Source organism: Haliotis cracherodii, unplaced genomic scaffold (genome assembly GCF_022045235.1).
Source record: "Haliotis cracherodii isolate W230 unplaced genomic scaffold, xgHalCrac1.p SCAF_14, whole genome shotgun sequence".
Taxonomy (NCBI): domain Eukaryota; kingdom Metazoa; phylum Mollusca; class Gastropoda; order Lepetellida; family Haliotidae; genus Haliotis; species Haliotis cracherodii.
The window spans coordinates 4298709-4370797 of NW_027266269.1; the positions used below are offsets into that span (position 1 = coordinate 4298709).

The window sequence follows — 72089 nt, forward strand, 5'->3', positions numbered from 1 at the left end:
TTACTGCAGTGAAACGTTTCACTGTCAAGAAAGAAGGTGTCATAACAAATACAAACACATATCTCTTGACGTTTGCGCGTACATCGATTCCGCAATCAATTCAGGCAGGTTACATCAATATCGGAGTGGAGGTGTATGTCCCCAATCCACTCCGATGTTACAAATGCCAACAGTTCGGTCATGGGTCAAAATCTTGTCACAACTCTGTGGTGTGTCATCGTTGTGGTGGCTCCCACGACAACTCCGACTGTGTAAATGATGTACAATGCTTTAACTGTCATGGCCCACATCCTGCCTCATCAAGGTCCTGCCCTGTGTGGCAAAGAGAATCAAAAATCATGAAAATTAAAAGTGAACAAAACCTATCATACCTAGATGCCAAGAAACTCTTCACTAATCAGACCTCGACTCCTTCTCACTTAACCTACTCTGCTGCAGTCACTCGTTCTGTAGCAATGTCCTCTATTTCATGTCAAACTGACTTGACATGGGTCAAGTCGAAACATCCTGTTGACAAAGATTCAATCCATCAGATTATTGCCGAAGTCACTCAGTCTAGTGCTGGATCTCAGACAGAGAGTCAGCCTGACAAACAATCCTCAACGTCTGTTTCACAACCAGCCACAGTTCCTTTAACAAGAAAAGAAAGAAAAAAACTAAATAGACATTCAACTCCAACCGTCCCTACACCTTCTGAGGTTCCTCTACAGAACCCTTTTGGACCTCTGGATATGGAGGTCACCCTGTCCTCACAGGACAGGCGGAGGAATAGTTCCTCCTCACATTCACGTGAAATATCTCCGATTGAGCCACCATGACTAAATTGCCCAATCTAATGCAATGGAATTGCAGAGGACTTAGACATAATTTCAATGAGATCCAATTATTGATACAAGATTTCAAGCCGTCAGCACTATGTCTTCAAGAAACCTACCTCAAAAGTACAGATAAGTTTACTTTAAGACAGTACGATGATTATCATTCCTTTTCTCCTCCTGGAGATAAGGCAACAGGAGGATCAACTATCTTGGTGCGACAGGGCATCATACATAGCCTAGTCCCTCTTAATACAAATCTTCAAACTGTTGCTGTTCGTCTGACTCTCCACATTGCTTTTACGTTGTGCTCCTTATATATTCCGCCTTCCTCTGATCTTCGTCAATCTGATCTTCAAAATTTATATGATCAACTTCCAAAGCCCTGCATTATCATGGGTGATCTGAACGGACACAACCCGTTGTGGGGAAGTCCAAATGCTAATAATAAAGGAAAAATCATTGAGGATTTTCTTTCTGACAATAACTTATGTATCTTTAATGATGATTCCAGCACTTATTTACATCCAGCCACTGGTACTTATTCTGCCCTCGATCTGTCACTCACAGACTCTACTTTATATAATGAATTTGCATGGTCAGTCCATGATGACCTCTGCGGGAGTGATCATTTTCCCACTATACTTAAAACTGTTAACCCTGCTGATGAACCACCGTCATCCAGGTGGAACTTTACCAAGGCCAATTGGTCCTTATACGAGGTACTGTGTACTGACAAATTAAAACATAACATTTTCCAGAATATTCCAGATCCGATACAGTTGTTTTCGGATTTATTGAATGACATTGCTGACCAAACCATTCCGAAGTCCTCTGCAAATCCCCATATTCGTAAACCATGGTTTACAAATGACTGCAAACAGGCCAGAAAGTGTAGGAAGAAAGCAGAAAAATATTTTCGCCGACATCCTACAGTCCATAATTTGGATAGAGTTAAAATTACAAATGCCAAGGCACGACGTGCTTTTCAACAGAATAAGCGTCAATCTTGGAGGAACTATGTCTCCAAAATAAATTCCCGTACGCCCATGTCCAAGGTGTGGAACATGGTTCAGAAAATAAAAGGCAAAGGCTCAAAATCTTCTGTTCATCATCTTCAGGATGATGACAGGTTATTAACGGATAAAACTGACATTGCAAATAAGCTTGGAGAAACGTTGGCAAAACATTCTTCCACATCTAATTATGTCCCGGAGTTTCAAAAAATTAAGAAACAACAGGAAAAGATCAAATTAAATTTCACTTCTGATAATGGTGAAGACTATAATGAAGTCTTCTCATTACATGAGCTACACACCGCCCTTGGGCAAGCTCATGACACAGCAACGGGTGCTGACAACATACATTATCAGCTTTTAAAACATTTACCTGAATCCTGTCTGGAGACACTTTTAGATATATTTGATCAAATATGGATATCTGGGAATTTTCCTCCTTCATGGCATAATGCCATTGTAGTTCCAATACCAAAGCCTGGCCGGGATCATACAGATCCCTCTAACTATAGACCTATATCCTTAACAAGTTGCGTGTGTAAAACCATGGAACGAATGGTGAATAATAGATTAATTTGGTATCTGGAAACCAATAATCTAATTACAAATATTCAGTGTGGTTTCCGAAAAAATAGAAGTACTATCGACCATTTAGTACGTTTGGAATCCTTTGTGAAAAATGCTATTGTAAACAAACAGCATGTAGTATCAGTCTTTTTTGATCTTGAAAAGGCCTATGATACTACTTGGAAGCACGGCATTCTAAAGGATTTACATGATTTTGGTTTGAGAGGCCGTTTGCCTCATTTCATATCCCAGTTTTTAACAGACAGACAATTTCAAGTCCGAGTGGGTTCAACCCTGTCTGACCATTATACTCAGGATCAGGGTGTCCCACAAGGCAGTATTTTGTCTGTAACATTATTTAGTATCAAGATTAACAGTCTGTCAAATGTTTTGAATGATTCCGTTGATGGGTCGCTATTTGTAGACGACTTTAACATTTCTTGTCGCGGGAGAAACATGAACACTATTGAGAGACAACTGCAGTTGTGTCTCAATAAAATCCAGAAATGGTCTCTTGCTAACGGTTTTAAATTTTCTAAAACAAAAACTAATTGTATGCACTTCTGCAGAAAATATAGACAGCACAAAGACCCCGAACTATTTCTATCTGATACACCCATAAAGGTAGTTGAGGAGACCAAGTTCTTGGGGCTTATTTTTGACCGCCACCTAACATTCTTGCCACATATAAAATATCTCAAGGCTAAGTGTCTGAAAGCACTAGACCTGCTGAAAGTCGTATCACACTCTAAATGGGGTGGGGATCAGACAACCCTCCTCCATTTGTACCGATCTTTGATCCGCTCAAAATTAGACTACGGTTCCATCATTTATGGTGGAGCCTGTAACACTAATTTACAGAAACTAGATACAATTCATCACCAGGGCTTGAGACTCTGTCTTGGAGCTTTCAGGACCTCTCCTGTCGATAGTCTGTATGTAGAGGCTGATGAGCCTCCGTTGAAACAGCGTCGTTTAAAACTTGCATTACAGTATTTAACAAAACTAAAATCAAACCCGTCCAATCCAGCTTATGATTGTGTTTTTAATCCTCTCTACAAGGAGTTATTCCAAACTAAACCAAAACTGGTTCCACCTCTGGGGATCAGATTAAAACCCCATGTAACAGCAGCTAATATAGACCTTGATATTATTGCACCCTACCGTTTATTGTCCACGCCTCCTTGGCAATTGGTCAAACCAGAAGTAGATCTTACACTTACCAACTTTAAGAAATCTGATACAAACCAATTAATCTTTCAGCAAGAATATGTCCAGTTACGCTCTAAATATAATTCTCACCGCTCCATCTTCACAGATGGATCCAAGGACGATGGCAAAGTTGCCAGTGCCACCATCATTGGTTCAAAAACCGTTTCCTCCAGATTACCGGATAACAGCTCAATCTTTACTGCTGAAGCTAAGGCTATTCACACAGCCTTGACATATATTCAAAAACAAACTGTATGTAAACGCTTCATCATTTTCTCCGATTCTTTATCATGCCTACAAGCACTTAAGACTGTTACCTCGAAACACCCGTTAATTCTTGATATTTTAGAACTTTATAATGACCTTGCTACTGGCCAATACGACATCGTACTTTGTTGGTTGCCTAGTCATGTTGGTATTGCTGGTAACACACGAGCTGATGCTGCAGCTAAAGCAGCTCTTGATAAACCAATGTCCCATCTTACCATTCCCTACAGTGATTTTAAACAAGGCATCAAGGAATATATTCGTAGTTTGATGCAGAAAAGATGGGACACCCAAGTAGGTATAAATAAACTTCCTGAATTTAAACCCACATTAGGCTATACCTACTTGGGTTGCCAGTCCAGACACGACGAAGTTGTCCTGAGACGATGTCGCATTGGTCACAGTCGCTACACCCACGAGTATTTATTGAAAGGTGAGGATCCTCCGTTTTGTGTCCCTTGTGATGAAAGAATCACGGTCAAGCATGTCCTGCTTGACTGTGTTGATTTTTCCATCACAAGGGATCAATATTTCAAAACATCATCTTTTAAGGATCTTTTTACAAATATCAACTCTCGTTTAATTATAGATTTTTTAAAACATATTGAATTGTTTTCAAAATTTTGATAAATAATATTGTATATAAACTATGTTTTAAAACTTGGTAGAATAAATTAAAAACTGTGATTGTAAATGGCTGTATCCTCGAAGGGGGTTAAAGTACAGTAAAACTATTGTCCCCTGGAGAGGATCCATAACTTCCATTCTTTCAAAGTAAATTTATAGCTATCACATTTTTAATCGTAGTATATTTGTTCGTTTTAATTGGTGGTTACTCTTGCCTACAATCGCCAGCGACTGAAGGGATGGTGTAAATCCTGCTCCCTAGCCGTGCAGGTAGCAAAAGCATCGTAAGTCCCCTCGGTCCCTAGTGTGGTGGCCGAACATTGGTTGCTGGCGATCTATAACCCGTTTTTATATTGTTTTGTTGAATTGTTCCATTGTTCTTTTATATACTCTCAAACTAGTTTTAACTAAAATCCGTGATACTCTAGTTATTGTACTGTCCTTTGTCGACAGGTTTTATAGTTCATTTTTGTGTTTCATGACTATATAACTTGATTTAGTCACGATATGGCTGAAATATTGCCGATGTGACTATAAACCATAACTCACTCACTCACTCACTATTGTTGAACGCCGCACTCGGCAATATTCCAGGTTTATGACGGCGGTCTGTAAATAATCGCGTCTGGACCAGACAATCCAGTTATTCATATCATGAGCATCGATCGGGCATCAATTGGGACCGATGACATGCATCAACCAAGTCAGCGAGTCTGACCACCTGATCCCGTTAGTCGCATCTTACGACTAGCATAGTCGCCTTTTACAGCAAGCATGGGTTGCTGAATACCTATTCGACCCCGGATCTTCACGGGTCTTCAACCAATGACGACTAATTTCTCCAACTGCATTGCGGGCCCGCGAAATTTCCAGGCTGTACTGGATTGTCTGGTCCAGACTCGATTATTTACAGACCGCCATCGTATATTACTGAATGCGGCGTTAAAGAACAAACAACAACAATATAAGTGCAATAATCTTGGACGCGACGCTGAACCCCCTTTCAACTCACATCATATACTCCGCCACGTTGTTTCTTCATAATAAAGGGTTCGAATCCCGGTTCGCTCCGATTATGTTTCTAGGTTTGTCAGCACCATACCCGTGCTCGTTGGTTTCACCGAAGTGGTAAACCTCTGAGACTTGCATCACTTCAGGCTTTCCTCCCACATTAAGCTGACACGCCGTGATATAACTGGAATACTGTTAAAGCGGCGTTAAACCCAACTCACTCACTCAATCCATAATAAGACCCGTGAATATTCCGGGGTAGAATAGGTCTTCAGCAACCCATGCTTGTCGTAAGAGGCTACTAACGGGATCGGGTGGGTCAGGCTGGCTGACTTGGTTGATGCCTGCGTGCGCGAGTGAGTGCTTTTGTGCAGTGCGTCTCCTTGATGTTTGTTGGCTTTGAACCGTTTCATACAAGTTCATGGTTTATTCAGTGTTTTGTAAGCGCAACAGTGCTAAATTTACATTATTACACTGTTTCTCGGCAATCGTATTGTAACTAATGTTATATTTGGGATAACACTTTCTTAGTAAAGTACAGATTCTAGTCGGAGACATGCTGTAAATCCTGCTGGGGTACCATGCAGGTAGATGTAAGTCCCTCTGCTCCCCCAATATGTTGGCCTAACTTTGGTTCCTGGGTGCCGTTGTACAAAACATCCTTAGCGCTGCGACTGCCGTAAGTCTATGTTAAAGTATGGGACTTACGATCGTCTTAGCGCTACGACTGGGTCTTACGGTCGTCTTAGCGCTACGACTGTCGTAAGTCTATGTTAAGTATGGGACTTACGATCGCCTTAGCGCTACGACTGGGTCTTACGGTCGTCTTAGCGCTGCGACTGTCGTAAGTCTATGTTAAAGTATGGGACTTACGATCGTCTTAGCGCTACGACTGGGTCTTACGGTCGTCTTAGCGCTACGACTGTCGTAAGTCTATGTTAAAGTATGGGACTTACGGTCGTCTTAGCGCTACGACTGTCGTAAGTCTATGTGAAAGTATGGGACTTACGGTCGTCTTAGCGCTACGATCGCTAGATAGTACATTTTACAATGTGTAGTGGGGGCAAGGGTGGCCGTGTCGTCTAAGGCGCCGCGATTCGCTGTGTAGAGTTGCGTCCCATGGGCACGCCTGAGACCTATGACTGTGGGTTCTAATCCCGGTTCGCCCCGATTATGTTTCAAGGTTTGTCAGCACTATACCCGTGCTCGTGGATTTCATCGAAGTGGCATGTACGTCTGAGACCTGCATCACTTCGGGCATTTCTCCCACATAAAGTTTATAACGAACACGCTTATAACGAACTTACGGGTATAACGAACTTACGGGTATAACGAACTTATTTTCAGTCTCGGCCATTTGTTGCATATATGCGGATATATTCTTATAACGAACTACGGTTATTACGAACTAAGATTAGTGGTCCCTACGAGTTCGCTATATCCGTAGTTTACTAAAACTATCATCAACCGAGTGTCAGCAACTCGGTGATGATCATTCTTTAATACTGGCTGGTGTTGTGTACAACCACCAGTAGCTGAGGTGACGACGTACATCCTGCTGGGTTCATGATATTAATCACTGGATTGTTAGACCGCTGTCTTATGGCTGGAAGATTGCTGATTGCAGCGTTAAAAAACAAACAAAACCCGACCCAACCCGGGGAGTACCCACCGCTGTTACCCACCCAATGTTGCCCGACCCTACCCGGGTACCCACCCCTGTTAACCACCCCCTGTTGCCCGACCCTACCCGGGTACCCACCCCTGTTACTTACCCCGTTGCCCGACCCTACCCGTGTACCCACCCCCTGTTGCCCGACCCTACCCGGGTACTCACCCCTGTTACCCACCCCCTGTTGCCCGACCCTACCCGGGTACCCACCCCTGTTACCCACCCCCTCTTGCCCGAACCTACCTGGGTACCCATGCCCCTATTACGGACCCCATCTTGGTACCGACCCTGTTAATACTTGACCCTACATGGGTACCCACCCCGCTATTTCCAGACCCTACCTGGGTACCCAACCCTGCTGTTACCCGACTCTTCCCGGGTACCCAGCCCCTATTACCGACCCAATCTGGGTACCGATCCCCCGTTACGCGGCCCTACCCGGGTACCCATCCCGATGTTTCCCAACCCTACTCGGAACCTCCCTGCTGTTTCCCGACCCTACCCGGGTACCCATCCCGCTGTTTCCCAAACATACCCGGTACCTGCCCGCTGTTTCCCGACCCTACCCGGTACCTCCCCGCTGTTACCGACCCTACCCGGTACCTCCCCGCTGTTACCGACCCTACCCGGAACCTCCCCGCTGTTACCCGTCACTACCCGGGTACCCACCCCTATTACCCGACCCTACCCGGGTACCAAACCCCCTATTACCGGACCCTACACAGGTACCCGGTCTAGCTAAGTGATTGGAACAAACTGTTCGATTGGGAAAAGTAAAACGAGCTGGTCATGCATACACTCGAGCTGTCTCAAATCACCCTTGTCTTTATTCAAACAAAGTGGGATGCGTGCATATATAGTCAGAAATGCGAACATTAGTGACTTGTAGTGTCACCAGCGAGTTTTAGATATTTTCTTTGTCGGTAAACAATATATCACGCGACTAACCACGAGTCAGTACTCGGGTACTATACTCAGGACCCACCCGACCCAAGTACCCGAGTAACCCGCCCCAGCCCTACAGCAGAGGTACCGTAACACCATCAAATCTATTTTATGGTCCCTGGTAACACGACACCTTTTATTGAAGATGACTATTTTTTTACCTTACAAATGTTGAGTAATAGATTATATTTACAACTGTATCAAACAGGAAAATCTTCAGTGCCCACGGTCCCTAGTTTGGTGGCCTAACTTTGCCTAATAGCGTTTTATCGTTCCATACTAGTTTTAAATATGTCTGTGATACTCTAGTTATATGACTGTCCTTTGTTGACAGGTATTTTAGAAAGTTTACACATATTTCGTTTGTATGTTTACATTGTTGTAGTCACGATATGGCTGAAATACTGCCGATGTGACTGTAAACCTTAACTCACTCACAAAAAGGTTGTCCTCAGCAAATGTTCAGTAGTATATAGGGGGGCACAGGTGGCCCAGTCGGCTAAGGCGCCGCGATTCGCTGTGCAGTGTTGCGTCCCTAGGGCACGCAAGAAACCTATGGTTGTGGGTTCGAATCCCGGTTCGCCCCTATTATGTTTCTAGATTTGTCAGCACCATACCCGTGCTCGTCGGTTTCACCGAAGTGGTAAACGTCTGAGACCTGCATCACTTCGGGCTTTCCTCCCACATTAAGCTGTTGAGTGGTATATACTGTTATGCTAAAAAAATAATTAACACATTTGCTTAAGTATAACTCTGATCATTGAAAGGTATTCAGAAGTGATTCACATAAGGCAGAGAATTTATGGATGTCAACTTCTTTATTATGAGGAACACAGCGTTTCGGAGTCTACGTGTTTAATTACGTCTTCATCAGGTGAATGTGTGCCATGAGACCGAGATCGAGCGTTGTGCTCCTCTTGATAAAGACAATGACCTCCATAAATTCTCTTTCTTATAACTCTGATGGATTTATATATGTTTGAACTTATATAAAAACTGCTGAGGTTAGAATCAATTTACCTTTCGAAATGTTTACACTTTGATTGAGTGAACTTGAACCCGTTTCTGGTTGTAAAGGCATTCGCCCAAACACACACAGCTTCGCGGAAAAGTGTTAACACAGAGGTTGATCGGTCAATATTGGCCTGTACACAGTACACCTGGGTGTGGCTGGGTTGACGAAACTAAGGACAAGGGAACGAATGGTAGTCAATTTGTACGTTTCTTGTCAAAATGATCGTTGTTTCGTTCAGATGTGCTACCCCATTACATTCTGAAGTAAAAAGGCGCGAATACTCATAAGTCGATATTTGCCGTTACCGCCAATTTCTGCAAATAAACTGAGTCACATATTGCTCAGTGTTACACAACACTCGGCGGACGATGGATCGCTTCCTGGTTATAGTTTGCAGTGGCTTGGAAAGACGAAAATCCCAAAACTGCCTCAAACACTCGCATGCGATTAGATGAAAACAAATGCAGATTGTTAATATCACACCTTGCGCCCATGTTCTGGGGACAGCTGTTATCTACCTTGGTTTGAACTCTCGCCCACTCGCTTGAGGACGCCACCATTGCAGGAACAGGGACGACGCCTCTCAATCTCTTAATCTGTAGGGAAGAGATCCCCGGACAGATCAGAGCAAGCTCTCTTTATCAGTTTGAAGAAATAACTCAGCTCACAGCCTGATATTTTAAATTATGTGTACATTTGTGATGCTTGCAAGTAAATGTACTATAATTCGTCGAAACGCTAGTATGTTATATTATGCTTTGTTATTGAAAGACATGTTCAGTTGACATTAACAGGGGGCACGGGTGGCCCAGTCGTATAAGGCTCCGCGATTCGCTGTGCAGAGTTGCGTCCCCTGGTCACGCCAGAAACCTATGATTGAAGGTTCGAATCCTGGTTCGCCCCGATTATGTTTCTAGGTTTGTTAGCACCATATCCGTGCTCGTGGGTTTCACTGAAGTGGTAAACGTCTGAGACCTGCATCACTTCGGGCTTTCCCCCCCACATTAAGCTGACTCGCCGTGGTATAACTGGAATACTGTTAAAAGCGGCGTTTAAACCCAACTCACTCACTGACATGAACAAGTTAATTATTTCAAGAAGTATGCATCAGCTTCCTTCTTCAGTTTTACTGTCCACTTCAGGCTCCATTATGGATTAACCTGACGAGTGGAAATCGCAGAATGTTAATTACGCCCAAAGTGGCGTCATTTGTGATGAGTCTACTGTGACATGGCTGATTTTTCCTAGTGTAGAATGATTTGGTACAATCATTGAGTTCGTAGCTATAACCAATCTTTAGTTGTCTGTTGAAAGTTTCGCAGAGCCTAGTCAATCGATCAAATACTCATTGACCTGGGAATCCTTTAAAGGGGCCGATTGTCAACATTTTGTCTTTTGTACGTACCTGTTTATACACAAACAAGGAATGAATACGAGTAAAATGGTATGATAAGCAGAATCAATAAGATTGACAGAAATAATGGTCCACATGGATTAGCCGTCGCACAGGGATAAGATGCTTCTTCAGCCTCCATTATGGATTAACCTGACGAGTGGAATTCGCTGAAAGTTACGCCCAAAGTGGCGTCATTTGTGATGAGTCTACTGTGACATGGCTGGTTGTTCCTAGTGTAGAATGATTTGGTACAATCATTGAGTCATTATACTCGTTGACCTGGGAATCCTTGAAAGGGGCCGATTGTCACCCTTTTGTCTTTAGTACGTACCTGTTCCATAGTCTGCTAATCACAGACTGGGTATAGAACACTGCATGGTAACTTCTGCCTGTTCAAAGCATGCCAATAAGCTATAGATGCTCGTTGCGTTACCTTGCACATGATGTTAATCACTGGAGTGTCTGGTCCAGCCTCGATTTAATTTACAGACCGCCGTCATTTAGCTGGCATGTTGCCGAGTGCGGCGTTAAACTACAAACAAACAGCGTGTTGCTGATACAGCATTTACAAGACATACTCAAACAAGGAATCAATGCGAGTAACATAGCATGATCAGCAGAATCCATAAGATTGACAGAAATAATGGTCCACATGGATTAGCAGTCCATGGGTGTAGTTATCCACCCATATCACTGGACAAAACGTCAATATGACAGTGATTTTCTTAATAAATGTGGCCATTCCTCCTTTACGTGCAGCACTTACTAGTTTTACACTGGACATGTCCACTCATGGAGTACACAGTTCAGTATAGGTCAATCGCCTTGTAATTGATGTTAATGGTTTCTAACTGCTCGTTTCTTTAACCCTCCTCTGTTCAAACAGGGAAGGTACTTACTATGATTTGGAAGTGCCCATGGCATACAGTGAAAAACATGTATAATTCGTTGGTAAATGAGAGATCTCTTGGTGTTAGTTATGACGATGTCCTCTCAGCTGATCATCCTCATCTGCACGCACTCGTGTGGCATTTTGAAAATCTCTCCTCCCCATCCATCTTGGCCAAAACAACATCCCTGTCGATCATGAACGGAGACGAGTTTCCCCACGCTAAATGGTTTGCATATAAATGTAATCTGTATTGTGTCGAAGTGATGAATAGGTATTAATTATGGTTATATAAGTTATGGTTATATTAGTTATGAATATGCAGCGTTAACACGTATGGTGGCACTTAAAACATTTAGCCTTATGGCGGAAAGGATGGACCTGTCTAGGCTCTTCCCTACGTTGGTCACATTGACCTGCTCCCTTTTTCTCTTCTTTTATCGAATCTAGATCGCAGACTTTGTTCATGGGTGGGCCTGCTCTCATGACCGTCATTTTAAAACATTTAGCCTCATGGCGGAAAGGTTCCTCCCTACGTTGGTCATCCATTGACCTGCTCCCTTTCTTTTATCGAATCTAGATAGCAGATTTTGTTCATGGGTGAGCCTGCTCTCATGACCATCATTTTAAGAAAGTTGGAGGCTTCTTCCCTACGTTGGTCACACTGACCTGCTCCCTTTTTCTCTTCTTTTATCGAATCTAGATTGCAGACTTTGTTCATGGGTGGGCCTGTTCTCATGACCGTCAGTTTAAAACATTTAGCCTCATGGCGGAAAGGTGCCTCCCTACGTTGGTCATCCATTGACCTGCTCCCTTTCTTTTATCGAATCTAGATAGCAGATTTTGTTCATGGGTGAGCCTGCTCTCATGACCATCATTTTAAAAAAGTTGGAGGCTAACCTATCTACAAAAAACCTATAAATTATCGCTCTGTTACTGCGTCATTTCCTTCCCTTCCTAAACCTGCATATGCTTCTACAGCAAGGTTCAGCAGCTGTTCTTGCAACATTTCCTGTTTGCGATCCTGCAAATATCTGTATATAAAAATCACTCACTGCCCCCCAACTGGACTGGTAGGCTACCATCACTGCCCCCCAACTGGACTGGTAGGCTACCAGTTTAATTCTTTCCCGATCCGCATTTATGAGTGAGGCATATTTAACTAGTTACCTGAGGTCTGAACGCCAGTCTCCACTCTTCTCGGGCTGTTCCTTTTTGAGAGGGATCCGGGTCAAAGCACCAAAGAAGAACCCCAACGTACCTATATGTAGCACAACAGACAGACGGCCTAGGGCACTTGTCAGTCAGTAACTGTCCAATCTTGACGATTAGGTCACTGGAACAGGAAACTCGGGACAAAACAATTTACACTGACAATGATCACTGATAAATATTTAACCAGAGCACATTTACAAGCTGATCAGACACAACTGGATGGCAGTTATATAACAGAGTAGCAAAATCAACACTTTAACAAGACAATTGGCAAGATGCGTGGGCAGACAATTATTAAGTTGGCTGCGACCAATTAACAGCTGGGAGTTAATTTACTCTTTAGTTACTTGAACTGAAATTGTCGATTTCACGTACACAATGTGGCGCAAAACGCTCATTTTGACGATGATAAACAGGTGGTCTTTCATCTCATTTCCAAGGCTGTATGGTATGGCACCAACGCAAGTGTCGCTGTCGATGGATCTGTTGCAAAACAGGGATGGTAAGTTGTCTCCTAGGTCGGATTCCAGCCTTGCGACAATGGTTCCTGACAGTCTGGTCCGCTATCCTCCTCAAACAAGGGAAACAAATCAAGGGAGTAGAAGAATCAAAGAAGTTAGTTGTTGGCTTACGTGAACAAAGTAACTGTGACACTCGAATGAATTGTTCTTATATAAACTGGGCGGCAAAAGAAAGTATAGGTCGAGTTCCATGATCGATAACAAAACAAATAACAAGAAGAGGTTTTGTTGTGAATTATAATATAATCTAGGGAGGGGTAACAAATGATTGATCAACCACAGTTTGAATGAAATTGTATCACAGGTAATGTAAGTTCAAGGTAAACTACGGTGGGGTAAGAAATTTCACTTCAAAAGTTGTCTGAAATGTAACAACAAATTGTCAGAAACTCTACAAGTTCATTGTCGACGCAGTTGCCTTCAATAGCATGTATGACCTCCAGCTGCCTCAATGCATAGTGTGATACGACTCTCATCGATGACGTCAGTCTTCTGATGACGTGGACTGGAATCCGTTGCCACTAGGATTCATATCGGGTGAGTGGGCAGGCCAGGGCAAAACGTCGACGTTCTGCTGGTTTAGAAAGTTCCGAGTCAGTCTTGCTGTATGGGGCCTGGCATTGTCGTGTTGAAACAAAGTCCCCTGCTGTTTGTTTTATGAGGAACGGAAGCACAACTGGCTGCAACACTTGGTCTCTGTACTACACAGCGTTCAGGTTTGCCTGTATAATCACCAGATCAGTCTTCTGATCTCCACAAATATCGCCCCACACCTTGACACCTCCCCCGACGAATGGATGGACCTCTCGATCACACGCCAGAGCCAAACGTTCCCCTCTGCGTCGATTAACTTGTTCTCTGCCATCATTTCGAAACAAGTTAAACTGACTTTCATGACTTAACAGCACTCAACGCCAATTTCTCATTTGCCAGCGTCGAACCTGCCTCGCCCATCACAGTCTCAGGCATCGACGTTGAGCAGTCGGTACCATTCCACGGTAAGGACGATACGCTCGGATTCCAGCAGCACGAAGTCATCGTAGTACTGTACGTTGGCTAATGGGATGACCCAACGCTGTTACCTCCATCGCCTTCGTTGTTATGAATCTGTATCGCATGTGAATGAGCCGTATCTGACCGTCATCCTGTGGTGATGTCACTCGGGGTCCTCCGGTTCTAGGCCTGTCCTCTGTCCTCCCTGTCTGCCTGCACCGTTGAATCAGCCTGGCTACTGTCAATGGTGTACAATCAAACCTTCTGGCAATTTGGACCTGTGTAGCCCCCATTTCGGCCATACCGATGGCCCTCTCTCTATCTCTCTGCTTCTGTGACAGTCGTGGCATTTCTGTTGTGTGCTTTCAGCACGTGTGGTTATACCAAGCAGACGAACGCATTTATACAGCTAACATGCACGTGCAGTTTATGCCATAGGCGGGAAACCTGTTTCACCAATTTTTTTTTGTCACCGCACGAGCGCCGTCAAAGGTGGTGCGTTCGGGTGAGGTGTTTTTTGGTACCTGTTCCTGGGCAGTCATATTCCCAATACCCACTTTCCACTAGTTATCAATGTTTTAAGGAAAATTACAAATTGCCAACCTATACTTTCTTCAGCCGCTTAGTTAAGTTGGCACCGAGACGACTCAACAATTACCGTTTTGAGTACAGGTTTGAAAGGAGCAGCAACTGTAATCTTGTTATCTTCTTGAAAAGGATCGTCGTCGCCAGGAACCACTGGCATACCTGCTGAGAAGGTATTATCCGGTGATGGTGGTGGCACGACATCAAGCAGGGTGGGTGTGTCCACATCCATGGAAGGTAGTGCTATGATATTGTAATGCTCGAATATGTTTCATAAATTGTTTCTAAATTTAGTATGCTCAAATACGTTTTACAACTTTTTTTTATATAGAACTTTGCATTAATGACTGAATTGTAAATACACTGGCCAAAAAAGAAATGCAAAACAGAATAATCAGTGTTTCATTACATGTTTAATGAAATAGGATTACACGATAAATAATGAAAATACAACAACCAAATTTTACACAGGATGAGGCATATGTTCTAAGGGACGTCTGTGTCTGTGATGGCACTGTGCCAAATTCAGAACTGGGTGTTACCAACACGAGCATCGATCACAGCCCTGCACCGCCTTGGCATGGACTGTATGAGTCGTCGAATCTGGCGTTGTGGATTCCTTCTCCACTCATTCTGCAATGCATGGTTCAGCTGTTGAAGAGGCTGTCGGCGTCGTACACGTCTGTCTAGCAGATCCCACAAATGGTCAATGGGGTTTAGATCAGGCGATTTGGAGGGCCATGGCAGCACAGTAACATTGTTGTGGGCAAGATAATCCATGATAACACGTGCAGTATGCAGTCTTGCGTTGTCTTGCTGGAAAATCTCTCTTCTTACGTCAATGGCGGGAATAAGGTGATGTTGAAGGATTTCATCACGGTAGCGTACTGCAGTTAAATTTCCCTGCACGTGCACCAGGTCTGTCCTATATTTTAACTCACTCACTCACTCCAACATTAGCTGTGAAGGAAGGGTGTCCATGGGTGTCCTTTCAATCATACAAGAAAAGAACCCTTAACCCTCCAGTAACCAGAACTATTTCTAGTTGTCCAACAATTCTTTAAATCAATTGATTCTTTGATTCGTCCATCTATCGAAGGTTCTTCAAGACTTCCTTTAAATGTGGGATCTGGGGGAAAGAATTCTTCATTTTCCAAAAAGGGAGTATCCAGCAACTGTGATATGAATTCATTTTCCTGTGCTGCTTTGTATTGTTGTCGGAGATGAGCAATTGGAATGTCATCATCGGATTCAGAGTCAGCTGTCCTGTTCCTCTTTATTTCGGCTAAAGGCTGGTTGTCATTGTCTGACGAATCATCAAAGTTAAGGGAGAACATGACTTATGATTCTTCACAACCTTCCTCTTTTTCTTTGGTGTAACATCAACCTCATCTTCGGACTCACATTCGGAGTGTACTCGTCGGAGGATGTTTCATACTCACTACCACTGAGATCAGCTTCAAGGATATTCTCCATTCTCTGAAGACAAACAGTAAGGTGTAATGGAATTTGTGTCAGTTGATTTGGTAACTTTTTATTATCATGAGTTGGGCCTGAAAGTGTCACAACATAAGCAAATAAATCTAAGATTCTTTAAATATCCAAAATGTATCACTGCTAATACAAAGAAAAATAGCATGTCCCATTGTATCACTGGTGATACAGATGTTTTTTTTTATTTGGTTGTATGTCACGAAATACAATTATTTTCACCAAATAATAACATCTACTTATAAACAAAACTATTCAAGAATCGAAAAGAATACTTTGTATATAAACTAGTGTCCAAAAGAAACGATACCACCTGTTTGCAACGACATAAAAGAAAAACTAAACAATGCAGAAGTTTAGGATTGGTGTTATGCTTTTGAGAAATCCTTTCACAACACCTGTACACAAATTTCATTTCAATAAAATCTGTACAACCAATATGACAAGCCTTTAAAGATGGGTGGGGTCGAAAAATGAACATTTCTTTAGAGCACTGATCACAGAAACAACGGGAAATGTCACACCACACGTCTCAAAGTCAAGTCAGTAGCGGATATGTCCACCGTGAGCATCAATACATGCCAGAACACGCCTATGGACTGATGACGTCAAACGTCTGATGACGTTGGGAGTGATGCGTTGCCATTCCTCGAGGAGACGTCATTCCAAGTCCTGGACGTTGACTGGAGGCATACGGCGACGTCGGATTTGCCGATCGAGATGGTCCCATAAGTGCTCGATGGCATTCATGTCCGGTGAACATGCGGGCCATGGCAAAACCTGTACGTTGGCGTTGGCAAGGAAGTTCTGTTTTAATCTTGCCTTGCATTGTCATGTTGGAAAAGGAGTCCACGAGGCTGTTGCTGAATAAAGGGCACCTCAACAGGCCATAGGATGTCATCAAGATAACGCTGTGCATTCAGGTTTCCACGAATTACGACAAGCATCGTTTTGACGTCACCACATATGCCACCCCAAACCATTAACCCTCCACCTCCAAACGGCCGGACCTGTTGGATACAGTTAGGCGCCAAACGTTCACCAAATCGTCGGTATACAAGCTGCCGTCCATCGTTTCTGAAGATGAGGAATCTGCTCTCATCAGAGAACATAACACGTGCCCTGTCCCGCCTTTGCCAACGTCGAACTCGCCTGGCCCAGATCAGTCTGTTGTTCCGGTGTCGAGGCATCAGGAGCGGTCCGTGGTAGGGATGACGTGGCCGGATACCATACTGCCGTAGTCTCCTGTAGACGGTCTGTCGACTGATCCTGTGTCCCAGTGCTGTAGCCGCCGTGGACGGTGCGGTTCCTCAGGTGTAATACCCGGATGTATCGATCTTCACGGGGCGTGGTTACTCGTGGTCTTCCACTCCTGGGCCTGTCTGACGTCTGACCTGTCTGACGTAACCGCTGCATCAACCTGGTGATAGTGATGCGTGCGCAGCCCAACCTTCTGGCGACGTCGACGTGTGACGCTCCTATTTTGACCATTCCAACGGCTCTCTCTCTCTCGATGGCTGTCAAACGTGGCATATCTTGTGTTCTTTTTGTTGCTGTGATATCAACGTGTCTGATTAGCCGTTTTATACAGTTTTTATGCACGTGCAGAACATGCTAGAGAGGGAAATGTCACTTTCACGAAATTTACGTTTTTTCCCGGAAGTGATCACGTGTTCCCGGTATTTTTTATTGACTATGCTGTGTTTGGAATGTGCAATACGAATTGGCATGTTTTCATACTAGACAATTCACTTTGTAAAACACAATTTTGAAAATAAGTTGGTATCGTTTCTTTTGGACACTAGTTTACATTTACTTCAAGATTATTACAAAGTTCATATGTATATGTAACAGAAAATGTTATAATGATGACAAAATTTAAAAAAAAAATTATGTCGTAACTGCTTTCGGGCGTCAAGTACGACCCTACTACAGTTACTGAAAGTATTGTCATCATGGTCAGTTAAGCCATGACTTTGCAACTCTCGTTGTCAGCATCAGCTCAGCTACGTCAATGAGTGATTGGTCTAAAGACGCTTACTCCAAATTGTCTCAATCAGCGTTCATATTCGCATAATAAAGAAACGCAACACCAGCCTTAAACTCCCATAGTTTTACTTACTCTCAGCTCATCTATCAATACAGGACAGGATCAGACTGGCCTGATTCGTCATTTAATGGGGAAAACTTAGAACAATCGGTATTCGACTCGAGCAGTGCTCGACTCTCCGCCTTATAGAAAGGGCTACGGCCATCATCTACAACACTTAAAAATACTGGTAATTCACGATCAACAAGTGAATAGTGCCATACCAACTACAGAAATATTAATACATATGAAAATGAGACATCTGCAGCTCAGATTTCTGCCTGTAAAAATAACACCATATAAACAATAATAGTTATCTGGCATATGCATATCTGCATATAAGGATCATAACGGCAGGAATCGAATTTCTGGACTACTCATTACAGGTTCACCTGCGTAGACCCAATATAATAATAAAAGTACATTAATAAGCACGAACAAATCGCAAAAACCTTCAGAAGTTAAGTCAGATAAACTATTATAAAATTCTAACTAACAACATTCAGCTAATGCTTTGTAATTAATAACACCAAAAGGAACACATATACTCACTCGCAAAAGAAACGCAAGTCGAGTTGTAGGGACTGGGAGCACATTGTGCAGACGCCTTTGAACATTATCCCACAAGTGTTCGATGGGGTTCAGATCAGGGCTGAGGGCTGGCCATGGTAGAACACGGATATTGTGTTGTTGCAGAAAGGCCATGGTAGCTCTGGCAAAATGGGGACAAGCGTTGTCCTGCTGGAAAATGTGTTGTTGATGTTGTGCAAAAAATGGAACAACATGGGGTCTGATCACTTGGTCGATATATTGCTAACGATCATCTCAACACCGCCAAATTCTGACTCACTTTCATCAGAGAAGATGACACGCCCCCACTCAGTATGACGCCAATTGTGATGACCCTATGCCCACTGAAGTCGTGCATGTCGATGGACTTAAAGGCAACAATAAGAAGCAGTAGAACAATGAATGAGTTTATTGACCACAGAACATGTAACTGCCAGTGTCGATTAAGTTTTATCAGTATTTTCAGAAGTGACGTTTCTTTTGCCTTTCAGTGTATTAAGTAATTATAACATAACCATGAAAAACTGACGCGTGTAAATATATGGAGTCAAATTAAAAACTTCCCATTTTTAAAAGTAATCCCATATATGATATACAACGGACAAATATATCGGAGAAGGTAATTTTTAATCATTAATGTCCTAAGAAGGATTTTAATCAACGGTAGTAACAATAATTTGTTCCAAGCACCTACGGTATTCGATAATAACATCAACAGTTTAAATCAGATGTCACCCAAGTTCAGTAGCGTGTATGGCCACAATGTGCGTTGACAACTGCCACACAACGCCTCCGCATGGACCTTGTGATGCTTGTGAACACATGATAGGGAAGACGACGCCGTTGTTGCTGCAAAATGGTGCAAAGATCTTGCAAATTCTGTGGTTTGTTCTAGAGATTGCGCCAACTTCTGACAAGAGCATCCCAGACGTGTTCGATGGGATGGAGGTCGGGAGACCTTGACGGCCAGTCAATGACGTTGACTTCCGCATTCTGAAGGAAATTCCTTGTCGAAATTGCTGTGTGGGGTCTGGCATTGTCGTTTTGGAAAATCAAACCAGGTCCATGTGCTGCCTTAAAAGGCAGAAGTTCTGGTGCCAGTACTTGGTCGCGGTATTTAGCAGCGTTGAGGTTGCCACGGATGACAAGAAGCCTGGAACGTGCATTGCCACTGAAAGCACCCCACACCATGACACTTCCGCCATGAAATCTGTCAACTTCCTGTACACAATACTGAGCGTAACGTTCATGACGGCGCCTCCACACCCTCGCCCTACCATCAGCAAATCGAAGATTAAATCGGTATTCATCACTGAACACGACTTGATTCCAATTCCTAGGAGTCCATCATAAGTCTCACTGTGCCCACAATTGATGTTGACGTCTGTGTAATTGAGTCAGAATCGGCCCCGCAGTATAGCCGTCTTGCTTGAAGGTGAGCAGTTCTCAGACGGTTTCGAACACTTGTTATAGGCATAAAAGTGTAATATACACAACTGACCTTAAGAGCGGCGGGAATATCCATACCTCAGAATCCCTTGGTATGGACGCGCCCTACCACCACAGCAATGACAACCGTTACACCCGGACTGTCAGTGGCGGCCATATTCAAACCACTATGGAATCTAGAAATGCTGATACTACTATTCGTAATAATACTGCTTATCTCCCTCGCAATCTATTTCTACCGGGTACAAACCAATCCCACCTCCACACTCTGCCTGAGTTTCTCAGCGCCACATGATAACATTAGGATCAATCTTTTAAAGGTAGATGCCCCACCTATGGTCCTGGCCCTTTCCCAACCACACTATATACCAGAAAATATCCAGATCAAACATCACCGTCTCACTTCAGAGATCCGCATCAAATGGCCCATGAGCAATGTGTCCCGGAGTAACACACTCACGGATACCTAAATTCCTCTTCCAGTAGTAGTGACGGTTCCCCGCCACGTGGCTGCACGGCTATATTACGTCCTCCAGGGTAGATACTTACTGTTTATGTACTTGGTGCAATTTAGAACGACTTATCCCTTACTATCGGACCCTCAAACTCCTCTGACAGCCACCAGCCAACATCCAACCCCTATAAAAACAGATCGGGGGGAGGACTATATCCAGCGTTAAACGTTTAACCTTATTGACTTCTAAGGCCTTATATACTGTAAGTCCCCATGGTCCCCAGTATGGTGATCTCCCTTCTGTTGCTGACGATTTCTAGCCCATTTTTATATTGTGATGTTCATTAATGCTTACTGTTTTTATTATTCACAACTAGTTTTAAATCAAGTCTGTGATATTCTAGTTATTCTACTGTCCTTCGTCGACAGGTTTTTATTTCGTATAATTATGTGTATTATTAATGTACTTCTCGTCACGATATGGCTGAAATACTGCCGATGTGACGCTAAATCTTAACTCACTCACTCACTCTAAGGCCTTATACGATAGGAATTGCCATACACCAAAATACTGTTCTCTCACAAGCCGGGAGGTTCTGTTCAAACACATAAACACACTTTCATATGGACACATTATAACGCATACCATGGAGGGATCGTTCCATTCTGGACGCGAGTGAGTCTCGGATAACCAGTATTCATGGCGCCGGGTCGGTGTTCCTTACAGTACAATTAGGTATGACATTATAATCACGGCTATACAGTAGTTCAACAGGAGTGTTACTCCCGAACTGCAATCCAGACGATCATATATATCAACATATAAGTCAGCAGCAATTATCCCAGAAAAAAAATATTAAGTTCGACAGGGGTGTTACCCCTGGGACTGGTCAAACAAACGCCATTACAAATACAAACCTTCGGGTTGGAGTACATCCGCAGAGTGTGATAAATATATCTGCGTTTTCATTACTGTTATTCCCTTATATATATATCTATTTATATCTATCTATACTTATTCATTTTTATAATGTGATGGAGGACCACCTGGTTGAACACGTTGTGACTCCCTATGACGAGGAATTTGGAAAAATCACCTCCCCTGTTCTCATCCCAGGGAAAATATGGAGAAAACTATGCCATCTCTCCCTCGTGTTCAAATGCCTAGCGGGGTACGTTTTCAGTTTGGGTGAACGATGGGGCACCACCCATCTCGCTAATGGGAAGTTTAAAACATATAAACGCCTGCGCTTCACGTTAAGTCCCCGGATACTGTTTTTACCCAGCCCCCTGATTTGGCCGAACGCATAGGACGGGCCCTTACCCTAGCGGCATCCCAGATTCCCCCGACTGACATATCGTCCACGACGGATATAGGGGCGGCCGTACTTTTAATGTACGGCTTATATTACGATCTACCAGTCCTGGTAGACCTAGGGGTCAAGACAGCAATCCGCACGTTAGACTTGGCAATCCTTTTCCATCTGACGCAGCTTCAGACGGACATGGGGGCCGACTTGCAAGCTTATGCGGAATTGTTCTGGCAGCTGCTGGACATTCTCAGATCCGTAATTGGGTATACACTGTCCAGACCGATTACACCAGATATGATGGGGAGTTAAAGATTCGCAAGGGCCAGGTTTCCATGCAGGGGAACAAAATTCGTATTGCCGCTCGTGTTCCGAAATTGTGCCCTGTGTATGGATGAAACATTCCCATTGACGGATGAGGGGACCAACTTCCCACCAATAACATTTTGTAAATGGTGTCGTCGGGTGCAGCATGCCGAATGTGCTGTCGCGCTCTTGAAACTGTCCGGTATATTCTACCGGACAGTAACACCTGACAAGGGGGCGCCAGATCCTCGACGATTTATAGATTTATACCTTCCCCCTCCGGTTCACTTGACCGCAGCGTTGACGCACAGAGGGATGTGGGAGAATTGTTATCCCCCGGAGTTAAACCTAAATTTTAATTTCGACCAGTGCTCGGTCTGTCGGGTACCATTCGGACTAAATTGCGGAGAGGTGTCGGACGCAATTCCCCCTATCCTAACGCACAATCCAGCCATCAATCCACCTCAGCACCCACTGAATAGATTTGATGTTTTAGGCCAGCGTCAGTGCAAGTACGACCACGACAACCGGTCCGGTTGTATTTGGGCGGGGCCTCCCCCCCCCAATGGAACTCTCGAGGGAGGTAACAGACGTGACAAGGCGTATCGTATTCCCTCTACGAATGAGCTTTGCGGCAACAAGGGAGGCACAAATACGCCTGTTTTACCCTCCCCAAAGCTCGACCTTTTGGGATGAGTTCCAGTGGAATGGCGGGGACGGTGAACCTGTCACCAGACACACGTACAACAGGGACCGGGACGCGGAATAATAAAAACAACCAAAAACCTACTAAGTACCAGTTCGGTCGAATCAGGGAACCAAATATTAATAATAAGTAGAATAAGTCTAAATTGGGACTAAAAGTACTCGTTCAGGGGAGTCCCACGTATCTACAGGGTGGCCATCAAGACTGTTAAGCCAATATATATACGGCAATGTATTTACATTACGAATGTTATAGTAAAAATATTGTTAGTACATTTGAAGATATATTTGTATTAGAATTGGTTATAGGCGACCTAGTATTAGCATGAATGATGTGAAAAAAAAATTGTTATTAGACATTGAACTTGTTATTGTAAAATAATGTTGCACACTGAATGTAGTTTTTGTTGTTGTGAAAATGTACACGGGTATTGTTGAAAAACTGTATAAGGTCAACCAAATTATGGTCACGATGGTATCCCCAACGTATTCCAAATTCAAAAAGGGAGCCAACCTGGATCTCCACGTCTTGAGAGTGTGAGGACACACTCTTCGCCAAAACGGGGGTCGTATTATAGGCATAAAAGTGTAATATATATTTACATGATTAACAAGTAATTAAAGTAATTGATAAGCATTAAGATACATTCTGATTCTATAAAAGATCAAGATCAAGAGGGAGAGTAAGTCGGGAATATGTATATGTATAATACCGGCAGCTCTGGTTAGTTGAAGACTACGGGAGCATACCTGGCCACGAGCATCAAGGGATGAGGGCAGTAGGTCGAGGGCTACAGCATCCAGGGATGAGGGCAGTAGGTCGAGGGATATACATTAACGAAAAATGATTAACAGATGAGAAAATAGATAGAGGGGTAAAATAGAGTTGGGAGGTATGGGAACGTCAGGGACTTTGGACATATATGGTCTGAGGGGGGGAAATAGTCCGAATTCCAAAGGGTGAGGAGTTACATGATAGCAAGTCCGAATAAGGTTCTGGTTATTAGAGAAGAGTGGGGAAGAACGACCTAAGGTAAGGGGGGAAAGGTGTTTGACCAATGAAATAGGAAAAAATGGGTAAAACCTTGAGGTAGGCTGGGGGGTAAAATGACGGGGAGACCCAAGGTTCGGGGAGACTGGAGGATCCCAATTGAGCATCACGATCTCGACCTTACTCTGAAAAACACCAGTTTATACCTCCAGTATTTCGGCCAGGGCTGAAGCTTCGCGGCTAAAGTCCATAAACCATCGTGACAAGAAGTTGGTGATCAATCTTATAGAATTGAATAAACAGTCATCAACGAAAGAAAAATCTTTGTGCTCATTGGGAGAACTACGGTAATTTATCCAAGGCCCTCGGATACTGACTTTATACCTCTCGCAACATCCCAGTCTGTCAGCACCAAGAAAGAGGGGATTACCGTGGTTCAGGTGAGGAGGTAACGACTTTTACTCTCGGGCTAATTAACACCTATAATTTAAGGTGCTAATTGTACCTTGGATACACTTTGCGCACTCAGTCTAGCCCAAAACACTTCATTTCTGGTTGATGTAGCCGTCAAAAATCAGTTATGGAGGTGATGTAAGACAATCTGACGATCCTCTGCATGTCACACTTGGTTCACCTGGGTGCGGCGTTAACCAACAACAAACAACCTGGCCGAGGGCAATCAGCGGTGGTACCCGTTTGGTGTAGATGCGTCTGTAAATCATAAACTGTCCGTCAACTACAACCCATCGTCCTTGCGACTTCAGCTAAGGCGTTCCATTGCACGCGAAAAAGCACTTTTGCCACTATGGTTCGCTAACCGGAATTTAGAAGGTAGGTGAGCTTTGATGTCATTCAGTAGAGCCAGTAACCGACTTGGCGTTATGGTGCTTTGTGACAAGTGCCCCAAAGCCAACATATTAATTTGTAGTTGGAGGTGTTCCAAATAGGCCAAAAATGTTTGCACCATACTTCGAATATTTTCAATCGCCAATTCTATTTGTAAATAGGTCCTCGTGGCCCATTCTAACCTAGCTATTTGATTGCTCAATGTCCCTGAGACATTAGCGATCTCCTGTTTGATTACAAATAGATCATTAACGACTTCATTAATGGCGTTGCGATTCTCTGAGACTTGCAACCTTGTTGTATTAAGGATGGAGAGCCCTTCATGTATCACATGTGCCATTCCTGCCTGATTTTCAGCAAGCCTACGGACATTTGACTTAATAGTACTTAGGTCAGCCTCAGACACAGTGCCAAACACAAAACTCAAAGCACTTCCAACAAATGGCAATAGTGAACGCTTGGGCCTTGTACGTAACCTGCCATATTCGGAGAAGTTGTCTACTAGGTCATCCAAGGTTGCATTCAGCATGATGATTTCCTCATCTAACTTAGTATACATGCTTAAGATCCCTGTTGATTGATTGGAGTGGTAGCGTCTCAACAGCTGTCTAATCATCATTGCAACTTGGTTAATGTTATACCTACATTTCCCAATAAACTGATCATATGGCTTTAAGTCAATAAAAAATGTTACTAACCACTTTGACCTTGTTGTAGTTTTATCGTTTAATTTTTTAAATATAATGTTTTCATACATAATTGTACCCTGAGCTAACCCCAACAGGAAGAGTAAACCTAGAGGACTCATGTTTTCTCTGAAACATAAGAGAAGAATCATATACCTGATTCTAATGTCCAACCGTATCTACACAATCCTCTCCCAGTCTCCTAGTTTCGCTATCCGCAAATATTCGGCCTGTGCCGGTCGCAATGACATCTAGTCGACCCCGGGAAATATACTACAGTAATCCACACATTGCCTGGAGCAACTATTTCAGATTCTTACTCTTGTTGGAGCGTGAGTTTGCACCAGAGTCCGCACGAGAGTCCCTACTTCGGCTCAATTCAGTGGACTCTATCCACATATCCTCCTCGTCGCTATCCGCAATGGAGCCATGGAACTCTGTTTGCTTATCACGTTTTCCGTACTTTCCCGCTGACTCTGGGTCATTATCCTGACCCGTTTCAAAGTCACGGTTCCTGGCCCTTAGTCGTTTCTGCAACTCTGTCAGTGGTATATACTCTTTTTCTTCAGAGTCTGATCTTTCATGGCGGTATCGCCTTGTCATTCTAGATATGGGGTAAGTAGTATCTTCGGGTTCTGGAGCTTGACAAAGAGCATACATCTGTGGGTCAAACTTCGACGAGTCTAGCACATTGATCTCTAGACTGTTGTCATTCATGATATGCTCGCTCTCCTTATTGTTTGGTTGAGGTGTATTCCCATCAGATGAGACTCAGGATAGCAGATCCACACAGGTATTTTCTGTACCTGCAATGTACTGTACTTGACAGTTATATCCTGCTATTCCCAGGGCCCATAGGTGTACCTTTTTATTTTGCATTGGAGACCCCAACAGGTACTTAAATGGTTTGTGATCGGTTTTAATCACAAATTCCGCTTTATGCAAATAATGGTCTAGCTTCTGTTGGCCGAAGTGTATCGCATACACCTCCTTCTCTATCGTTGCCCAGCGTTTCTGGGTGTCACTCAGCTTGTGCGACAGAAAATGAATAGGCTTCCCAGTTCCGTCATCACTTACTTGGGCTAGACAAGCACCAATGCAGCTGTCACTTGCATCCGTATACAGGATGTAGGGTCTGTTTGGATCGGGATACGTCAGCAGCGGTATCACCGTAAGACTCTGTTTCAGGAACTCGAAAGCTCACTCACTCACTCTGTCCAGGAAAATCTGGCATATTTCTTTGTTAACCAAACGATAGGTTCGGCAATCTTTGAGAAATTGGGAATGAAACGACGATAATAATTGCACATACCAATGAAGCTTCTGACCTCTTTGACAGTTGTCGGGGCTCCCATTGACCGTATGGCTTCTACTTTCTGATCCTCAGGCGACGTTAAATTTTAACTCACTCACTTAATCCCATCTTGGTTGATCACGAATCCCAAGTAGTTTGTCTCTGATTGAGCAAAGCTGCACTTGGAGAGTTTGAGCTTGAGGGAATGCTTTCTTATGCGTTCTAAAACGGCTTGAATATGAGACATATGGTCATCTAGCGTTTTTGAGAAGATCAAGATATCATCTAGGTACGCTATAACAAATGCCTCTAGGTCTTGTAGAACCTCATCCATGAGTTCCATGAAGATTGATGGAGCATTACAGAGACCAAATGGCATGACCGAGAATTCAAACAGGCCTCGGTGGCATGCGAATGCTGTTTTCTCCTTATCCTTCTCGTCCATCAAAATCTGCCAATACCCCGACTTCAAATCCAGAGTGGTGAAGTATTTAGAATCCCCAAATTGTGTTAATTTGTCATCAATCAGTGGGAGAGGCGTGGAGATAGGCCTTGTGATTTTGTTGAGCGATCTGAAGTCTACACAGAAGCGTTTGCTTCCATCTTTCTTGTCAACTACAACAATAGGGAAACTCCCTGGGGACCTTGATCTATTAATGATCTTGGCATCAAGCATGTCATTGATTGCCTTATCTACCACCTTTCTCTTGTTGAGTGGCGTCCGATATGGCCTTAGCTTGATAGGTGGGTGGTCACCTGTAATAATCTTCATCTGGACCGTATTAGTATGGCCTAGGTCCAAGTCACTTATGTGACTTTGTGCTTATCTACTAAATCCTGTATCCTCCTTTTATGCTCCAGGGGAGTGCCAATATCCTGTGATATCTCATCAGGAGGTGATGTGGGCAAGTTTCCTAGCTGGTCGGCTGGCGTCACTAAGTTTGCCTCAGACACATTGTCTAGCTTCCCCACGACACGCCCCCTCCTTAGCCTAAACGTTTTGTTGGTTGTGTTTACTAGCATGATGGGTAGGTTCCCATTCTTGTTCATTTTTGCCAATGAATTAGTAACCATTAGTCCCGTTTCACTAGACAAATAGCCAGTATCTATTGCTGACACTTGGTAAAGGGCAGTGTCTGAAAAATATGGTCCTTGCTTAATTTTTGACTTGCACAGGCTCCTACTTTGGGGTTTCAATATGGTGTCCCCTGCCAGACGAACAATAGAGGCAATGTGCAGGTCTTCCTCTAACTGTACATAAGCTTTTCCTATCCTTAGGCTACCAAGGTCATAATATAGCCTGACACCATTTTATTTTAGCCAATCCCTGCCAATAATAATATTCCTATTCATGTTTTCTACCACATAGAATTGATGAGATAAGGTTACTCCTCTGATCTTAAATGTCAGGTTTACAAAACCATCTACTTCCAAATTGTTCCCATTTACAGATTGCAGCAAAACCTTCTTCTTACCTCATTCATGGACCCCTCTTAATTCCAGGAAAACCCTTCTTTGAATAATAGACACTTCTGCTCCTGAATCAATTAAGCACCTATACTGTTGTTTCCCTATCCTTAGTGTACACGAGCTCGGGCCTCCAGCTAAATTACACGTTACAGCTGTCGCTAGGTTAGGTTGATTTTCTCTCATGACTTTCATTTTTAAATAATCATGGGCCAACCAATCTATAAAGAATCCTACTAATTGGCGCTCTATTGCCGCACCATTACCTTCCCTACCCAACCCGGCATAGGCTTCTTTCGGCCAGGTTCAGCAGCCGTTCTGCACACAGCTGTACACTTTCATTATACTTTTGTTTTACGGCCCTCAACAACATGAATGCATGTCCGTTATCTCCGCGAACCTTTTAGTTAGTTCATGTTTTAACTCCTGCCATGTTGCCTGGTCATGATCCTGCAGGTACCTATGTATGAAATCGCTTACCGCCCCTGAACTTGACTGGTAGGCTACAAGCTTCACTCTTTCTCTATCCGCATTAATGAGTAGTGCATATTTTTCAATGCTCTTAATCCACTCTTTAAATTTTGTGGGCTCCCCCTCAAATGTTTTAATAACCTGCGCTATTCCCTGCGCAACTAGGGTAGTTGATAGATTGGTTAACTGTCCCCAAATCTGTCCCGCTATTCCTGTCAAGAATTCACCTAGTTCCTGGCTAGCCATTACGAGATTGATATAAGGAGAAGTCTGAGCTACTTACCGACAAGGATCTGGACGTAAGTCTCCACTCGCCTCAGGCTGTCCAATTTGAGAGGGATCCGGGTCACGGCACCAAAGAAGAACCCACGCCCGTGCTATATGTAGCACAATAGAATTGTCGTTCAGAGTTATAGCGGTCTCTTTAATAACAGTTAACAATACTTTGCAGTACAATACGTTTTTACCAGGGCGACACGTGGCAGAGACTTGTGAGAGGAGGCTTGGTGATTATTCAGGCACAACCAGATGCGACAAGAGCTTGTCCTAGAATGTTGTTCTGCTGGGAGCTAGCTTGACTGGTTGTTGTTAGTCGTGGTGGCTGTAAGGGACCTTGGGCTGGTCTCCAGGACTGCTCTGTCGATCTGGTCTTGGTTGGTGTTGCTGGTTCTGTGCCTTCCTGCCTCTCTCTGCATCTGTCTCTACTTTATTGACGGACCGGCTTATATGTGGATAGCCCGGCTGGCTGAACGTGACCCAACACGTGCTTGCACCACGATTTGTTGTTGGTCAGTACCTGACAGTTCGTGACCATTAGACCAGAACAGGACACTCCTTGATATATCCCCTGATGTGGGGAGGGTGTCCCTCCCAATTAACACAGTTCCTGACCACTAGGTCACTGGAGAATCAAAGCACAACCTTGTCTAACATGGTCGTCAATCAGCCGGCGGCAGTCAGTAACTGTCCCATCGTGACCATTAGGTCACCTGGACAGGAAACTCTCCAGTATAGCCGGTGGCAACTGCCCGTCAGTAACTGTCCAAACCCTGACCTGTGGAGGGTGTTTCCTCCTCCACTGACACGGTTCACTGGCTATCTCTTCTGTTTGCCGATCACCACGAGTCCACCTGCCTATACAGCCTCTGGCCACACTGAATAGTGTTACATTCGCCCTTTCCATATGAAGACATTTTCCACGTAAAATTTCTTACAACAATCATGTAACACATTAGTACCATCTGTATATGTACAATTCAACAGCAACCGTTGTCCATTACCTTTACAAGAAATTAATACGCATATATAAAATGTAATCACAAAAATACTAAAACATCTTGGCACACCCAGATCCTGGGTGCAAGAACAGTGTTTAGTGTTGTGCATTGACTGCAATCACCTCTGTTTCCAAACGATACTCTGCCACCATATTATTGATGCCATTTGGTTTCATGCTTATGCCATTCATTATTAGCGGTACCGGCAAATTATGAGCCTGGTAAATTCCGAATTGACCATTAACATCCAAAAGCGGAATGGATGTGATTACTAATATCTTATCATCGAACAGTACGGTGGTACACAGCAAGGTCTTATAGAAACCCCATAAATTTCCTACTGGATCGTTCGGTAACCGGAATTTAGAAGGTAGGTAAGCTTTGATGTCATTTTGAGTCCACCTGCCCATACAGCCTCTGGCCACACTGAATAGTGTTACATAACCCATCTATAAAACATCCTACCAATTGGCACTGTATTGCCGCACCATTTCCATCCCTACCTAAACCAGCATCGGCTTTTAATTTAGTTAAAAATGTAAGTATTAAAAATGTCACATTTTTCATTTCGATATGGCTGAAATATTGCCGATGTGACGTAAAGCATTAACTCACTCACTCATTCTTTGGCCAGGTTCACTTTCACCGTACTTTTGCTTAACCGCCCTCAACAACATAATGCATGTTGGTGGTCCGTAATCTCTGCGAACATTTGGGCGAGTTCGTGTTTTAATTCATACCACGTTGCCTGGTCATGATCTTGCAGATACCTGTGTATGAAGTCACTTACCGCCCCTGAACTCTCGAGTGGTAGGCTACCAGCTTTACTCTTTCCCTATCTGCATTTATGAGTAGTGCATACTTTTCAATGCTTTTGATCCTCCCTATAAATTGTGTAGGTTCCCCCTCAAATGGTTTGATTACCTGCGTTATTCCGTAGTCGACAAGTTGGTTCATTGCCCATATTTTTGCCCCGCTATTCCTGACAGAAATTCACTAAATTCCTGGCTAGCCATTTCGAGGTTTGAATAAGGAGAAATCTAGCTACTTACCCACAAAGATCTAGACGTCAGTCTCCACTCGTCTCCTATTTGATACACAATTAAATAAGCACACAATACGTTTCTTACACTCCCCAGCCATTAGCCCAGCTCTTAACAGTTATAGCACTTTATGTTGTTAGCTCCTGCTGCCGGTTTAGTGCCGCCACTCATACACCTAGGTGCTGCGTGCCCGGTTTCCCCTGTATGACTCGGGGCAGCGCCAGATCCAGTGTCCCATAGGGTTTCCGCACTTGTTTTCGCAGCTGGCAATGGTGCACACAGTATAATGGTGGCCGTCAGATTGGCAGCGGCGACATTGGAAGGTGGTGAAAGGCATGGCTACATGGCTAAGTCAGCAAGTTGATCCAAAGTATCAGGCATGTGTAGCAAGACTGTCTGCAAATATAACAGTCAACTATCGGCTACCTGGTGCAACCTGAGACCCCACTTGCTCAATATGATGATCCTTATTCAAACCTCCCAACATACATAATAGGACATGACGAGGTCGTTTTACAACTATGAATAATAGATGCATCCGCTCCCAAATCAATTAATTTTTTATATAAATTCACATGGTAATTCCGATGGTAAAAAAACAAAACAAAACAACCCAATCAAACAAACTGGATTCATATTGCTCATGTCATGCATCAATATGCAATCTCTCATTCTAGTTTTGAAAGTGTACAAAAATGATAATCGCAGATTATTTCGTAAAAACGGGTCGTTAAAAATTTGAAAGTTAAGAGTAATATTTTAGTTTAGTTTAAAACTCATTTAAGGTTGAATGAGTTTTTGAGTGACTGTTTTTATGACGATCCTTACAATGGTGAAAGTATGGAAATTGGAGAAGATTTCATCATTTACTTCCATTGACATGAATTTAAGATATCAATTTGTAACAATGATGGACGACGGATTAACTTAGATACCATGGAAATCGCCGAACTCTTTTGGAATTTTATCAGGGATAATTTTATCAGCGGTAAGAAAAACACATTTCTGTATATATTTCTGAGATAAGGTGAAAGGTTTCATTATTAAAAATATTCAACATCCCTATGATGGTTTGTAACATTGATGATCATGTGTTGTTTCAGGTGATCACCGGCGAGCGTTTATGTAGAGTATTATCCTTTGAGTAAGTTGCATAATAAATATGGTAACAGTAGATAGAAAGTAATACCTTCCGGACAAAAGCATTCCTGTGGAGCGTGGAGTTACCAACAAAAACATTCCTGTGGAGCGTGGAGTTACCAACAAAAACATTCCTGTGGAGCATAGATACAACAAAAGCATTCCTGTGGATCATGGAATTTCCAACAAAAGCATTCCTGTGAAGCATGGAATTTCCCAAAAAAGCATTCCTTTGGAGCGTGGAATTTCCAACAAAAGCATACCTGTGGAGCGTAGAGTAAAGAAACAAACAAAAGCATTCCTATGGAGCAAACAACAAAAACATTCTTGTGGAGCAAACCACAGAGGCCAGTCAATACCTTTCACACAATAGAAGTAAACAATACAATAGAACAATAGCATACCAGGGGGCGGAGTAAGGAGTAAAGAGGAGTACGGAGTTATAATACAAATTTTGCTAAAGGAGACTAGCAGTAAGGCTGGCTCTGTATATATTCGCTTTGTTCAAACACGTAACTATGTCACCGCACATTAGTATCAATACACTAGCGGTAGCTCTCTGTCATCCACTTTATACATGCAAGTGTGAATCTATTCGTGTGTGGGTTTTAGCCGCTGAACCTGTTAACCCTTTCACCAATGTCAATTTGTCTATAAACACTTTTTACTGTACACGAAAACAGTTCACTAAGTGAATCGTTGGTGCGTAAAACACATAACAGAGTCCTATTGAATTTTCTCACAACCACTTTTTGGTTCTTTGTTTTATCCTCAAGTTTCACTTGTACGAGTGTCGTAATATCCTCGAGTTTTACTGTACACGAAAAGAGTTCACTAAGTGAATCGTTGGTGCGTAAAACACATAACAGAGTCCTATTGAATTTTCTCACATCCAGTTTTTGGTTCTTTGTTTTATCCTCAACTTTTACTTGTACGAGTTTCATAATATCTTCGAGTTTTACTGTACATGAAAACAGTTCACAAAGCGAATCGTTGGCTCGTAAATCACACTTCAGGGTCCTATTGAATTTTCTCACATCCATTTTTTTGTTCTTTGTTTTATCCTCAACTTTTACTTGTACGAGTTTCATAATATCTTCGAGTTTTACTGTACATGAAAACAGTTCACAAAGCGAATCGTTGGTGCGCCAAATTTACACTTCAGGGTCCTATTGAATTTTCTCACATCCACTTTTTTGTGCATTGTTTATCCTCAAGTTTTACTTGTACGAGTTTCGTAATATCCTCGAGTTTTACTGTACACGAAAACAGTTAACTAAGTGAATCGTTGGTGCGTAAAACAGATAACAGAGTCCTATTGAATTTTCTCACAACCGTTTTTTTCCTCTTTGTTTTTGAATAACATTTATATTTTCTGCAGTAGTGTAACACAACACAAGAAGGCAGTTTGAGGATTACCAAGTCTGCCGGTATTTGGAAGTCGCCCGGTATATAAAGTAATGATGGAATGTGAAGAATTTTGTTTTGCACAGGTACTAAAATTTGGTTTGGTCAACTGTAGATTAAATTGACCATCAAGTGGTGTCCATGACGAGGCACTTAAAATTGTTCCCCTTAAGGTGACATGAAACCACCACTCACTGGTCCACTTGATATGTACTTGACATATCCACGGGGCCTCCACAGGGTCAGTTGCATTTGGCAAACAATGATAGTGTTACATCTAGGTATGTTTTCTTCTTGCCACCCTTCTCGTCTTATTCCGAAGTTTTTCTTTTCTTTTATAATAATCAACAATTAACGCCTGAACTTCCAAACAACGAATTTGTTTTTCCACTAAAAGCACTGGTCGATTGTTTGGTTCAGCGGTTTCACTTTGTATTCCAAGTGACCTTAAAAAATTCCCTTAGACATCATTTTGAAAAAGTCTAATTTCTGTTTTTCGAAGTACCGCTGCTGTACTAAAATGTATATCTTAACTATAAATCCACCCAAGTTTGTGTTTTTTTCTTTTATAACGACTACGCTTTATACTTCACTATCATACTTTTTTGTCCTGTGTGGGTAAAGTAAATTTTATTCATTTTCATGCTATATGCCTGAAATATTGCCGATGTGACTTTAAATCTTAACTCACTCACTCATTTAAATCTTAACTCACTCACTCATGCTGCAAACATATGTTTCAACACGTGTGGGAAAAGCAAATAACATTCACTTTCAAGTTGTATTTATTATTCTATACAATCAGTAGACCAGAGTCCATTCTTTATCTGTTACTATTTACTAACGGCGACGGTAGGCTGCTATTATATACTGAGAGGCACAAATAAGGCATACTCAAATTTAAGTGTCAATATTTTTTTACTGAAATGAAATATACAATTGACAATCAATACAAATGACTAACTAAAGATTACACTGATGAATTTCATGAACAGTTACTGTGTGACAAAGAATTAATGTCTATGAAAATTACGTCAAAGGCGAGTGGTGTCAATAACGAGTGTGTCCTCCTTGTGCAACAATGCACGCTTGAAGCCGGCGAGGCATTGAGAGAGACAGTCGACGAATTGCAGCCTGAGGAATACGTCTCCAATGATGCAGAAGAATTTGAGTCAGTTGTGGAACCGTCTGTTGAGGATTTTGTTGACGTCGGACACGGCGGCCAAGTTCATCCCACAAATGTTCTGTAGGGTTCAAGCCGGCGAGGCATTGAGAGACACAGTCGACGAATTGCAGCCTGAGGAATACATCTCCAATGATGCAGAAGAACTTGAGTCAGTTGTGGAACCGTCTGTTGAGGATTTTGTTGACGTCGGACACGACGGCCAAGTTCATCCCACAAATGTTCTGTAGGGTTCAAATCTGGGGTCTTTGAAGGCCAGTCCAACACATTAACGTTGTTCTGTTGCATGAAGGCATTTGTTATCCTGGCAGTGTGAGGCCTTGCATTGTCATGTTGAAAGACATGGCGACGTAAACCACGTTGAGTCAGTAATGGCAGCAAAACAGGCTGTAGAACGTTATCGATGTAACGTCTGGCATTAAGGTTTCCCTGAATAGCAACAAGATCCAAGCAGAAATTTGCATTGATCTCCCCAAACCATAACACCTCCAACTCCAAAACGATCACGTTCAATAACACATGGTTGTGTAAATCGTTCATGTTGGCGTCGGTATACACGTAAACGTCCATCAGGGTAGCTGACTGTGAAACGTGATTCATCAGAAAAAACAACTTGTCTCCAATCTCTACCACAGAGATTACTGTAACCTTAGGTTCCGGGTACTCTACCCTTCTACCTATGGTCACTTGTCCTTATCAACTACTCCTTGGGTCTAGGGATGATGTAGCTCTCTCAAAATCACAAGTCAGATGGTTTGCTCCAGTCCCTTTTTATTTATGATAAAATTAATCATAAATATACACACATGGTCCTCAGATATATTCTTCTTGTTGCCTGATATAAATACAACACATACCTAGATGATGCTTTGAAAGGCCTGATGGTTTTTCTGATGATCGTTTAACGCTGTTTCATTTCCTACTCGGGATCCCAAAACCACAGTGAACCGTTCTGTTCAGCTGTATGCTCCCGACTCTATCGATGATAATTTTAGCTCCTCCCTCCAAAATCACATTTGACATCATGAGAAATGAGTCGTAATGGTCATTAGTAATTAGTTTTATCATCAAGCCCTTCGGTCTAACCAATTTGATTACCTCTCTAGGGTCATTGGTCAACTCGGACATACTCATATAATCAAATACCCTCAAGTACTCTGCCAGACTGGAAGGCACCGAAAAGATACTTAATCATGTTATTTTGACATTCTAATCAAGCAGTAATACTCATAAATATTTGATCACCACAAGACTAACAATTTTGTTCCATCTATCTATCTCCCTTCTGACATTTTTATTGCAAGACCAATTCTACTAATTCATTGTACTAATGAAAAGTAAACTCTATCACTTAAGAGAAGCAAAACCAATAATCACTTGCCCCAGGAGTGTTGCCCTGACCCTGTACGGTCACTTCTCTCATATGCATCCATATTTTACCCAAAAGCTTCATTTAGTAAACTACATTTTAAGTAAATATTAAAAAAACCCTTTTTCCAAAATACCCTGGTTATACATGCCCTTCCCGTTGTAGAGCATGTCCCATGCGATTGACCAATGATAATAGAATATGAAATGTAAATACAATAGTACAATATCAATATGTAACAGCTTCTGTGTGTATGCATCTGAGGACCAGAAAAATCAATACAATGAAATTTTACAAGGTAATGTCTCAGATAGGATCTGTCTTGGGTTGTACCTATCTGAGAATAATAACATGCCAAGACTTATAAAGGCATAATCAAATTATGTTTCTTTGTAAAGTTTTTGCTTTTTCTATATAAAGACATATGAGCATTTTCCTTCAGGCAAAAAATCACAATAGTATCACAACACCAATAACCAACTGATGATCAGTTTCAGAGTTCTGTGTATCCAATATATAATCTTACTATTCTGTATCATCAACATGTTCCATGTCCGTATGTTCTAGAACATATTCAACTTACTCTTACTCTTATGGTCTTGATCCAATGGGAAAAGTTCTCCATATCAAATGATCAAAAATGTCCTGGAAGTTTATTAAGAAATGATTCTCTCCATCATCTTATAGAATGAGGTTGCTCATTCCTACATGTATGACAGTGAAATCTGTGACAGTCCAATCTGTGATGTCCAAAAAGGGTTAATTGTCCAAAAATTCAGTCATTTATAGATCAAATAGGAAATTACTTTAAATTCATGCATTACACTCCATGAAGTCCTCTTTAACTGAAGATAACAACAGTTTGTTCTTATAATATCTCAAGTAAATGTTGAAATTTAGCTTCAGCATCTATACACAGTATAACAAACAACATCTCACCTGACGCAACAATCACAATAGTTTTTTTTGTTAATATCAAAACAACATCAACTTATCATAAAGTCACTGGACATGTATATAGAATATTGTCAAATGTCTCATTGGGCAGTGATCGCACATGCAATCTATCAACTCCTGAGGTGCAATACAATGCACCATATACAACATCCTGGTAACATATAACAGATAGATTTTCTCTCATGAAATTCAACCTGTTTTTCTCATATGGTAGGTGTACCCATTCATATATATTATAAATAAATGCATATAGGTCAGCACAAAAACATAAAACATGTAGTAAAAGTAACATCTTGAATACAGTATAACATCAACATTTATACAAGAGGACACTAGTATGTCTGAGATCACTTAAATTTCTAAAACTGTGACATTTCAATGCTCTCCTTATTTTGATAGTCCGCCTTAAATGTCGGAAAGGTATCAACTCGGGTGATAGTACATTTTCTAACAACTTATATAATAATGTGCTCAACTGATTAATCTTCCTTTCAACCATAGTAGCAAAATGTAACTCCTTTGCAACAAGTTGTATCCAATGTGCATACATGGCCTGAAACCATCGTATCTTACCGTCCTCTCTCTACCTTTATTAGTTCAGGCAATTCATTATGATTTGCAATTATACCTTGCTTCAAACCATCCATTCTGTCATTGGCCTTAGACAATCCTGTGACACATTAAAAGCTGCTTCTTCCGCTCTCATTCTATTTGATAAGTTAATATGTTGACGTATTATGTTCACGCCACTGTCATGGCGGTACCAAATAAATTGTGTGAGAATTCACCAGTAAAAGGTAGTAAAGCTCCCTTATAGCGCGTCTGAGAACCAACAATTTGACCTTGAATAATAATATTTCTGATCAAAGTAACCCCTTCTAACATGTCTTCGGAAGTGTCGTCATGTATGCGATAAGTAAAATTCAATATAGTCCTCATATTCTCATCACAGTACGTATGATTCGCCTGAAGACTTATATTCTTACAAGTATCTCTAAGCAGAATCGGATAGTTAGAGATCTTGGTCGATTCAGTAGTGAATACCATGTCTGTTCGTTCGTTAAGTCGTCCCATATATCTGAAGGTATTACCCCAGAGATAGATATCCGGAATGCATGTCGTCAATGGGTTCCACATCATGAGTAGTGTCATCATAGCTTTAAGTGCGAAGCCTAAGGGTCTTTTAGAACGCAAATATCCAAGTTATCTCTCAGATTTTAAATCTGATCTCAGTTCCTACTCTCTTATCCCAGTGAAGCCATATCTTCCCTAAGTGAAAACAAGAAACAACAATCCCAATTGATCGTCACCAATGTACCATACAACATATTACTCCCTCATAAATAATGTCTACCATAAACCGCAGAACACAGTGCTTATGTTCATACAGTTCCAGTTCATGTGTCGATAATATGCTGTGTCGATAATATGCTGTACTTGTGGGTCAGTTGAATATTTTTAAGTAAAAGGCCTTGTTTTTAACAACTTCTGATTTGTTACATCTTTAATCCCAGTAATATACAATCGTATGTCCCTTTTCACTCCTATCGTTGTGTCTGTGTCAGCATCAAGAAAAAACAACCTCTTTAATATTCCGTCTGTACTCTCTTCAAACATTTCCTCTCCTCAACAGGAGGTATACAACAGCCTTCTGACTAGGCAAAACTCTTCTGTACAAATATGACTGGCCAATCATCTACATCCCACGACTGATTTATAGGTCTTCACCCAGGCTACAAGACAAATCGACCCTCTGTCCTTCGTCCCGAGTGAATTCATCGTTAGTCTTTTGACTGTCCTCAATATACTCAGCCCCATGGTCCCTAGTATGGTGGCCTAGCTTTGGTTGCTGGCGATCTACAGCCCGTTTTTATAATGTGTCGTCTGATTTAATTTGATCGTTTTATAGCTCTAAAATTAGTTTTTAAAATTATAATCTGTGATATATTGCTAATTGTTATACTGTCCTTCGGCGACAGGTTTATATATATAATAGAAATGTTTACCTTGTTCAAGTCACGATATGGCTGAAATAGTGCCGATGTGACTTTAAATATTAACTCACTCACTCACTCAATATACTCAGCAACTTGAGGTAGAGACATATCTACCTCACCACTAGAGACTGTAAGGCATCTCTAGACTTGATCTTTCAAGCTTTGAAACATCATAGGCATGTCCTCATCTATGTGTTTATATTCAAATAATGTAGGCATGTCTCCTCTACGTCCTTGTCGACATTATTACTACGTGGGCATGTCTCCTCCACGGCTTGATACTGCCCATCGTTGGCAGGTTTTTTATACGTTTTCAAAGTATTTATAATTTTAAACCTTTGATAGTCACGTTATGGCCGAAATATTGCCCATGTGACTTAAAACTTAACTCACTCACTCACTCCACGGCTTGACAGCGTAGGCATGTGACCTCTACGACTTACTATCATTTCATATCTACGTAGGCATGTTACCTCTACGACGTTGTTCATCATCTCATATCTGTGTAGGCATGTTACCTCTACGACTTTTCATTGTCATCCTTGATTTCCTATCTGGGTACCCATTTGCTTTGACACATGACACTATAACTTGGGACTAAAACCAACTTGTTATTATAACCTTGGATCTACATATCCTCCATATATCATATACCTGTATGGTTGTCACACTTCCTTACTTGCAGTTCTATTGTTTACTCGATTGTTGTTTTCTTTCTTCACCTTCCCTGTCATTGTTCTTCTGACATGGAAATCCTCCACAATTTCTGAATTGAGAAACTCACTTAGGACCCCTTCTCTTTTCGAGACACCTGCTAATCGGACTTGGTATCGGATTCCTCTACGACTTATCAACTCCAATTTCATATTTGGATATCCATATTCCCGTCAATCAATGAGTGCTGTCAATATCAACATGGTTGAATGCTTTGTCACCTGTGGTGATAGGTGTGGTATGTGTGTTGTCACTGTCTCCTAACTCTCCATACACATTGGCAATATCGACTTCTTCAATGACACCTATTGCTAACTTAACCTCTAAACTAGCAGGGTTCATCAACCTAAACAATGGTACTTGATTGACAGATGAAGTGAGATATCTAGCACCTCACACATGTAACCATTCTGCAATGGACTCAATCGGCTCAACAACGCCTAACTTAATGTACACCGGCAACAAAGGTTCATCGTGTGGTGGTGGTACCACATCACATATACATGTAACAAGGTTGGTATTAATCTGAATAGGCAATGAAATTTGTCTCTGTAAGTCCATCCTACAAAGTCAACCTATTATGGCTAATATCAATTTTAGCCTTCTGGCTTCTCAAGAAATCTAAGCCTAACAACACATCAATTGATAAGGCTAAAAGACCTCAAAGTCCTGTACAACACATAGCTGACCAACTGTAAGAGGAATTTTAGATATGCCAAACACATTTTTCCTTCTGCACCGACCAATGACCTTGCACCTCATTTCGTTAAAGGAAAACTACTCTCACCTCCAATAGATGAGAATACATTTGAATTCATACAGCTCAAAGTTTCAATGAGTCCCATAGGGCACTGTAAGTCTTTCCAGATATCTTAACCCTAAAACTGCTGTGAGATAATCCCACACTACAAGTCAAAACAACAATCTCGCTCAAATCACTTATCATTTCTATGATCTGGTTCTATATTATTTCTCATTGTAAAAGAGTGGCCCATGATGTTACCAACATTATCAAAATCAATATTTGCTATATTGGCGGCAGGCTCAAATCCACATGTAGCACTGCCCCTGTTAACCCTTGCATATGTTTGGCTTAATTAGAAAAGTAGAATCTGCTTAGGTGCCCTATCCTACAGCATTGAAAACATTGCATAGACTCACAAGACTCTCAGACATACTAAAATGTGTCCTACCTCATTGTCCACAAATGTTCCATAATTGTGGTCGTGACACCCTATGCTCCTCATTGCTCATATTCCTTGGAGCAGGGCTCCAGTTTTGTCCACAGGGCACATCATTGTCACTCATGTCCCTGATATTAACATGTGTTGATGCACAACCACTTCTGTTATGTTGATGGAATGTTTGTGTCCCCTTCTTCATTGGTTGTTGGTCATCAGTACACTCAGTCCCAGTTTTAATGTACTGCTTTCTGTACATAGAGTCATCCTGATGCTCATATGAAAAGTTCTCTCCTGTTCGAGTATTTTCTGCACTGGTCAATAAGGTTACTTGTCCAACGAGCTCCTCTATAACAGACACAAGTCTGTCATCCTCTGATGTAGCCAGTCCAAATGCAGCATCTGCTATTCTCGCACTTTCCAGGACTTGATCCTTGGTCTCATGCAATCTTGTCAACTGTTTAATGTGAGGTTGAGAATTCCTCATGATGGCATCCATGATAAAGTTGTCGTCCACTCTATCAAGATGTTTTGCCTAATATTGCAATTCTTGAAGAAAGTCCTCAAAATCTTCAGACTGTTTCTGTTTCCTATTATAAAGCTTGTCTAGTCTTTCATATCTTTTTGCTGAACCTATTTTGTACCTTGCAAGGAAAGCTGTCTTCACCTCATTCCAGGAATTGTCTCTAAAGTCTTGAGCTTCATGCCACTTTAAAGCATTTTTGTCTAACCATAAACTAAATGCTGTCTTTGTCCATTCTTCTGAATAATTATGTAATGAATTAAATTTCTCATATCTGCTTAACCATGAACTTGCAATTTCTGGATCACTTCCATTGAATTTCTCAAGAGAAAACTGACTTAGGGAAAAAGCCCTTGCTAAAGCAGCAAAACTCTTGTCTAATTTGTTCTTATTTCCAAGGCCTTCTGAAAATAAACTGTCATTTGTCTCTGTAACATCAGAGGCAGACATTTGTCTCTGTAACATCAGAGGCAGAACAATTTTCATTGTCATGAAACATTTTGAGTCACTTTGGTTCTTCCCTGACAATATGTCCAAATTCAACATCATAATTTCAAGACTTCTCGTGCTCATTGTTGGTGATGAGAGATAAATAATAACAGTCTTATAATACCGCAGAAAGTTCCTATGCACACCAGCATGCAGCAAGGGTCCTCCATCAGTGTGACTTTCCCACACTAGAAAATCAATATCACTGTTATGGTAGTAGCCGTACTAACAAAGAAATCAATAACACAGTCTCTTCATGGGAAACTGACCACCCCACGGCTTTCAAACAGTCAACCATAGTCCTGCTGATGAGTGCAGTTCACAAATACAAGGGCAAAACACATCCCTCACAATTAATTCACGCTTTACAGGACATCACCTACCGTGAATGGCAAATAGCATCGGCTCGTTTCAGGCTAACAACCAACAAGTGTACATCAGCTCAGCTGCAGATGCAAACCGTTCAAACTTGTGATGAGCATGGTACGGTGATCTTAGAGCATTTCCGCCATATGTAACCTTAGTTCCGGGTACTCTACCCTTCTACCTATGGTTACTTATCAACTACTCCTTGGTGCAGGTGCATCATGCCTTTCACAAAATGTGCAGTGATAGCAGCATTCCCAGTGGTGTGTTGCTTTTTGGTGATTGGCTTCGTTTTCAGTTTTGTTTGCAACCCATGTGACAGTAATAACCAACAATGGACAGTGTCAACAAGGTAAAATGTAAACCGACCTCATATGTTCTTAAGAAAATATATCTTAAAATTGAGTATGCGTTTCTAATGCCTCTCTGTATATATCTTATCCATCGAAATCTGACAACTGATACAATATCAAGATATCTCCAAGCAGAATAAAGCTTTGTTAACCAATGATATTTGTTCAATAAAATTTTACTTTAAACCGGCAGACTGAAGTGTTAACTGTTAATCGGACAAGTACAGCTGTCAGTATGTGACATTCGGGATATTATTTCATCTATAAGTCTGTTGGAGCATTTTTTCCAAGAACCAGTGTTTGAAAACAAATTCTCATAGTCCTGTTCCTCTCAATACCCCTCTTCAGGCTGTTGCCATACGTGTAACATTAAATATTGTTTTTACATTATGTTCATTGTATGTACCACCATCGTACTCTCTTCGACAGCCTGATATTCAAGCATTGTGGGACCAACTCCCTAAGCCCTGTGTTATCATGGGAGATTTGAATCGCCATAACCCTCTTTGGGGTAGTAATGAGACGAATAATAAAGGTAAGATACTTGAGGATTTTCTCTTGAACAATGATTTGTGTATTTTCAATATGATGGTACTCACACATATCTACATCCTGCAACTGGCACTTACTCTTGTAAAGACCTATCAGTTGTAGATTCAAATTTACTTCAGGAATTTGAATGGTCAGTCCACAATGACCTATGTGGAAGTGACCATTTTCCTACCATTTTACAATCTGTGACACCATCTGATGTTTCTCCGTCATCACGATGGAATTTTACTAAGGCAAACTGGGCTTTATATGCAACCCTTTGCACTAATCATCTAAAACCTGATGGTTTTATTGATGTTTCTGATCCTATAAAACTTTTTTCCGATACACTAAATCAAATAGCTGATGAATGTGGTTCAGCAATGATTGCAAACTAGCTAGGAAGGCAAGGATAAAAGCTGAACAATATTTCCATCACCATCCTTTGGTCCACAACTTAAATAAATTTAATATAACGCTAAGGCATGGCGTACATTCAAACAAAACAAGCGTCAGTCTTGGCAAAATTATGTCTCCAAGATAAATTCAAGTACACCAATATCTAAGGTATGGAACATGATTAAGAAAATTAAAAGTAAGGGTTCTAAATTTGGTGTTCACCACCTTACAAATGGGAATGACTTATGAACCGATACTTGGTGAAACTCTGGCTCATCATTCTTCCTCCTCGAACTATGCCCCTAAATTCCAAAAATATCAAAAACAGCAAGAAAAGAAACCTATAAATTTTAATTCAGATAATGGCGAGGATTACAATGAAATATTTTCCATTCATGAACTCAATACTGCCCTTGGGCAAGCTCATGACACTGCTTCAGGGTCTGATAATATACATTATCAACTCTTAAACCATTTACCGCAATCCTGTTTAGAAACCCTCTTGGTGATCGTTAATAAAATCTGGACGTTAGGAGAATTTCCTTCTTCATGGCGTGATGCTACAGTAATTCCCATACCTAAACCTGGACGTGATCATACTGATCCTTCCAATTATCGACCAATTTCATTGACTAGTTGCGTTTGCAAAACCATGGAACGCATGGTCAATAACAGATTAACCTGGTACTTAGAATCCCATAACTTAATCACAAATATCCAATGTGGATTCCGTAAAAATCGCAGTACCATTGACCACTTAGTTCAACTGGAGTCATTCGTTAAGAATGCCATTGTAAATAAGCAACATGCAGTGTCCATCTTTATGATCTAAAAAAAGCATACAACACTACATGGAATCTCGGTATTTTAAAAGACTTGCATGAAAAGCGTATGACACAACGTGGAAACACGGGATTTTAAAGGGTTTACATGATTTTGGATTGCGAAGCCGTTAGCCTCAATTTATATCCAAGTTTTTATCTGACAGACAATTTCAAGTCCACGTGGGTACTACCCTGTCTGATCATTATAATCAGGACCAGGGTGTCCCACAAGGCAGTATTTTGTCTGTCACATTGTTCAGTATTAAAATAAATTGATGGATCTTTATTCGTGGATGACATTAAAATGTCATGTCGTGGTAAAAACATGCATACTATCGAAAGACAATTACAATTAGGTCTCAATAAGATAAATAAATGGTGTTTAGAAAATGGTTTTAAATTTTCGAAATCCAAAACGAACTGTTTACACTTCTGTAGGAAATACAAACCCCATAAAGACCCTGAATTAGTTTTAGATAACAGTCCGATTAAAGTTGTAAAAGAGGCTAAATTCCTGGGTATTATTTTTGACCACCATTTAACCTTTTTACCACATAAATTATTTGAAAAATAAATGCCTGAAGGCCCTTGACCTACTGAAAGTTGTTTCAAATTCCAACTGAGGAGGGGATCAGAAAACCCTACTCCAATTATAAAGAGCTCTAATTCGCTCTAAACTACGGTGGAGCCTGCAAAAGCAACCTTAAACTTTTGGATACTATCCATCATCAAGGTCTAAGAATATGTCTTGGATCTTTCCGAACTTCTCCTATTCACAGTCTGTATGTTGAAGCTGATGAGTCATCTCTTAAACAACGCCGCATTAAATTATCCTTACAGCATGTCTCTAAATTACGCTCTAATAATTCTATATAGTGATGACGTCGTAAGGTGACGACTCTCCAATAAATATTTGGAGTTAATATTAATTTATTACTTTTTCAGGGATGAAGTCGGACGTGACGAACCTCCTTATCATGGCTGTCCTGGCTGCGGTGGGCATTCCATCGGGTCTCTCTTGTGGTGGTATAAACTTAGCTGGAAGAAACGGTCAAACCGTTCGGCTACAGTTATACCAGATACCTGTAGACGAACGCCTTACCGGTGTAAGGGAGGTAATACACTATTGACAGTGAAGAAACAATGAACGCTGCCTGGCATAAATACATACACTGAAAGACGGGCGAAGCGCGCGGCCTGCCCTCGTGATCCAAGGGAGGTAACTCGTATCACACTTGTGACTCATATCACATTGATAGACCAAGAGAGCGAATAACTGCGAATTGAAACATAAAACATACACACATTCTGATAAAAAATATGCATTTATTTTAGCAAACACAGTGAGATGCTCGCGTATGTGTCGATAATACCCACGATGCAATCTACGCCGAAGCAGTCTTTTCCTTTCTCGTCTCACTGAGCATTGTACCCCTCGATGGCTGAAAAGGAAGGGTAAATTATTATAATAATAATAATAATAATAATAATAATAATAATAAGCCAAAGCACTCAAAGCAGATGTAATAATATCATAGCAGAGTGTGCAGTACCAAAACTGATTTCCAAATGGCTGTACACTACTGCTCGCAAGTTAGTCACCGTTGTGAAATACACTACTCAACGAAAGTTTATGACCATGAAAATGTAAATACAGTGCTAAAGTCATAATAAACTACTGCGCATGCTTTGTTCTAAATGTTAAACTGTTGTAACCACAACATTTTAGCACACCATGTACACTTTATTATATTATATTATATCAAACTAACTTACCATCAGTATAAGTCCGCTTCAGTTGGTTAGTTACCAGATTGGTTCTTCCTGTTGTCAGCGTTTTACCAGCAGGCATCGTTCCGGTAGGCATATTTCCGGTAGGCGGCTTTGTTTCGGAAGACATCGTTCGAGCAGACATCTTTCCGGTTCTTCCGGCAGGCATCGATCCGACTGCAGCAAGAGCAGCAGGATAAGAGGGTGGAGGTGGGAGTGCCATGTCACTTCCCGTCTGGGGAATACCAGGAATGTCTGGGAGTTCGCATGCCATCTCATAGTCCTGATAGAATTTATTAGCGATCTTCAATCAGTTTTCTAAATACACTGCTTTTCAAGGAAATGGTTTTCTTTTCCTTTTTGCTGTTGTAGTTTGAAAGATGCACCCAAGCATCATCACGGAACAAGTTGATGGACAACCAATGGCCAGCAGCCAACTCAAACGTAGTGTGGTTGTGATTGTCAGACATTTTCGAGTAAAGTGTCTTCTCCCGAAATGAATGAATGAATGAATGAATATTGTTTTACGCCGCATCAGCAATTTTCCAGCTAGTCACGGCGAGAACTATAAAAATATCAAACTATAAAAATATCAAACATGTACTGATAAAGAACAACCATAAAAGTATGATAGCAAAGATCACATAAGAGATCAGTCATATATCACAGACAAATCGAAAAAACTGACTATTTGGGTTAAAACCTAAATCTTGTCATAAAGATGGATTTCTTTCAAAAATTCTATAATTGTGTGGCTAGGAACTTGAGTAAAAAGTTGTTTCAAAGTAGAAACATTAAAATATGTTGCAGGTATTAAATCAGTAACACAGTCTAAAAGTATGTGTTTCATTGTAACTTGACATTGACAAGGAATACACAGGGGAGCATCTTCTCCCTTTAAAAGGAAAGCATGAGTAAAATGTGAATGGCCTATACGGCATCGGCTTTTGTTGGTTGCCCAGTCATGTGGGCATCAAAGGCAACTCAATGGCTGATGCTGCTGCAAAAGCAGCACTCAACAAATCTGTGACACCACTTCTTATCCCATACACTGATTTTAAACCTGTAATCAGATCTTATATTTGTGATCTGATGCAAAAGAAGTGGGACTCCCAAGTAGGTATCAATAAATTACATGAAATTAAACCAAATATTGGTTACACCTACTTGGGCTGTCAGTCCAGATTTGAAGAGGTCATTATGCGACGATGTCGTATTGGCCATAGCAGGTATACACACGAATATCTTTTAAAAGGTGCGGATCCTCCATTTTGTGTCCCTTGTGATGAAAGAATCACGGTCAAGCATGTCCTGCTTGACTGTGTTGATTTTTCCATCACAAGGGATAAATATTTTACATCATCATCAATTAAGGATCTTTTTAATAGAATCAATTCTCATTTAATCATAGGTTTTTTAAAAGAAATTGAACTTTTTGATAAATTTTGAATTGTGTACATAGCTATATTTTATATTGGTAATGTATAATTTGTAACTTCGATGGTCAGTGGCTATATCCTCAAAGGGGGTTGAAGTAGCGTAAAATTATTGTCCCCCTGAGAGGATATGTAAGACCACATCATTCAAAGTACATTTATTCTTACCTCGGTTTTACAACGTAGTATATTTGTTTCTTTTAATGGTTGGCTAAAATTGCATACCATTACCAGCAGCTGAAGGGATGGTGTAAATCCTACTGGGGAGCCGTGCAGGTAGCAAAAGTAATGTAAGTCCCCTCGGTCCCTTGTAAGGTGGCCTAACTTTGGTTGCTGGTGATCTATAGCCCAATTTTATATTGTCTTGTTGATTATAAATGTATTGTTTTAACTGTTCTCAACTAGTTTTACTATTGAACCTGTGATATTCTAGTTATCTTACTGTCCATCGTTGACAGCTTTTTATTAAATCAAAATGTAATTATTATAACTGTTTCGTCGCGGTATGGCTGAAATACTGCCGATGTGACGATACTTCTCACTCACTCACTCACTCACTTAAAACAACGTCATCTCTACGACAACCAACACCGATATTGTTATGACATATAAGTGGTTGAAGATTGTACAGCTTGTTATTGGTTTGAGTATCCCAATGTGACTGCCAACATGTAATAACATATTGCCTAATAACTGGTTTACAATCAGTATAAGGGAATTTAGTCTGTGTTACTCTTTGTTCAATAGCAGCTTTTGCTGCTGCATCAGCTTTGTTGTTACGTTTTATTCCGGCATGGCTTGGAAGCCAACAAAAGGTAATATCGTTATCGGCCACTGATAAATTCATGTTTCGTTCTAAAATTTCAGCCAAATAAGGATGATCAGATTTCCGACCATTTATCGCCTGCAAGCAGGACAAACTATCAGAAAAAATAATAAATTGTCTGTTCGGCGAGTGCTCAATATACTGCAAAGCTAACAAAATAGCCTTTGCCTCTGCAGTGAAAATGGAACTGTCATTAGTCAGTCTCAGCGAAAACGTACCATCAGGTGTTACTGCAGCAGCAGATACTTTCTCCTCTTCTTTTGAGCCATCTGTGTAAATGCAGAAAACCTTGTTGATATTGTAATGCATTTGTAGTGGCCTTTTTCAGCCTTGTTAGGTCAAGATTGACCACAGGATGTATAGATTGCCATGGAGGGATATCTGACATTTGCAACCGGGCAATAGATGTAAGATTCAAATTTTGTTTCGTCACGATATGGCTGCAATATTGCCGATGTGACGTTAAATATTCACGCGCTCACTCACTCACTAAGATTTAAATTAGCATCCAGAATGTGAGGTTTCATGCGAATGCCTAATGGCGGTATTGTGTTACACTTTTTGGCATACAAACCCACATACAGAGGTTTAAAAACATCGTCATATGCTGGATTAGAAGGATTCGATATGAGTTTAGTGATATATTGAAGAGCAAGTTTAATCCGTCTTAATTTGAGACACGGTTCTTTGGCTTCAACATACAGACTTTCGATAGGAGAGGTTCTGAAGGCACCTAAGCACAACCTTAGTCCCTGATGGTGAATACTATCTAGTTCCCGTAAATATGATTGACGGACTGAACCATAAATAAAACAACCATAGTCCAGCTTAGATCGAACTAACGCCCTCTAGAGATGCAGAAGTGTTTCTTTATCCCCACCCCAATGAGCATTTGAGACAACTTTAAGAATATCAAGTGCCTTGAGACATTTGGTCTTAAGATTTTTTATATGGGGAATAAACGACAGTTTGCTATCAAATGTAATACCTAAAATGTTTGTCTCCTTAACTACTTTGATCGGTGTAGTATTCAAGAACAATTCAGGATCCTTATGTATTTTCCTCTTATTGCAGAAATGGAGACAACATGTCTTGTTCAGTGAAAACTTAAAACCATTCTCCTGAGACCGCCTATGGATTTTGTTGAGACACATTTGCAGCTGTCTCTCAATAGTATGCATGTTAGGTCCGCGACAAGACACATTAAAGTCGTCAACAAACAAGGAACCATCAGTGTGTTCATTTAGCACTTTAGCAAGACTGTTAATCTTAATGCTAAACAAGGTGACTGAAAGAATACTCCCCTGTGGCACACCCATTTCTTGATAAAAAATATCTGACAGAGTTGATCCCACACGAGTGAGTGAGTGAGTAAAGATTTAACGTCACATCGGCAGTATTTCAGCCATATCGTGACGAGAAGTACATTAATAATACACATAATTATACAAAATAAAAACCTGTCGACGAAGGACAGTAAAATAACTAGATTTATCACAGATCATGTCTAAAACTAGTAGTTAGCAATAAAAATATAACAACATACGAAACAATACAAGATAAAAATGAGCTATAGATCGCCAGCCACTGAAGAGAGATCACCATGCTAGGGTCCATGGGGACTTACAGTACTTGATCCCACACGAACCTGGAATTGTCTATTGTCAAGGAATTGAGATATAAAAGCAGGCATGCGCCCACGGAATCCCATATTATAGAGGTCATTCAATATACCATACTTCCAAGTGGTATCATAGGCCTTCTCTAAATCAAAGAATATGGAAACTGCATGTTGTTTATTTACGAAGGCATTACGAACAAATGACTCAAGTCGAACAAGATGATCAACTGTACTTCTATGACGTCTGAATCCACATTGGATATCTGTTATTAGGTTATTAGATTCAAGATGCCAAACAGGTCTATTGTTAATCATTCTTTCCAATGTTTTACAAACGCAGCTGGTCAAGGCAATTGGGCGGTAATTGGTTGGATTAGTAGTATCTTTGCCTGGCTTAGGAATAGGAATGATGATTGCTTTGTGCCAGGAATCTGGGAATGTACCTTGTTCCTATATATTATTAAATATACTAAGAAGCACTAACAACGACTTATGGGGGAGGTGCTTCAACAATTGGTAATGTATCTCATCCGGCCCAGTTGCAGTGTCATGGGATTTATCAAGAGCTGCAGAGAGCTCATCAAGAGAAAATGATTCACTATAATCTTCCGAATTATCGGAGGAAAAATTGATATGCTTCTGCTCCTGCATAGTTTTGTATTTTTGAAATTCAGGAGTGTAATTAGAAGAGGAAGAACTATTTGCTAATGTTTCCCCTAATTTGTTTGTGATGTCCTGTTTACCTGTTAAAACATTATCATGCACCTTTAGAAGATGCAGAGTGTGTCGAGATCCCTTACCCTTAATTTTCTGGATCATGTTCCACACCTTATTAAGAGGCGTTCGAGTATTTATTTTAGAAACAAATGTTCGACATGAAGAACGTTTCGTTCCATTCATAGTCCGATGAGCTTTTGCTCGTAATATTTTAAGATTGTTTAGATGAGTTGGTGATGGATTAGCATTAAAACGTTTTTCTGCCTTTTTCCTTTGTCTTCTAGCTTGTCTCCATTCATCATTGAACCATGGCTTTCTAATACGGGGAACTGTCGAGGATTTAGGAATAGTGTTCGTGGCAATATTAATGAGATCCTGTGATAAGGATTCAATAGGATCATCTACGTTCTGATACGATGCAGATAAAAGGTTGTCAGTACATAACTGATGGAATAGAGTCCAGTCAGCTTTATTAAAATTCCATCTAGGAACTGGAATGTCTTTGTTTGGTGTGATATTTTTAAGGAGCGTTGGAAAGTGATCACTCCCACAAAGATCATCATGTACTGTCCATTCAAAATCATTCAAAAGTGAAGGATCTGCAATTGTAAGATCGACGGCTGAATATGTTCCAGTAGCCGGATGCAGGTATGTATTGGAGTCATCATTGAAAATACACAGATTACTGTTGATAAGTAATTGTTCTATTATCTTACCCTTGTTGTTCAATGTAGTGCTGCCCCACAAGGGACTGTGTCCATTCAAATCGTCCATTATAATGAAGGGCCTGGGAAGCTGATCAATTAAATTCTGAAATGTCAGAAGTTGAGGAGACGAAGAAGGTGGTACATATAAAGAACAGAGCGTAATTGCCACATGTAAAGTTATACGTACCGCAACCGCTTGAAGATCAGTTTTAAGTGGCACTGGACTTTGTAGTATATTTCGACGAACCATCACGGATACACCACCCGATGCTGTCTCTGTGTTTGAGGAATAACCTTGATGAATATCATACCTGCGAAAATCAACTCCATCAGTTGGCTTCAGGAATGTTTCCTGGAGACAAAATGCTACATGATTGAAGTCCTGCAGAAGAAGCCCGAGTTCATTAAAATTAGCCCTAAAACCTCTACAATTCCATTGTATTATATTTTGTGAATGAGTCATGATTTGGGTGCATTTATTGGTGATCTACCACGCCTAGACTTTGTAGGCGATAAACTGCCTGTCCGATGATAGATGTGTTCAGACACATCCATATCTTCGAGGGATCCAAACTTATTGTAAAGCTGGATTTGATCTGTTGAACCCTTAGCGAGCCTATCGCTGTGAGTGATCCTAGTTAACTTTTGGTTCACTTTTACATTTTGCTTGACATGAGTTTCAGGTACACTTTGTGACTGTTGCTTTGGCAAAGAATCTGTTTTGATATGATAGTGAGCAGTGGTATTTTTGTGCTTTCCGAGACCAGATTGTATGTGAGATGAGGATTCCTTCTGTGAAAAAGAGGTAGGAGATTGAGATGGCAGTAAACTAGCTGGTAGCAATTCAGCAGTTTGTGTAGCAAACTCTCCATGAGGAACCATATCTTCACTTCGGACAAGTTCAGGGTTGGTAGATTTTGTCCATGTAAGGCCTGTCTGACATGCAATAGAAGCTGTTGTCGCAGATGGTTTTTTGGTTACAGAGGCATATGATTCATTTTGGTGGAGGGGTGGAACAAGTTTCTTGGCATCAGTGTAACTAATGTTCTGAGTACATTTTAATTTACTGATTTCCATTTCCCTTTTCCACACAGAGCACTCTTTTGATGAAGATGAATGCTGTTCCACGCAGTTGACACATTTTTTAAAGTTGCTGTTGCAATCTTCAGTCACATGTGATTGTTCACCACAATGAGCACATTTTATAGGATTTGTGCATGAATTGACCCCATGACCAAATTTCTGACATTTATAACATCTTAACGGATTTGGGATATAAATTTTAACTTTAAGATTGCAATAACCTGCTTTGATGGATTTTGGTGCAGATGGAAAGACAAACGAAAACAGGTATATGTTGGTTTGAATCACTTGAGAGTTCTGACGCCTGGTGAACCGTTTTACCTCTGTGACACCTTGGTCTTTAAGCTCACAGAGTATGTCAAACTGTCATATCCTCTAAAAGATGATCACGATCTCTAACAATGCCTTTACTTGAATTTAGAGATCTATGGGCAGAGACAGAAACAGGAAGTCCAGCCAATGTATCAGCAGATAGCAGGTTAGTTGATTGCTGTCTTCTAGCACATTCTATGAGAGTGAGTGAGTTAAAATTTTAAGTCACATCGGCAACATTTCAGCCATATCGTGACTATCAAAAGTTAAATATAATACATATAATGAAACGTATGTAAAAACCTGCCAACGAGGGACAGTAAAACAACTAGACGTATCACAGCAATAAAATTTAAAACTAGTATGTAATAATATAATCAATAGCACTATACATATACATTACATTTTAAAAACAGGCTATAGATCGCCAGCAACTGAAGGTAGATCACCATACTAGGGACCATGGGGACTTCAGTACCTTTGCTACCTGCATGGACCCTAGCAGGATTTACATCATCCCTTCAGTCGTTGGCGAATGTACATAATTTTAGCCACAATTAAAAGACAGAAATTCTACGTTTAAAAGCGTCTCAGGGGGACAATAATTTTACAGTACTTTAACCCCCTTCAAGGATACTGCCACTAACAATCTGAGATATAAATTCATTCTACTAATTTTTAAAAAGTTATTATACACAAAACAGATTAACAGAATTTATGATACAGTTCAATTTCTTTTAAAAAACCAATAACTAAATGAGTACTTATAGTATTAAAAAGATCCTTTTATAGTTTTGACCTGGAAATATTTATCCCTTGTGATGGAAAAATCAACACAGTCAAGCAGGACATGCTTGACTGTGATTCTTTCATCACAAGGGACACAAAACGGAGGATCCTCACCTTTTAATATATACTCATGTGTATATCTACTGTGGCCAATACGACATCGTCGCATTATGACCTCCTCAAATCTGGACTGACAGCCCTAGTAGGTGTAACCGATATTTGGTTTAATTTCATGTAATTTATTGATACCTACTTGAGTGTCCCACTTCTTTTGCATCAGATCACGAATGTAAGATCTAATTGCAGGTTTATAATCAGTGTAGGGTATGAGAAGTGGTGTCACAGATTTGGTGAGTGCTGCTTTAGCAGCAGCAGCATCGGCCATTGTGTTACCAGTGATGCCAACATGGCTTGGTAACCAACAAAAGACGATGTCATATTGGCCAGTAGCAAGATCATTAAATAATTCGAGAATTTGGATTAAAAGTGGATGTTTGGATGACATATTTTTAATTGCCTGAAGGCATGAAAGTGAATCAGAGTGAGTGAGTTAAGATTTATAGTCACATCGGCAATATTTCAGCCATATCGTGACTAAATCAAGTTGGACAGTAATCATACATAAATATAGACATTAAAATCTGTCGACAAAGGACAGTAGAAACACTAGACCATCACAGATGTAGATTGTAAAACTAGCATAACATAATAAAATTTGTAACAATTCATAACAATACACAATAAAAATGGGCTATAGATCACCAATAGCCAAAGGTAGGTCACCATACTAGGTACCATGGGGACTTACAATACTTCTGCTACCTACAGCGGAAGGGATGATGTAAATCCGGCTGGGGTCCATGCAGGTAGCAAAAGTTCTGTAAGTCCCCATGGACCCTAGCGTGGTGATCTACCTTCAGTTGTTGGCGATGTATAGCCTGTTTTTATGTTGTATTGTCAAATGTTAATATATTTTTATATGCTCTCTGACTAGTTTTATGTAAATCTGTGATATTCTAGTTATTATACTGCCCTTCGTTGGCAGAATTTTATACAGTTTAAAATATATTGTTAATGTCAAATTTTGTTTCGTCACGATATGGCTGAAATATTGCCGATGTGACGTTAAATATTAACTCACTCACTCACTACATGGTAACCCAGCAGGATTTACACCATCGCTCTGGCTACTGGTGATTGTCAGCAAGTTTAAGCCAAATCAGTTAAAAACAACAAGAATTCTACGATTAAAAACATGGACAATGAAAAATACTTTGAATGAAATAGGACTTATGTACCCTCTCAGGGGGACAATTATTTTACGCTACTTCAACCCCTTTTGAAGGTACAGCCACTAACAATCACAGTTATATAATCATTTTACCAAATTAAAAGCACATACTTTATACAATACATATCAAAATTTATCAATCAATTCTATTTCTTTTAAAAAAGCAATAATTAAATGAGAACTTACCTTAAAAAGATCCTTCATAGATGAAACCTTGAAATAATTGTCCCTTGTGATGGAAAAATCAACACAGTCAAGCAGGACATGCTTGACCGTGATTCTTTCATCACAAGGGATACAGAATGGAGGATCCTCACCTTTTAACAAATATTCATGAGTATAACGCGAATGGCCAATACGACATCGTCTTAATACGACTTCTTCAAATCTGGACTGACAGCCCAAGTAGGTATAACCAATATCTGCTTTAATTGCATGTAATTTATTTATACCTACTTGAGTGTCCCACTTCTTCTGAATTAGGTCTTTGATATAGGATCTAATAACAGGTTTATAGTCACTGTATGGTAGTAGAAGTGGTGTCACAGATTTGTTGAGAGCTGCCTTTGCTGCAGCATCAGCCATAGTGTTACCCGTGATTCCAACATGACTAGGCAACCAGCAAAAGACGATGTCGTATTGGCCAGTAGCAAGGTCATTATACAATTCTAAAATATCTAAAATGAATGGATGATGCGAAGAGCTAGATTTGACTGCCTGTAGACACGATAATGAATCTGAAAAGATGATGAACCGTTTACAACTGTACTGTTTTGGGATATATTCTAAAGCAGTTAATATTGCCTTGGCTTCAGCAGTGAAAATGGAGCTATGGTCTGGTAAGCGAGATGAGACGGTTTTGGATCCAATGACAGCAGCACTGGAGACTGTGCTGCCGTCCTTGGATCCATCTGTAAAAATAGAACGGTGGGATTCGTATTTAGCTCTAACTTGTAAATATTCTTGCTGATATACTAATTGATTTGTGTCTTGTTTTTTAAATTGTGTGAGAGTCAAGTCCACCTCCGGTCTGATAAGTTGCCAAGGAGGGGAAGACAGAAGCCTGAAAGGAGAAATATTATCTAAATCAATATGTGCAGCTGTAATGTGGGGTTTAATCCGAATGCCTAGTGGTGGGACCAGCTTAGGCTTACTATGAAAAAGGTCTTCGTAATGGGATTGAAATATACAGTTATATGCAGGGTTTAACGGGTTAGAACGTAATTTTGCAATATATTGAAGCGATAATTTGATACGCCGCTGCTTTAACGATGGTTCATCAGCTTCTACATATAAGCTTTCTACAGGAGACGTTCGAAAGGCGCCAAGACATAGTCTTAGGCCCTGATGGTGAATAGAATCTAATTTTTGTAAATTGCTCTTACAGGCTCCACCATATACGATGGAGCCATAATCTAATTTAGAGCGGATTAGAGACCTATACAAGTGTAGGAGAGTTGATTGATCACCTCCCCACTTCGTATTGGCAACAACTTTCAACAAATCTAGAGCCTTCAGGCATTTAGTTTTAAGATAGTTAATATGCGGTTTAAAAGTTAAATGGTGATCGAAAATGAGACCCAGGAACTTGGCCTCCTTTACAACCTTGATAGGAGTGCCATGTAAAACTAGTTCTGGATCTTTGTGGTGCTTGTATTTTCTACAAAAATGAATACAATTGGTCTTAGCTTTTGAAAACCTAAAACCATTTTCAAGACACCATTTTTCGATTTTGTTGAGACATAGCTGTAACTGTCTCTCGATGGTACGCATATTTTTACCACGACATGAAATATTAAAATCGTCCACAAAAAGTGAACCATCAACTGAATCATTTAAAACTTTTGACAAACTGTTAATTTTTATACTGAATAAAGTGACAGACAAAATACTGCCTTTAGGGACACCCTGATCCTGATTATAATGATCAGACAGGGTTGTACCCACTCGGACTTGAAATTGCCTGTCTGTTAAAAACTGGGATATAAAATGAGGCAGACGGCCTCTTAATCCAAAATCATGAAGATCTTTTAAAATACCATGTTTCCATGTTGTATCGTAAGCTTTTTCTAAATCGAAAAAGATCGATACAGCATGTTGTCTATTTACAATGGAATTTTTAATGAACGATTCTAAACGCACTAAATGATCAATAGTACTTCTGTTCTTCCGGAAACCACATTGTATATTGGTAAGAAGATTATTTGTTTCCAAGTACCACACTAATCGATTATTTACCATGCGTTCCATCGTTTTACAAACACAGCTAGTTAGTGAGATAGGTCGGTAATTTGATGGATCAGAATGATCCCGCCCAGGTTTGGGTATTGGTATAACAATGGCATTATGCCATGAAGGTGGAAACGTCCCAGATGTCCAAATGTCATCAAATATAGTCAACAAAGTTGCAAGGCATGATTCGGGCAAGTGTTTCAGTAGCTGATAATGAATATTATCAGCGCCTGCTGCTGTATCATGAGCTTGCCCTAAGGCAGTATATAGCTCATGTAGTGAAAATACCTCATTGTAATCTTCACCATTATCAGATGTAAAATTTACTTTTTTCTTTTCCTGTTGGAGCTGATATTTTTGAAATTCAGGAACGTAATTTGATGAAGACGAATGTTGAGATAACGTTTTCCCAAGGCTATTGGCAATATCAGACTTATTTGTTAGCAAAGTATCGCCATCCTTTAGATGGTTTACTGTAGATTTTGATCCCTTGTCTTTGATCTTTTTGATCATGTTCCATACCTTGGACATGGGGGTACGAGAGTTAATTTTTGAGACATAATTCTGCCAGGATTGACGTTTTTTTTTGTTTGAATAGACGCCTCGCCTTAGCATTTGAAATTTTGACAGTGTTTAAATTATGGACAGTGGGATGTGTACGGAAGTATTTCTCCGCCTTCTTACGACATTTCCTAGCTTGTTTGCAAGAGTCATCAAACCATGGTTTACGAACATGTGGGTTGACGGAGGACTTAGGAATTGATTCATCAGCAATTTTATTCAGTTGATCTGAGAACAACTGAATCGGGTCATTAACATTCTGAAAGGACGTAGGTTGTAATTTATCTTTGCATAAAGATTGAAATAAAGGCCAATCAGCCTTCAGAAAATTCCATCGAGGTGAAGGTGGATCATCAGCGGGATTAATGGGTTTAAGCACCGTGGGGAAATGGTCACTCCCACATAGGTCATCATGGACAAACCATGAAAATTCATTCAACAAAACTGAATCCGTCAAAGACAGATCTAATGATGAATACGTACCAGTTGCAGGGTGTAAGTAGGTGTCCGAGTCATCGTTAAAGATGCAGAGGTCATTATCAGAAACAAAATCCTCAATGACTTTACCCTTTTGATTAATGATAGAACCTCCCCATAAAGTATTATGCCCATTTAGATCACCCATGATGAGACAGGGCTTTGGGAGCTGGTCGTACAGTTTTTGTAGATCATTACGCTGAAGATTTGAGGATGGAGGAATGTATAAGGAGCAAAGTGTGAAGGCAATATGCAGTGTAAGTCTAACTGCAACTGCTTGCAGAGTCGTGTCAAGCGGAACAGGACTGTGAACAACGCCCCGCCGCACCAAAATAGAAGCACCTCCAGTAGCTTTATCTCCCGGAGGAGAAAAAGAATGATAGGAACTATACTGCCTTAATTCAAATTTATCAGTATTTTTTAGGTACGTCTCTTGTAAACAAATTGCTGATGGAATAAAATCAGTTGTTAATAACTGTAGTTCGTTAAAATTGTGCCTAAGCCCTCTGCAATTCCATTGAAGTACATTTGAATGATTCATGGCGGTTCCACAGGAGATCGCTCACGTGAACGTGAAGAGGAGTCACAACTGTTGGTGTGATGTGAGGATGGAGTAACATCCATCTCTAAAGGTTCAAAGAAGTTGTGAACATCTACTGATGTTTCAGTAGGAGTCGGGATCTTTGTTGTAATTTTCCTGTTTTGTTTTTTCTTTTGTTTTCTTGACGTGTCAGCTGATGTTTGTATAGTAGCTGACATTTCTGGAGCTGCTAAAGATTGAGTCAAAGTTTCACTCATAATCTTAGATGGTGGAGAATTGTCACATGCTGTAGTAGCTAATTGAGGTGTCTGGCTTTCAGATGTTGTCGTAATGGGCATTGGATGGTCTGAATTTGTCCATGTCAAATCTGTTTGACATTCTATTGATCTAGTTGTGGAAGGGCGAGAGACAGCTGCAGCATAGGTTTGTGTTGATGGAGGAGACCGGCTGGCAACAAGTTTTTAAGCATCTAGATAAGACAAATTATTTTGACATTTGACAGTCAAAATATCCTTTTCCAGTGGACAGAATTTGGAAGAAGCAACATGTCAGCCATTACAATTAACACATTTGAGTTCAGCTGTACAATCAGAACCGTCATGATTGCTACCACAGCGGAAACAAACAGACGATCGATTGCATGTCTTGGACCCATGTCCAAACTTCTGACACTTATAACATCGGAGTGGATTGGGGACATACACCTCCACTCCGATGTTGAAATAGCCTGCCTTTATTGATTGGGGTATGGTTGAAAGGGAGAAGGTGAACAAATATGTGTTCGTAGGAACGAAGGTCTCACCGTCTTTTCTTGAGAAACGTTTCACTGACGTGACATGTTGTTCCTGTAATTCATCAAGTATCTCGTCCTCTGACATCTCAGCCAGACAACGGGCTCTGTCGCGGATGATACCTCGACTTGAATTTAGCGTTCTGTGCTCAGAGACAACTACTGCAGTGTTTGCAAACATTGTACAATTCAAAAGATTGATAGCTTGCTGTCTCCGTGCACACTCCACCAAAAGAGCGCCGCCCCGGAGCCGTGAAACATTTTTTACCTCTCCGCAAATACCTTCAATGGCTTTGCAAATTGCAAATGGATTCATTTTTAAAGGATGATCAGTTCCAGATTCAACTACAAGAAATCGTGACCAATTAGAATTTTGTTGAACAGAAGCAGCGTCAGATGAGAAAGTCTCAGCTTCTAAACGTCTTTTCTTTTCGTTGCGGTTTGAACCAGAGAGATTGTTTGCCATGGTGAAAGTAAATTATTCAGCACCTCTGCTCCCCACCCACCATGGAGTGCTACAAAGAGCGATGTTATATTGCACCGGATCTCCAACATGCAAACATCAGGGATACAGAGGTGGTATACTCCAGTAAGAACAACATGAATAACTGTATTTGTCTATCAAATAAAATGCCAGGCTGGTTCGGCCCATGACAGGAAATTGAAGACATACAGAACTCAGAGGTCGAAAGTACCAGATTGGCCCATGAGCCACCGCCTTCTGGCGTAAGACTCTAGGCAATTTATTCAATCCAAAATTGATAATATACACAAGATATGCGCGGCCAAGACCGAAATATGCATTAGAATACAACACATGTGTGCATATACAATATTACGCACAGGGCTGGCATGTACCAGCCGATTGATAAGACCGGGCCCATCTTACCACCCGTCTAGGCGAAGTAAGGGTCGAAGTAGTGTGTTGGGCAAAGGAACACAGTTCCAGGAACCAGTGCCCTCAACTACCAGACTCCCGTCCTCCGCCGACACAGGGACGCAACCCACGGCAAACGGGCTGCCCACTTTGGTCGCCTCTTACGACCAGCAATGGGGTGCTGTGGAAATATTCTACCCCGGTTCCACACGGGGGAAGAGCTATTAGCGCTACCCAGCACTCACCACGAGGAGGTTGCTCTTCACGAGTGCCGAAAGTGAATCAGAGAAAATAATGAATTGTGTATGTTTAGATTGATAACTGATATATTTTAGTGCTGTAAAAATGGCGTTTGCTTCTGCAGTGAATATGGAACTGTTATCAGGTAAACGGGAAGATATTGTTCTGGATCCAATGACGGTGGCACTAGCAACTGTGCCACCATCCTTGGATCCATCTGTAAATATAGATTTATAAGTGTCGTAAGTGGTTCTTAATTGATTGTATTCTTGTTGATAAATTAATTGGTTAGTATTTGATTTCTTTAATTTTGTTAAGGACAGATCTACCTCTGGCCTTACCAGTTGCCAAGGAGGTGATGTAAACAGTTGAAAAGGAGCTATATCTTGCAGTTTAATATTTGCGGCAGACATGTCAGACTGGATTCTGATTCCAAGTGGTGGAACAACAGACGATTTTTTATTATAAATATCTTGGTAAAGAGGATTAAAGACGCAATTAAAAGCTGGATTTGACTGATTTGAATATAATTTAGTAACATATTGTAACGATAATTTCAGACGGCGATGTTTAAGAGAAGGTTCATCTGCTTCTACATACAGACTGTGAATTGGAGACGTCCTAAAGGCTCCAAGGCAAAGCCTTAGGCCCTGATGATGGACAGTATCCAGTTTTTTTAAGTTACTTTTGCAGGCTCCACCGTAGACGATGGAGCCATAATCGAGTTTTGAACGGATCAATGACCTGTTCAAGTGTAAGAGAGTTGTTTGATCCCCTCCCCACTTAGAATGAGAAACTACTTTCAAGAAATCGAGTGCCTTCAGGCATTTAGCTTTAAGGTAATTAATATGCGGAAGGAAAGTTAAATGACTATCAAAAATAAGGCCCAAGAACTTGGCCTCTTTAACAATTTTGATAGGGGTGCTATCTAAATGTAGGTCAGGGTCCTTATGCGGCTTATATTTTCTGCAGAAATGTATACAAATAGTTTTTGATTTCGAAAATTTAAACCCGTTTTCGAGGGACCATTTATGAATTTTATTGAGACAGATTTGTAACTGCCTCTCTATTGTATGCATATTTTTACCTCGACAAGAAACATTAAAATCATCCACGAAAAGTGATCCATCTACTGAATCATTTAAAACTTTTGACAAACTGTTAATTTTTATACTGAATAAAGTTACAGACAAAATACTGCCTTGTGGGACACCCAGATCCTGATGATAATGATCAGACAAGGTAGAACCCATGCGGATCTGAAATTGTCTGCCAGTTAAAAACTTGGATATAAATTCAGGCAAACGGCCTCTCAATCCAAAATCATGTAAATCCTTTAAAATCCCGTGTTTCCACGTTGTGTCATACGCTTTTTCTAAATCGAAATAGATAGACACCGCATGCTGGTTATTAATGATTGCATTTTTCACAAATGATTCTAACCGTACTAAATGGTCAACGGTACTGCGATTCTTTCGAAAGCCACACTGGATATTTGTAATTAAATTATTTGATTCCAAGTACATTGTTAATCTATTGTTGACCATGCGTTCCATGGTTTTGCAAACGCAACTGGTCAATGAAATGGGTCTATAATTTGAGGGATCACTGTGATCCCGTCCAGGTTTCGGTATGGGTATTACTATGGCATCACGCCAGGTAGAAGGAAACTTACCTGATGTCCATATATCATCAAAAATCAACAAAAGGGTTTCTAAACACGGTTCTGGTAAGTGCTTCAGGAGTTGATAGTGTACATTATCAGCTCCTGTAGCAGTATCATGAGCTTGTCCAAGAGCGGTATGAAGTTCATGGTTCGAAAATATTTCATTATAATCTTCCCCATTATCCGATTTAAATTGTATAGTTTTCTTTTCCTGCTGTTTTTGAAATTTTTGGAATTGAGGGACATAATTTTGAGGAAGAAAAATGTTTAGCTAACGTTTCACCTAGTTTATTTGCAATATCCGATTTATTAGTTAGTAGTTCATCCCCATTCTTAAGATGGTGGACGCTACATTTAGAACTCTTACCTTTAATTTTTTGTATCATGTTCCATACCTTGGAGATGGGCGTTTGCGAGTTTATCTTGGAAACATAATGTTGCCAAGATTGCCGTTTATTTTGTTTAAACGTACGCCTGGCTTTAGCATTTAAGATTTTATATTTATTTAAATTATGGACCATGGGATGGCGACAGAAATAGTATTCAGCCTTTTTTTCCGTGCCTTCCTAGCTTGTTTGCAGTCATTATTGAACCATGGTTTACGGATATGTGGATTTGTAGAGGACTTAGGAATACATTCATCTGCTAATTTGTTCAATTCATCAGAAAATAATTGCACAGGATCAGTAGCTTCAAGAAACAGATCAGGTTTTAATTTAGTGGATGCAAGCATTTCAAACAAAGGCCAGTTGGCCTTATTGAAGTTCCATCTTGTTGAAGGAGGAACATCTGAAGGTAAGACAGGTTTTAAAATGGTTGGAAAATGATCACTGCCACATAGGTCTTCATGGACAGACCATTCAAATTCGTTTAATAAAGCAGAACCTGTAACTGATAAATCCAGTGCAGAGTAAGTACCTGTACCGGGATGTAGATATGTGTTTGAACCCTCATTAAAAATGCATGTCATTGTTTGAAATGAAGTCTTCCAAAAGCTTCCCCTTATTATTTGTCTGAACACTACCCCAAAGTGGATTGTGTCCATTGAGATCACACATTATAACACAGGGCTTGGGGAGTTGATCATAGAGAGGCTTGAAGTTCTGACTGTCAGAGAGAAGTAGATGGTGGAATACATAACGAGCACAAAGTAAAAACTATGTGCAAAGTTACACGGACTGCAACAGCTCGAAGGGGAGTAGTAAGATGAACGGGGCTATGGATGACGTCGTGTTTCATTAAAATTGAAGAAATTGTATGAGGTATAACCTCTAATATCAAATTTGTCAGTGTCTTTATAATATGTTTCTTTTAAACATAATGCAGATGGTTTAAAATCCTGGATTAAGAGTTGTAAATCATTATAATTATTCCTAAGTCCTCTACAGTTCCATTGAATTAAATATGATGATTTAGTCATGGTGGCTCAATTGGTGATCTCCCACGCGAACGTGAGGGAGAGGAACTCCTTCTGGTCTCCAAAGACGGAGTTACCTCCATGTCCAGAAGTTCAAAGGAGTTGTGAACTGGTACCTCTGGTGGAGAGGGTACCCTGGCAGGTTGTCTGTTCAGATTTTCTTTCCTTTTTTTGAAGAGTGTACAATGTCAACGGCTGGTGCTGGAACAGCTGGGTCAGATTGACCCACATTCTGATTACTGGTCTGAGTTTCTGCTGTAGAGTAAGTGATTGAGTAACTAGGCAGATGTTCAACTGACTTTGGAGGAGTAACTGATTTGGTTGGAACTGGTTGATCAGATATAATCCAAGACAAATCAGTCTGACAATGAATAGAGGAAGTAGCGACAGTACGGGAAACAGCTGCAGAATAATGCAAAGTTGAGGGAGATGTTGACTGTTTTTTTACAAGTTGTTTTGCATCATTGTAGGAAATGTTTTGTTCACATTTAATTTTGATTATTTTAGATTCTGTCTGCCACACAGGACAGGACTTGGATGAGGCGACATGGTCATTGCCACAGTTAGCACATTTGGCGGCATTTGTACAACTGGTTCCATCATGATCGCCACCACAGCGAGAACAAACCACTGAGTTACGACATGATTTTGAACCATGTCCAAAGTGTTGACAAGTGAAACATCGGAGTGGATTGGGGACATACACCTCCACTCCGATGATGTTATAACCTGCTTTAATAGATTGGGGAATAGATGAGCGTGCAAAAGTCAACATATATGTATTTGTATTTTGAATGCCACTCTCTTTCCTCACGGTAAAGCGTTTAACAGCCGTGACAGCCTGATACTCCAACTCTGCAGTGATTTCATCTTCTGACATATCCGCCAGGCAACGAGCTCTATCGCGAACAATACCTCTGCAAGAGTTCAATGTCCTGTGTGCGGACACAACAACCTCTACATTTGCAAATACATGAATGGACAAATGAGTGAGTGAGTTAAGTTGTAAGTCACATCGGCAATATTTCAGCCATATCGTGACTAGCAATGGTGAAGTATAATACATAGATTGAAGCTTATGTAAAAACCTGTCAACGAGGGACAGTAAAATAACTAGATATATCACAGAAATAAATGTAAAACTAGTATTTAATCATAAAATCAATAGCACTATACAAAACATGACAATATAAAAACGGGCTATAGATCGCCAGCAACTGAAGGTAGACCACCATGCTAGGGTCCATGGGGACTTACAGTACTTTTGCTACCTGCATGGACCCCAGCCGGATTTACATCATCCCTTCAGCTATTGGCGATTATGACAAATTTAGCCAAAGGTAAACGAACAGATATACTACTATTAAAAATGTGGTCAAAATAAATATACTTTGAAAGACGTGGTCTTACATATCCTCTCAGGGGGACAATAATTTTACACTACTTCAACCCCCTTCGAGGATACAGCCACTAACAATCTCAGTTATCAAATTTATTTTACCAATTATAAAAATTATACTATATACGAAACATATCAATCAAAATTTATGCAACAATTCAATTTCTTTTAAAAAGGCAATAATTAAATGAACACTGATATTAAAAAGAGCCTTTAAGGTTGAAACATTGAAATATTTATCCCTTGTGATGGAAAAATCAACACAATCAAGCAGGACATGCTTGACGGTGATTCTCTCATCACAAGGGATGCAAAATGGAGGATCCTCACCTTTTAAAAGATATTCGTGTGTATACCTGCTATGGCCAATACGACATCGTCGCATAATGACCTCTTCAAATCTGGACTGACAGCCCAAGTAGGTGTAACCAATATTTGGTTTAATTGCATGTAATTTATTGATACCGACTTGGGAGTCCCACTTCTTTTGCATAAGATCACAAATATAAGATCTGATTACAGGTTTAAAATCAGTGTATGGGATAAGAAGTGGTGTCACAGATTTGTTGAGTGCTGCTTTAGCAGCAGCATCAGCCATTGAGTTGCCTTTGATGCCCACATGACTGGGCAACCAACAAAAGACGATGTCATATTGGCCAGTAGCAAGTTCATTAAATAATTCAATGATTTTGATTAAAAGTGGATGTTGACATGAGATGTTATGGATAGCCTGCAGGCAAGAAAGAGAATCGGAAAATATGATAAATTTCTTATATTTTGACTGTTTACTGATATATTGTAAAGCTGTTAAAATGGCATTTGCCTCTGCTGTGAAAATGGAACTAGTATCGGTTAATCTGGAGGAGATAATCCTGGATCCAATGACAGTGGCGCTGGCAACAGCGCCACTATCCTTGGATCCATCTGTAAATATAGATTTGTAAGTATTATATGTGTTTCTTAATTCATTATATTTTTGTTGATAAATAAGTGGATTAGTTTCCGATTTCTTTAAGTTAGTTAATGTCAGATCCACCTCTGGCTTTACTAACTGCCAAGGTGGAGAAGACAAAAGCTGCGTGGGGGCTATATCGTCAAGATTAATTTGAGCAGCTGAAATATCAGATTGAAGTCGTATTCCAAGTGGGGGGAGAACCGATGATTTTTTTTTATAGAGATTTTCATAGAGGGGGTTAAAAACACAGTCATATGCTGGATTCGAATTATTAGAGCGTAATTTAGAGACATACTGTAAGGATAATTTAATGCGGCGTTGTTTAAGAGATGGCTCATCAGCTTCAACGTACAGACTGTGAATAGGAGAAGTTCGGAAAGATCCAAGACATAGTCTTAGACCTTGATGATGGATAGTATCCAAAAGTTTAAGGTTGCTTTTGCAGGCTCCACCATAGACGATGGAGCCATAATCCAGTTTAGAGCGAATTAGTGCTCTGTATAATTGGAGTAGGGTTTTCTGATCCCCTCCCCACTTGGAATTTGAAACAACTTTCAGTAGGTCAAGGGCCTTCAGGCATTTATTTTTCAAATATTTTATATGTGGTAAAAACGTTAAATGGTGGTCAAAAATAATACCCAGGAATTTAGCCTGTTTTACAACTTTAATCAGAGTGCTATCTAAAACTAACTCAGGGTCTTTATGAGGTTTGTATTTCCTACAAAAGTGTATACAATTTGTTTTGGATTTTGAAAATTTAAAACCATTTTCTAAACACCATTTATGTATCTTATTTAGACATAATTGTAATTGTCTTTCGATAGAATGCATGTTTTTACCACGACATGATATGTTAAAATCATCCACGAATAAAGATCCATCAATGGAGTCATTTAAAACCTTAGAGAGGCTATTTATTTTAATGCTGAACAATGTGACAGACAAAATACTGCCTTGTGGGACACCCTGATCCTGATTATAATGATCAGACAGGGTAGTACCCACACGGACTTGAAATTGTCTGTCAGATAAAAACGTGCATATAAATTGAGGCAAACGGCCTCGCAATCCAAAGTCATGTAAGTCTTTTAAAATACCGTGCTTCCATGTAGTGTCGTATGCTTTTTCTAGATCGAAAAAGATAGACACTGCATGTTGCTTATTTACAATGGCATTCTTAACGAATGACTCCAATCGAACTAAATGGTCAATGGTACTGCGATTTTTACGGAATCCACATTGGATATTTGTGATTAAGTTATTAGATTCTAAGTACCATGTTAATCTGTTATTGACCATGCGTTCCATGGTTTTGCAAACGCAACTAGTCAATGAAATTGGTCGATAATTGGAAGGATCAGTATGATCACGACCAGGTTTAGGTATGGGAATTACAATAGCATCACGCCATGAAGAAGGAAATTCTCCTGACGTCCAGATTTTATCAAAGATCATCAAGAGGGTTTCTAAACAGGATTGCGGTAAATGTTTTAAGAGTTGATAATGTATATTATCAGACCCGGAAGCAGTGTCATGAGCTTGCCCAAGGGCAGTATTGAGTTCATGAATGGAAAAGATTTCATTGTAATCCTCCCCATTATCGGAATTAAAATTAATAGGTTTCTTTTCTTGTTGCTTTTGATATTTTTGGAATTGAGGGGCAGAGTTCGAGGAGGAAGAATGTTGAGCCAGAGTTTCGCCAAGTTTGTTAGCAATATCAGAAGTATCAGTTAATAATTCATTCCCATTTTTAAGGTGGTGGACACTAGATTTAGAACCCTTACCTTTTATTTTCTTAATCATGTTCCATACCTTAGACATCGGCGTACGTGAATTTATCTTGGAGACATAATTTTGCCAAGATTGACGCTTGTTTTGTTTAAAAGTACGCCGTGCTTTAGCGTTTAATATTTTAAATTTATTTAAATTGTGGACCATAGGATGGCGACGGAAATAGTGTTCAGCTTTTTTCCTTGCCTTCCTAGCTAGTTTGCAATCATTGCTGAACCATGGTTTACGTATGTGAGGATTTGAGGAGGACTTCGGAATACATTCATCAGCTATTTTATTAAGTTCATCAGAAAAAAGTTTAATAGGATCGGTAACATCAAGAAAATCATCAGGTTTGAGTTGATTAGTGCAAAGGACTTCATATAAAGCCCAGTTTGCCTTAGTAAAATTCCATCTTGATGATGGAGGAATATCAGATGGTGTCACAGATTGTAAAATGGTAGGAAAATGGTCGCTTCCACATAGGTCATTGTGGACTGACCATTCAAATTCATCAAGTAAATTAGAGTCTACAACGGACAGGTCTAAACAAGAGTAAGTGCCAGTTGCAGGATGTAGATACGTGTGAGTACCATCATTGAAAATACACAAATCATTATTCAAGAGAAAATCCTCAAGTATCTTTCCTTTATTATTTGTGTCATTACTACCCCAAAGAGGGTTATGGCCATTGAAATCTCCCATGATAACACAAGGCTTAGGGAGTTGGTCATATAGTGCTTGAATATCAGACTGTCGAAGAGAGTACGACGGTGGTACATACAATGAACATAATGTAAAAACAATATTTAATGTTACACGTACCGCAACAGCCTGAAGAGGGGTATTTAGAGGAACAGGACTGTGAATGACGCCCTGCCTCACCATAACAGAAGACCCTCCAGTTGCTTTATCCCCTGGAGGGGAAAAGCAATGGTAGGAGTCGTACATTCGTAAATCAAATTTATCTGTTGCTTTCAGGAAAGTTTCCTGTAAACATAATGCTGATGGTTTTAAATCTTGAATGAGTAGCTGAAGGTCATTAAAATTATTCCGAAGTCCTCGACAATTCCATTGTATTAGGTTAGCTGAGCAACTCATGGTGGTTCGACTGGAGATCGTGAACGGGAGGAAGACCCTCTCCGTTGAATTGGCGGAGATGGGGTGATTTCCATATCTAGAGGTTCAAAGGGGTTATGAACCTCCAGAGGGACTGTCAATGGTAAAGGCACCACAATGTTTTTCAGGGCCTTAGAATCTTTTTTCTTTTGTCGTTTTCTTTCTTCTTTGGACATAGACACATTTTTCATTTCAGGGATAGGTTCAGGTGCAGGAGCAGATTCTGGCAGAGGTTCTGTAGAAAGTACAGTTTGTGAAGCTGTTGAAGATGAAACGTTTGTCTTGGCAGTATTAACTGGAAACAAAAGGGTCTGCTCGTCTGAGACCCAGTTAATAGCTGTTTAGCATGCAGCATCAACTTTGAGTGGAGACGAGGAGACCGCAGCAGAGTAGGTCAACATGCTAGAGGAATTGGGTGACTCCTGGTTTAATAAATTCTTAGCAGCTGTGAATGAAATGTCGTTAGTGTGTTTTATTTTTAGAATTTTTGTTTGTCTCACAAAACAGGGGCAAGATTTAAAGGAAGACATGTGATCGCCGCTGCAGTTTGCACATTTGATGGTATCTGTGCAGTCTGTGCTATCATGGGACTTACTGCAGCGTGAGCAAACAGGCGAGTTACGGCAAGATTTCGCACCATGTCCAAACTGTTGACATTTGAAACAACGGAGTGGATTTGGTATATATACATCCACTCCGATGTTAAAATACCCTGCTTTAATAGATGTTGGAATCTTCGTGAGAGCAAACGTGAAGAGATAAGTATTTGTTTTTATGAAATTCTCACCATCTTTCCTTGAGAATCTTTTCACAGAGGTCACGCCTTGATTCTTCAGCTCTGTTGCGATCTCCTCCTCAGACATATCAGAAAGACATTTCGCACGGTCCCGTACAATGCCACGACATGAATTCAGAGTCTTGTGCACTGAGACAACAATCTCAGTATTTGCGAAATGATGTGCCTGGAGCACATTCCACAAGCAAGGAACCGGACCGGAGACGAGTAACATTTGAAACATTTCCACAGATGCCTTCAATTGATTTGGAAATTACAAAGGGGTTGAGTTTCAGGGGCTGACCATCAACTCCTTCTACAACAAGAAATCGTGGCCAAGAATCGATATTTGGTACATTATCTTCATCAGAAGATATTGCAATATCTGTGTCTACATGCCTCCTTTTAGTTTTAGATCTAGAACCAGAGTGAAGGGGGGTAGCCATGATGAAAGAAAGATGTTCCACACCCCTGCTCCCCACCCTCCATGGAGTGACAACAAGGACAGTGATGTAGTGGAAACCGACTACAAACACCAGGGCTACAGGGGTGCTATACTCCAGCAAAAAGGACACAGGTAGCTATTTTAGTCAAACAGGGTTAAAAGTCAGACTGGTTCCGCCCAAGACAGTTATCTGATGACAAATAGAACCCGGAGGTCATTGATGCCAGATTGGCCCATGAGCCACCGCCTTCTGGCGTAAGACTCTAGGCAATGTATTCAATCCAAAATTGTTAATTCATACAAGTTATGAATGGCCAAGACCAATATATACATTAAATACAACACAGGTGTGTATATACAATGTTACATACAATGTTACGCACAGGGCCTGGCATGACCAGCCGATTGATAAGACCGGGCCCATCTTACCACCCGTCTAGGCGAAGTAAGGGTCGAAGTAGTGTGTTGGGCAAAGGAACACAGTTCCAGGAACCAGTGCCCTCAACTACCAGAATCCCGTCCTCCGCCGACACAGGGACGCAACCCACGGCAAACGGGCTGCCCACTTTGGTCGCCTCTTACGACCAGCAATGGGGTGCTGTGGAAATATTCTACCCCGGTTCCACACGGGGGAAGAGCTATTAGCGTTACCCAGCACTCACCACGAGGAGGTTGCTCTTCACGAGTGCCCATGAATGGACAAAAGATTAAGAGATTGCTGCCTCCGCAAACATTCCACCAAGAGGGAACCACCACGGAGACGCGTGACATTCTTAACCTCGCCACAAATCCCAGAAACGGCTTCTGAAATCGCAAAAGGGTTGAGTTTAAGGGGCAGTTGATCCTGAGCCTCAATCACCAGAAATCTAGACCACGAATCTATGTTTTGAGATACACTGTCCGTTGAATTGTCAATTTCTAGTCTTCTCTTTTGTTCATATCTATTGGAACCAAGTTGTGGGAGAGACATGATGACAGAAAGTAGTTCAGAACTCCCGCTCCCCACCCACCATGGAGCGTCAACAAGGATGGTGTCACATTGCAACGGATATCCAAGATGCAAAAACCAGGGATACAGGGGTTCTATACTCCAGCAAATATGACGCGAATAGCTACATTTATCTACCAACTCTATGCCAGACTGGTTCCGCCCATGACAGAAGTTGGAGACATATATTATTCGGAGGTCAACATCACCAGATTGGCCCATGAGCCACCGCCTTCTGGCGTTAGACTCTAGGCAATTTATATAATCAAATATAGTAAATTCACACAAATTATGTATGGCCAAGGCCAAAATATACATCAAAATACAACACATGTGTGCATATACAATATTACGCACAGGGCCTGGCATGACCAGCCGATTGATAAGACCGGGCCCATCTTACAAACCCATCTAGGCGAAGTAAGGGTCGAAGTAGTGTGTTGGGCAAAGGAACACAGTTCCAGGAACCAGTGCCCTCAACTACCAGACTCCCGTCCTCCGCCGACACAGGGACGCAACCCACGGCAAACGGGCTGCCCACTTTGGTCGCCTCTTACGACCTGCAATGGGGTGCTGTGGAAATATTCTACCCCGGTTCCACACGGGGGAAGAGCTATTAGCGCTACCCAGCACTCACCACGAGGAGGTTGCTCTTCA

General features: G+C 40.8%; 2 pseudogenes; one reads left to right on the plus strand and one right to left on the minus strand.

Annotated features, from left to right (window-relative positions):
* Positions 1-20410: 20410 nt before the first annotated feature.
* On the plus strand, positions 20411-23747 carry LOC139460462 (uncharacterized; annotated as a pseudogene).
* A 17409-nt stretch (positions 23748-41156) lies between these two features.
* LOC139461355 (uncharacterized) lies at positions 41157-46672 on the minus strand (annotated as a pseudogene).
* Positions 46673-72089: the final 25417 nt, after the last annotated feature.